The sequence below is a fragment of the Plecotus auritus genome (genome assembly GCF_963455305.1).
Source record: "Plecotus auritus genome assembly, chromosome: 2".
In the NCBI taxonomy this organism is placed as follows: domain Eukaryota; kingdom Metazoa; phylum Chordata; class Mammalia; order Chiroptera; family Vespertilionidae; genus Plecotus; species Plecotus auritus.
This window is the reverse complement of record NC_137771.1, coordinates 59,163,855-59,224,802: the sequence shown is the minus strand read 5'-3', so window position 1 is coordinate 59,224,802 and position 60,948 is coordinate 59,163,855. Positions and strand designations below refer to the sequence as shown.

At 38.4% G+C, this 60,948-nt stretch overlaps 1 protein-coding gene across 1 annotated transcript; it reads right to left on the bottom strand.

The window, feature by feature from the left end:
* Nucleotides 1–526: 526 nt before the first annotated feature.
* On the bottom strand, nucleotides 527–29,005 carry PTGFR (prostaglandin F receptor; the record flags this gene model as incomplete). Its single annotated transcript, XM_080654639.1, has 3 exons — nucleotides 28,948–29,005; nucleotides 26,782–27,651; nucleotides 527–856 (listed from the first exon to the last, which is right to left on the bottom strand). Exons 2-3 carry the CDS (start codon nucleotides 27,577–27,579, stop codon nucleotides 527–529), a joined length of 1,128 nt encoding a protein of 375 aa, XP_080510765.1. The 5' UTR covers nucleotides 27,580–27,651; nucleotides 28,948–29,005.
* Between the last annotated feature and the right edge of the window lie 31,943 nt (nucleotides 29,006–60,948).

Genomic DNA, 60,948 nt, shown 5'->3' with positions numbered 1-60,948 from the left:
ATTCTAAACAGACTCACAAGACCAGGCAAACTGACAGCCACACCTGGTCATTATAATAAGCCACAGTGATTCCCATGTGACATGACCATACCTATATTGGCTGAGGGTACAGGATGAGGCCAGATCAAAATTTGAGAGTGCTTCATTTCATAAAGCCTAGTCTATAAGGAACAGCTACGGAGCAGGGACCCCAAATAGCCATTTCATGGTGGTGGTAGTTTTAAGATGCTCTTTGGCAAATAGGCCAAGTGAATGCTTTAGGACTCAACAGAGTCACTCATTCCAAAAGCAGAAAATAACACAGGTAAGCCCAAAATTGTTTTCAATTTGACTTCCATGGCATTATTTCATGAGGTCTATCTGCAGTTGACAAAACAAGTGAAAATGTGCAATTAAACAGTTAATTTTACAAATTTCAAACACTGAATCTGACCAAAGTGCCCCCCAAACTATTTGCTAAAGCCTGAATATTCCAGTTAGGCTTTAAATAGTTATCCAATTAATTAAAATATTGCCAAAACTTTTCTTAAATTTGTCCCATACCTACACTGACTTGCTGTCCTATTAAACTAGGTGATTGCTGATTTACTTTTTCTGTAACTGGTGACTCAGAAATCGCAGCAACCTTTAAGGAATTTTTAATGGAGCTAAGCTCCCACACGTGTAAACTGATGACATGCACTCCACAGCAGCTTCGGGCAAGCTTGTAGAGATTCTTAAGGACTGCCTTCCGTAGAAGAATATACACCCACGGATCTAAAATTTGATTCCATGTTGCCATTCGAAGAGCAAAGAGTGTTGTTTCACAGGTCTCCATGGAATGATTTCCATTTATTCCAATGTTGGCCATTGTCAGCTGCAAAACAAACAAGGGAAATCAGTTGATAGACAAAATCTCAGTCCTACAGTTTTCTTGTGATTATTTTTTAACTTAACTAGCTATGTTACATGCTATTCATTTCACTTTCCACAATGGGATGTTATTTTACAAAATACTGACAAAAAGAAATGAACAATAGCAGAAACATTGATGCATACATCTGAACCCTTTGAATTGAAATTGACATCAGAACTACAAAAATGATAATTTATACGGTAAGTCAAATGTACACAAATAGAAAGACCCTAGAGGGCAAACACTGATACTAGTAACTGGCGGTTCTGAGAATAGTTAAGTTCAAAGCCAACACACATTTGTATATTTCAAAGAAAAAAATTAAAATGTATTTGTGTAAATAAGGTGTAATTAAGCTAAAGTATAGATAAACTATACATAGGAGTTTTAAGAAATAAATTCAAAGTATCTGATATTAATTTGTACCTGGCCTATCATATTTTTCTGAAATGTTACTTTTAGAATTTTCTGTAACTATACTGATACCAATGTCTTCTATTTCATTTTCCCTTTTCTACATCTCTCATAACCTTAACTTGGCTAAAACATTCCAAAATGTACTATGGAATTTTCTAAGGGCTTTGAGGAAATGAGTTCCCCTCTGTACTACCACTCAGATTTGATGTAGATTTTGGTCTCATGTGTCCATTTTCTGACTGCCCATGATGAAAAAAAAGACCGTTTTGTGGAATAAATTCCATAAACAGTCCCCACTATATGTTAGATCTGGTCTAATCACTGAGCCCAGCTTTGGCTTCTAACTAAACATCTAAAGAACAATTGTTGAAAAGAATTTGGCTATAAAAACAAATAAATGAACAAAAGGTGAAACTGAAAAATTAAGGGAGGCTTAGACTATTATGCCTCCAGGATAAAGAGAGGATGTAACAAAGTCTAAAACCCAAATGAGAAAAAAATCAAGTCTTCTTGGTCTTCTTAATGGACATCTAGCAGAAGGAAATGTCTTAACTGGGCCTGATGATACTAACGGTTGAAAGATAAATGTCCCTTGTCAACACCTTCATTATTTACACAACAAAGTACAAGCTACTCTTTAACTGGCTCCCTGATTATGCATCTGAAGTGCACCTCTACAATCCAATCTCCCTGCAAATGCGCTAAGGTCAAAGAAATGTATGGAAAGAAAAGTTTATGTTCATTGCCAACTGCAAAGAATGAAATAGATAACGCTTACAATAAAATCTACATTCTTTTAGGCCATATAATACAATATTGTCAATGGTTAAGGTTGCAAAATGAATGAATCTATGAATCTGCCTGGCTAGTTTACTCATCATAGATAACAGAGCTCATGTGCACTAAAGATTCATTCTGGAAGTTATTCCATCATCCCTTCCCCCTACATCTGTATATCTTTTAGTCAGTATCAGGACTCCAGTGCCTTCTCACAATGAAAAGCAATGGTAAATCAAGAATTATGCTTCTGTCCCTTTGCGTAGTCATAAAAGTAAACCAATACAGCAGGGAGTCCTTTTTGAGTGTCTACTGTGTCCAGGTACCATGCTAGATGCTAGTGATGCCGGGATTAATATTTAGAGAAATCCTACCTAACATATGATATATTTTGCTTATTTATCTAGTTCTCATTTCGATCTCTCACACTAAAATATACTTTGAAAGCATATTTTTGTCTGTTTCTCTGCAGCCCCAGCAATGGGCAGACAGTAGAGAAGTTGATATTTGTTGAATGAACAAAGGCCCTATGAGACAAAAGCAAAATTATGATGTTATAAATAATAAAGGCATGTAAAATATATCACAGGCAGGGCTATTTACTGGCACATGATCCCTATGTGGTTATTAAAAGGTGTACTTTTTTTTTTTTGCAATTTTTCTAGTACATCAAAACTTCAGTTATTCAGATTTGACAAACTTTGAATTTCTGGCAATTCCACTGCAGGTTGTCTGAATTTCTCCTTAGCACTATTTTTATGGAAATTTAAATGAATATATAATCAAAACCATATCTGATGGAATGTCCAACTTGTTTAGGTACAAAACCATTATTTAGGATATCAACATCTATTTTCACACAAACAATTTCTATGACAATTATACATGGTCTCACCTAGTCAGTTGAAGCAGGTATTTTCACACGCAGTTATCTTATTCCAAGAGCCAGACCATTCCTTTCTTCCTTTCTGTCCTCATAGAAGACTAATTCAGGGACCATTATTTGGGGACTGAAAGAGCACACTGAAGTATAATTCACTGACTTACAAGTGATAGCCCCTTATAACATTATCATCCAGAGACTGCTCTTTAGGTTTGGCACTTGAATAATCACAGAAATGGGGACTAATTGTGATTACGTGATTACATTCCAGCCTTCCTGGATCATCAAAAAGGTCCATTTGGAAGCTTTGCCAAAAGACCATCCTATTACATCTCCATGTGAGAAGTTTAATCTATATGTCAATTTGGATAACTACTGTCACAGCACCTCTGAGTATTAGCAAATGAGAAATGTCATTTTATTTTAACTTCAATGGCAATTTTGGAAAAGGCACCTCATACAAATCACCAAATCCACCTGTGTTCAACACATGACTCTTAGACTTAAACATATTTGTGGTAATTTAACTTAATTGTGTTTAGTTTTGCAAAAGATTATTTCATCTCTGCCACAATGACTACAAGAATCTTCAGGGGGAAAAAAAAAAACATACTCTTGTGCAACTCCAGAATAATAGGCTTAGAAAAGAAAACAGGTAACAAATTGAAATGCAGAGGCTTTCATAGAATATATCTTTTCAATTATGAGCTTTATTCAGACCTAAATTATATACCTGGCTACATTGTTGAATATAGAAGGTAATAATATTTCAGTCATTTCCCACTTATTGGATACTCATTAAAACTAAGTATTTTGCACATGATGAATGATTCAGAGTGAAGACAGAAATATTACAATAGGGAGGAATAAGAGCACAAAGGGGTATGGTAATTCTTATTCCACAACTTTTCAACAGCTGGGAAATGTTGCCCACCCCAAACTACACCTCAGTGTTCCAAAATATAAACAGTTGTGCAAATGAACTTTTTCCGGCTGGATTTGTTGGTAGAGGCTTAACCAATGACCAAAATGACAACACACTCCTGACTCTGCCCAAAGACTTTGAAAGTTGCAAAGAAACGAGAAAAGAGGACATGCAGTGTATTAACTGCTCCCTTCAAAATGGGATATTCCCAAATCTAACACTTTATATGCCTTTTCACCCCTTCATGGTAACTGAGAAAATGATGTGTAAAATAAAATAAAAAAATTTAAACTGAACAATACATAGAGGGAAAAGATGTATAATACCCGGGGGAAAAAAAAGTTCATCTTTCTAGAGAAGGTTCATGCATAGGATCCATGTATTTTCATTTGCTATTCCAGTCCCTTCTCCAAGACCTGCACTATTTTTGAGTCTGTTTATTGGGAAGCTTTATGCCAGAACTTCTTGGAATAACTGTGCATGGTTCTCTGCTGCTAATCCTTACAAAATACTATTGCAATTTCTTTCCATGACACTTTTCAAGGGAATAAAATATAGTCATTTATCCCAGAATACTAAAGTAATAAACATTAAAAATAAATAAAATTTATATGTTATGTGGCATGTGGTGATTTAAGGAGAAAATCCTATATAATAAAGAGGTAATATGCAAATTGACCCTCACACCCTCCCACAAGATGGCCGCCCCCATGTGGTCAAAGTTGGCCACCACAAGATGGCTGGCAGGGGAGGGCAGTTGTGGGTTATCAGGCCAGCAGAGGAGGCCAGTTAGGGGTGACCAGGCCAGCAGAGGAGGGCAGTTAGGGGCGACCAGGCCAGGAGGGGAGGGCAGTTAGGGGCAACCAGGCCAGCAGGGGAGGGAAGTTGGGGTGACTAGGCCTGCAAGGGAGGGCATTTGGGGGGAACCAGGCCTGCAGGGGAGGGCAGTTGGGGGCGACCGGGCCGGCATGGGAGGGCAGTTGTGGGCAATCAGGCTGGCAGGGGAGGGCAGTTGGGGGTGATCAAGCCAGCAGAGGAGCGGTTAGGGGGCGATCAGGCTGGCAGGCAGAAGCGGTTAGGGCAATCTGGCAGGCAGGCAGGTGAGCAGTTAGGAGCCAGTGGTCCCGGATTGTGAGAGGGATGTCCGACTGCCGGTTTAGGTCCAATCCCCGGGATGAGGATTAAACCGGCAGTCAGACATCCCCCAAGGGGTCCCAGATTGGAGAGAGTGCAGGCCGGGTTGAGGGACACCCTCTCCTCCCACTCCCCGTGCACAAATTTCATGCACCGGGCCTCTAGTTATTCAATACATATGCTACCATTCACTTGATAACAGCCTACTGGCCTAACTCTGATCAAATTTACCCTCCCCACGTAATTTTCACCATTTCAGATACATGTATTACCTTGATTTGCTTCCCTGAGCAGAGAACACAGTTGGAACCACCAGACTTCTGATCCACAGAACTGGGAGATAATAAAGTGGGCACTGCCTCACACTGCTAAGTCTGTGGGGATTTGTTACATAGTAATCGAAAACTAATACAGTAGTTATGAGGGACTTAAATTAGGAAACCATAACATTTATATACAAAAATCTACAACAATTATTACACTCAATGGAAAAAACATAGATGCATTTTAAGATCTGAAAGAGAAGGGTGCCCATTATTGCTACCACTGCTTGACATAGTATCAAAATTCCTGGTTAATGCTATAAGGAAAAAATGAGGCATATAAAAATTTAAAGAAAAGAGATAAACTTTTGTTATCTGGAAGTGATTAGAATAAATATATAAATAAAACCAATAAGAAAGTTCAGCAGATGCTGAATACTAGTACATGACCAACTTAGAAAACCAAAAACGCTTCTCTACACTAACATTATTAACTATAAACTATAATAAAAATACTAATAAAAGAGCATAGAAATTATAAAGTACTTAGAATTTACTTAAGAAATAAACAACACCTTTGAAGATGCTTACAATTTTAACTTCTGTTCTCTATTTTTCAAACTTTATATTATGAACATATATTATTTTGCTAATGAAAATATACCATATCAATTGTGACATTCGACATATTTAGAACATTGGCACCAATCAGAACAGCACAGGCAGTTAATAGGTGGTTCAGCCACACAGGCATGTGCCCGGTGAAAAAAGCCTTGCACCTTATTAATTAATTGATTATTTGAGTAAGTTAAGTGAATATTATATGTCTCTCCCAGAGAACTGGCTGGAAGGACAAACTTTAGCCTTCCACTTTCTCTAAAGAATTTCTCTCAAGATTTTTCCTGTAGTCAGGACAAAGGGAATAGAACAAATACATTTAGATCAACAAGGCAAGGTGGCTTATTTAAAAGATTGCAGGGAGCAAAATCAAGAGCTGGCATAGTGGGAGAAGAATGTGTCTATGGAGCTGGAGAACAGGAAAATAAGCAAGGGGAATGAACTATCACGTGGCCTGCAGCTGACCAGCAGGCTATCCATTTTATCCAGACTGAGGGGACAGAGTTAAAAAGTGTAGCTCAGACTGCATCTCCCTGCATGAGCTCAGTTGCTCCAAAAATGTGAATGCTGCACACCTTGCCATTACCTGTTTTCAAATTATGAAATGATAAGGTTAACAATTTTTCATGGAGCTTGATTCTCAGACCCCGGGAGTCATCAAAAGATAGTAATTAAAGCACATCAATATACTTAATAAGCACTTTTACAAAATCCACCAGATTGGTAAGTACATTTAACATAAAGAGTAGCTTACGAGGTCAACTTGCTTTCACTTTATAAACACATTTATAACTAGGCTACTGAGACACCTTCTGTATACTGTAATTATGATTGATCCTAAACTGAAGACAAATCATCACCAAACCACACTAATGATTCACTCATATGACTAAGAAAGGTCTAAATAATCTAACAAGTAGGTCTGAAAATGACCACCAAAGGCATCTTTATGGTTCTCCTTGCCTTAGAGAATTGTCAGCAAAATTTCATCCTTATACTACTGTAAAACTGGGGCTCCAATTCCAACTCCCTTCTTTCCATTATATAAATTCTCTGTAATTTTTTCCATCAAGCTATCAAGTTTTGTGGTATTATTTGCAATACCAGAAAACCAAGCCCTTCTTCTGTGGTTATATAGAAGACATTGTATTCTCAAGAGGTTTTGCAAATAATACCACAAAAATGGCCTTAAAAAAACATGACTTTTCCCAGAATAAACAAGAGGAGATAAACATATGTAATTCACAAGAAATTAGGCTTTGCATTCAGGTAAAAGATTTGCTAAAGAAGGTGGGTTGAACTAGCCTTCAAATTTTCCCAGAGGGGTTAAATAGAAAAAGATACAAGAATCAAAACTACCCTAATCTCAAATTGCAGAGGTCCCAAATCCCAAAAGTTAAAATGGTTTATGGTTGGCTTCTTAGAAAAGAATTGATCTTATTGAAAACATTTATATCAAGAAGCACGTCATGAAAAGAAAAAAGGTGGTACTCACCTAAAATGACATTTGCTACAAGTTTATGGAAAAGAAATCGGTGTGAAGAAAAGATGAGGTAATTTCACCCAGTGAAGAAAAGAAAAGAAAGTTTATAAATCAATGTGTAAATCAAAAGACAAGAATTGCATTTCTAGAAGAGAACTTGGTACTTCACTAAGCCCGAAGACCACCAGAGACAACAATGAACCTGAACTCAAGGAAACTTTGGTCAAGAACTCTCTACCCTTAGTCGTTTGGCATAGACTAAACACAGAAGTTTCTCAGCAAAGCTGCTCCTTCGAAGGCCGTGGGCACTTGCCCACAGGGTTCTTTTGTAATAGAGTAGTTCTGCTCATGTCTCTCCAAATAAACTACAAATTCCTTTGAAGTTAGTATTCCATTTAAGTCATGTTTATATCCCCATGTAACACATGTGCAAATGTCCATGGTAGTCACTGAATAAATGTTTTTCAAATTACCACTGCGTTTAGTGAAACTCAGTACCAAATGGAATAATGGTTAGAACAGTATAACAACCATCACACAGCACCTCTCACTGGACGCTTACCAAGTAGGCATCATGTGAAAACTCAAGTTTGTGATTAAATCAGTGATACAGTCATTATTATCCATAACTTTAAAAAGTTAAAATTGAAGCTCACAAAGATCCTTAATAATTTTTCAAAGGATATGTGGCCAGTATGTCCAAACTCAGCACCTACAATAGGCTCTAGAAGCTCACCTAATTAGAAGTAGAAATTCAAGTATAAGCTCAGGCGATTCAATATCTTCATATGATGTAGAGTCAACACTGATGAAGATATGAAGATGCCCATTGATACAGGCAACATAAATTGATATATCTTTGCATATAGCCAGTGCCTGTTAAATATTTGGTAAGTGAATGCAGAACTGAAGTGGGAAATTCAATTACTTGTCCAAGTCAGACCGATGAAGGTCCTAACAATGAAATGACCACTGGTCCTTTCTTTCCAATAACAGAAACTGGAGAATAGTTAAGCACCTTGACTCAGAGGCACAGCCTCTTCTTGAGTCAGAATGTGCTGAGGCTCATTAGGTGGGGCCATTTCTCTTTCTATGCCCAGGAAGATTCACTTCTGTGGGGAAATCTTAGAATATTTCAAGGTCCTAGAGAAAAGTTCTGCAAAATAAATTGATATGCTACGTTCATGTTTTACACAGTTTAAACAGTGAGAACTATAACATTAAAGCCAATGGTATTTTTTTTTAATTCCAGAGTCAAAGCCTAAATAAACTCCAACCAAGGAAAATGGAAACTTCGCGCCCATAGCCCATCTGACATGTAAGATAAACTCTCCTATAAGAGTATGTGCATGTACATCCTCATACTATAATCACAAATGCAGCAATGGCTGAAAATTTCTCTTTTGTAGTAAATAATTATTAGGACATTTCTCTAGGGTCAAGAAACAAAATCATTTTATAACTAAAACATGGAATTATCTAATTTGTATGTGTTCACACGTGTGGGTGATTAAAAGAGAGCCAAATAACTTCATCTCAAAAGCAAAATGCAAATAGAAAATTTCATATTCTTAACTAAATGAAAGATAATCAAAATGCCCTTTGCTAAACCAGCAGAAAGATATATTGAGATTATCAAGCAAGTAGAATAAAGTATAACTAAACATGTTCTCTTTAAAATTTTTGCCACAAAATAGAATTTTATTTCACGACTAAAGGAGAATCATTTTGAAAGTATTTTCCTTGTTACCCACAAGCTAATCCTAACTTAACAATGATTTATTATTTGACTTGCTTCCCAATATAAGTTCTAGCAAAGTAATTCATTGCTCTTGTGTCAAATGAAATTTCAAACAAACAACCTTCCACTATATTTCTTCTCCATTGTAACCCATTTTCTGTCCAGCAGCCAATGAGCTCTTCTTAATGCATCAGATCATATATTTCCTTGTTAAGAAACCCTCGAATGGTTCCCAACCTAATTTTAACCCAAACTCACCAAGGCCTACAAAATTCTAGACAATCTGACCCTCCCTCCCTTCCTCTCTATCCTCAAGTCCTACCACCTTCACCTAAGATCCCTTTGTTCTACTTAATAGCCTTTCTTTTGTCCCTCACTACAAGATTTTAAAAAAATTTATTTGAGAGAGAGAGAGAGAGAGAGAGAGAGAGAGAGAGATCAATTTGTTGTTCATTTATTTATGCATTCACTTTTGATTCTTGTATGTGCCCTGACTGGAGATCAAACCCAAAACATTGGCATATCGGGAAGATGCTCTAACCCATGAGCTACCTGGCCAGGGCCCCAGCACTGGTTTTTGTGCTAGTTTTCCCCTCTGCCTGCCCCTCTGCCCACATATCTTCCCACAGCTGGCTCCTTTTGTCATCCAGGGCTGTCCTCATGAGGTCTTCCTTGACCATCCAACCTAAAAGAGCCCTATCTCCACCCTCAGTAATAGAACTTTCCACTATTTGAAAACATCCTGTTATTTGTTTACTTATCTCTCTCTCCAAAGAGCTCCAACCCCTGGAGTTCCCTCTCCCCACCCCACCCCTGGAAGAATGTAACCTCTTTGGAAGAGGGTATGCTGCCTGTCTCATCCAGCACCATAGCTTTAGCACCTGGAATACTATCTGATACATAGAGGGCACTGAGAAAGATATTTAATGAATAAATGAATGAGCATTTCTAAACATATTATATTCATGGATTTAATTACTTTTTTTGTAGTGACTTCTCACTAAGGTCACATCTTCAGCTCTCTTTAAAAGTCAAGGGCGATGGCATCCTCCAGCTGCCAACATGCCTGGGTCTCACTGCAAACAGTAGTGTCTTGATGGCAAAACTGTCAGATTTTGCAAGACGTTTAAAATAAACAAGCTGTTCAGTGAGACATGAACACATTTTCAAGATAAAACTTTCTTTTGTTGTAATCAAAATTCTGAAACTGGCTCCTCGTGGCACTCTCTGGTTTTAATCAAAGCTTCACTGGTCCCACACAACATTCAGCAAGGACTTTTCTCCCCTAGATGGGGCTTTAACCTTTCGATGACAAAAGAGGAGAGAAAAAAAACATGTCTCAGAGGGTAAAAAAAATCTGCATAAAATCTAGGTTATTTTTAATACTCAAAACCAACTAACAAAGCTGCCACGTTATTTTTAATTTCATTTTTTTTAATTTGCCCAGATTAATTGGGACCCATTTAGGTAGGGGACAGAGAAAGGTAGGTGACTAAGTGCATTGTCAATGCTCTGAGAGGAAGAAGCAAAGCAAATTTTTTTGTTGTTAATTCTCACTTGAGGATATTTTTTCCATTGATTTTTAGAGAGAGTGGAAGGGGGAGACGATGGGGAATTTTAACTAATTGATTGATTCTTACACTCTAAAATCACATTTTAAGCAAGAAGTTTACATTTAAAATGATCATCACAATTATAGTGTTATAGTAATATTTCAAAAACTTTAATCTTTTCTTTTAAAAATAATATTTTACAAATAAAATCCTTATGTGATATCATATGCAATTATATACCAGAGCTGTAAGAATGTTGTTTAAATTACTAATTTCATTTATGATTAAAGAATTCTAACAAATAAGCTGCATATTCCTAGAACCTTCCAGGCACTGCAGGAAATAGAGTAGGAGAATGTGACTTTTACTCTGTCATGATTATATAGAATTAGATGTATTTTATCCATAGAAAGAGAGATTAAAAATGTGCACTAAAATAAGCAAAGCAGGTTTCTTAAGGAAAATCATTATAAATTAAATAAAAACAAATCAAGATTTTCTGAACTAATAAAGTCAGATTTTGATCAGTGTAATGTGCTGAAATAACATATTCTTCATAGAGACATGATTTTTAGCCACCAGTCACATATACATTTGACTACACTGCATGCTAAACCATGCAATATTGGCATTATACTTATGAAACAATGGGCTTTCTTCTAGCAATTTTAAAATAAAAAAATACCTGGTATCTTAACAAGCATTCATATATGAGTGTTCTGTTTTACTAATTTTAATTATAAAAGCATTATTAAGGAACTACTTTTACCTGTTCTTAGTCATGATAGCACATTCATCCTTCCCTCCCCACTTCTGCTGGGAAGGTCTGTCACTGAGTAGGGAGGCCTACGACTGAGTTTCTCCCTGTACCCACCACAGGGAAGGATCCTGACTGTTTCCCACCAATCCAGGTGGTCTTCCAAAATACTGACCATCCCTGGCCAGTATGGCTCAGTTGGTTGGAGGGTTGTGATTCGATCCCCAGTTAGGCATGTACAGGAGGCAACCGATCAATGTTTCTCACATTGATGTTTCTCTCCCGTTCCCTTCCTCTCTTTCTCTAAAAATCAATAAAAACATATCCTCGGGTGAGGATTAAAAACATATATACAGTATATTGACCTTTATCCTTAAAGCTGAAATAGTTTTTTAGTGTCTTGGCCTTACTGTGGGGTTCGTGTGGAGACAGGGGGTGGAGGGGGATGGTAACAGACAAATATCTCAGGACGCATCGGTTTCTGTGCTTTGTTTGGTACCTGATTACACAGTGCATCATTCAGAAATCACTCTGAAGCATGATTCTGAATTCATAGCTTCCTTGTCTCTTTATACTGCTTACTAGATAAATAATCTCTGAGTGAGTTGAATGGATTTCAACGTGAGTTAGGCAATCATGTAATACAAACCAAGAAGTCCAAGAGAAAGATGGCATCAGTGCTGCGGTCACGTATTACTGTCAATTCATACTTAAGGGGGTATTAGAGACAAGGGCAGCAATAGAGGAAAAATAGGTTATCCATTCATCCTTATGACCAAATATAAAATGGTTTGATAAATAGACAATGTAGAAATCCACATCAATCTAAAACTGTCTACGTAAGCAGACTGGCTTTTATATTACTACTATTTGCCTTAGACACACAAATCTAAAGTGGGCAATTGGGAGAAGGTAAACAGCACACAATGGAAATAAATCCTAGACAAACTGCTGTCTTTCCCACCATCCAGGAAAGCTTTTCGCAAGCTGGCTTCAGCATCTGTATCATAGATCAGCCTGCTATGAGCTTAGAGAGATGAAGGGAAAAGGCAAAGATCTCCTCTAAATGCCATGCATTTAGAACTGCTTGCTATATTTTATTGACTGAAAACAGCAATTCTTTATATTCCCTTGAAATAAGGTATAGTCTGCCTTAACTGTGTTTAGACTTTCAGTAGAGACAAGTATCACCACACACTCTATAACAGCTTTAAAACCACCTGATACTATCAAAGTTTATAAAGACTATAGAATTTTTTAAAAATTCTTTGGTATATCGGGTAGTTTTTTGGTTCAGAAATAGTACATGCGAGAAATATTGACATCGTCAGTCACAAAATGTCATTAAAGAAGCATGTAAAGGTTAAACTGTATCAGAAACTGGTCCTCTGTCCACTGCAATGAGCACAGGAATACGGATAGAGATACCTGTTGCTACTTCTGTGCTGCAGTTTGGAAGTGAAGAGTCAGAAGGCATTCAGGCAGTTCTTTCTTCCTATATGCAGTTCTAGTCCAAGTTTTCCCCCAAAGCGCATTCTAATTGAAGCAGATCCAAAGGAAATGCTAGGTGGGAGAAATGTTCTCAGAAGTTCCTTCCTAGTCTTGGGCAATTCCAAACTAAAACCTTGCCTGAGCAGAACTGGGAAAGGGACAGTCCAATTACAGGTGGGGAGGTCTGCTGGTGTCTGCAGTGGAATTTTCCTGGGTTGAGGCAGAACTGACCTGCTTTCTAAACTGAAAATATAGCCATGGCCTTCAATTCTTTGACTCCCTACTGGTTTAACTTCATATTTCCCAAGTTAGTGAACTAACGCAGTTACTAGAATACAGGCAATAGAATAGAGGAAATTTACTCCTGACAGTATTTTTTTGTTTTTACTATCAGATATCTGAGACTAAGCCCAGAGGTATTGGGGGCATGACAGTGGCAAAGAAATGCTCTACTTATTCAGTTTGAATATTATCATGACTCTGTATTGCATTAATAAAAATGGCATTAGAGCCATAGACGGTTTAGTTCAGTGGATAGAGTGTCGGCCTGCAGACCAAAGGGTCAGGCTTCAATTCCTGTCAAGGGCACATACCTTGGTTGCAGACTCCTCCCCAGCCTGGGCCCTGGTCAAGGCTCGTGCAGGAGACAACCAATCGATGTGTTTCTCTCACATCAATGTTTCTCTCTGTCTTTTCCTCTCCCACTCTCCCTGAAAATCAGTGGAAAAATATCCTCGGGCAAGGATTAACAACAACAAAAATGGCATTAGAAGTTTCTTAGACGATACCAATAATAGTAAATGCACAAGAAAATGCAACATACTCAAAAAGTCTATGCTATTATTGCAATAATAATACTTACCTTCAGTATAAGATAAAGAAGAATTCAAGGCAAAATGTTATAAAGCGGAGAGGTCAGGTTACCTGATATTTATAAAAGAAGTAAATTCACAGCAAAGAGAACAGACATGAATTTTTGACCTCTGGTGACATTACATTGAAATCCAAAACCATTGAAACCTATTAGAAATAAATATATAAACTGAGAAAACACAAATGTAATGAAATTCTAAGTTCTCATTATTTGACACGATAGTTAAAAATAAGGAAATGGAACCCTATGAAATATTCTTGATTTAAAAAGCTATGGATTGAACTTTGTAACTTAAAAAAAAGAGAGAATGTGGATTATTTTCATAAGCCCATAAAAATATTTACAAAATATGATAAGAAGTTAACTAATTTGAAAACAGTAAGATTTATAAGTTAGTATAAGAAATTGTTAAATTATTAAACTATACAATGCTCTGTACGTGTATGAGATTTCCTTCTGGTGAGATAAAAATATTCTGGACAAGATAGTGGTGATGGTTGCACAACACTGTGAATGTGCTAATTAAAACTGAATCGTACCCTTTAAAGTGGTTACAATAGTAAAATTTTTATGTGAATTTTGTCATAATAAAAATAAAGGTGTCAAGACAGTGATTTCATATATACTGTTATGGAGCAACTGCTGAATTATTATTCAAAACATGACTTTGATAACAGGGCAGGTAGATAATGATAACAAACGGGAACACTCTACATTGTAATTGATACACTGAACACAAGTCTCAATAAAATCTGAAGAAGATAGCAGTTGTACATAAAGTTAAAGATAGATCAATAAGATGTAATACAGGTCTCAATAAAATTTGAAGAAGATGTCAGTTGTACATAAAGTTAAAGATAGATCAATAAGATGTAATACAGGGTCCAGAAAGATCCAAACACATTTAAGAATTTCAGGTATAATAAAGGTAGACATTTAAAACAGTTGCAGAAAGATCATTCAATAAGTAATTTTGAGACAACTAGTTAACCATTCAAAAGAAAATTCATATTATTAACTTGCAAACTAAACCAAAATAAACTATAAATGTATTGAAACCATGAACACAAAAAATAAAAGGGCAAAAGTGCTCTAAGATAAAAAAGATGAATACTGATATCACCTTAGCCTGAGAAAAGTATCTCTTAACGTGAAACAGAAAGCAGTACACAAAAGAAATTATTGATTAACTCACTACTTTTATAAATTAAAATACTAAATGAAAAGGCTAGCCATGAGCCTGGGGAAACAATTGCTTTTATATTTGAACTAGAGGCCCGATGCACAAAATTCTTGCACTCGGAGGGGGTCCCTCAGCCCAGTCTGTGCTCTCTTACTGTCTGGGACACTTCAGGGGATGTCCGCCTGCTGGCTTAGGCCTGAACAGTGGAACAACCAGTCACCATCATGCGCACTGACCACCGGGGGCAGATGCTTAACGCAGGAGCTGCCCCTTGGTGGTCAGTGCACTCCCACAGGGGGAGCGCCGCTCACCCAGAAGCTGGGCTCTCGCAGTCCGGGACTCCTCACTCCTTACTGCCTGCCTGCAGCGGAGGCGGGAGAGGCTCCTGCCACCTCCATTGCGCTCTCCAGCCATGAGCCCGGCCTCTGGCTAAGCGGCGCTCCCCCCGTGAGAGCATACTGACCACCAAGGGGCAGCTCCTGCATTGAGCATCTGCCCCCTGGTGGTCAGTGCACATCATAGCAACCAGTCGTTCCACTGTTTGGTCGATTTGCATATTAGGATTTTATTATATAGGATATTATCTGTTTTTTGTTATCCAGACAGTACTTGAAAATCATTTACAAATTCCCACACATTCACAGAAGAAAGAAGATAATACCCAGTAATATAAGAATAGAAAGTTTAATTACTCTATTAATCAAAAAAATTAAACTAATAATTTTTCCTTCTTGGATGAGGAAAAGGATGCACCCAGAATGCTAATAGTGGTTACCTGTTGCTAGTGTGCTTTGAAAGATTTTTTAAATTCTAATTTATAGTTTACCATATTTTATTTTTACTATAAGATGTTATAAAGAAAACATTGCGTTGTTAAAAGTAGTTTGAGGAAATATAATACATAAAATTTAATATTCCTCAATACAGAGGATAGGTCTATGGAAAAAAAGAGAGCACTAATCTTTCCAATGGGTTTCCTAAAACATGGAAGTGCCTCTCTCCCCCCTTCCACCTGCATGCTGGCCGCTTGCTCCTGCATAGCCTGCTCCCTGCATTTCTCCCCTCTCCTGCATTGTCTCTCTATCATTCGTGTGCTTTTTATTTTCCTTGCTTTCTGGTCTTCTGCTGCCATGAACATAAATGCAAGCAGCAAAATAAGGGAATATCTAATCAAGGTAATAACAATAATAACTACTGTTGCTGCTGCTGCTATAGTAACACTATTACTTAAGATTTATTGATGCACCTTTGGGCCCAAAGATTCCTCCACTGTTACTAAAGCAATTAACCCTCTGCCTTGCTCCCAGGCAAGGCCAGAAAAATACAATAGTTATTTTTATTCTATATTAAAAGTGTTAAGAAAGAAAAAGAAGGATGTGTGTAAGAGCTGGTGGTTGGAAAAAAGAGTTCAAAGATCGTGGGTAAAATAAAGGAGCTAGAAAGTATTATTGTTAGAATTTGCCTTGGGATTATTCTCCCAGATCAGGTTTCTGTCTCTCTGATTTAGTCTCACCTGGAGAGACACCAGCTTTTTGTCAGCAAAGGCCTGCTGAAAGAATAAATCAAATTAACAAGCAAATTAAAGCATACATGAATTTTTAAATTTTATTCATTGATACAGTATTATTAATGTTCACAGCAATTTTCTTTCTTATATTCAGCCCTCTCTAACACTTTCTTAACCTAAATTCTTAGAAAGAGTTGGAGATTTTTGTAATGTTCTATTTCACCATTTATTTCTCTTCTAATTCGGAGTCACTTTTGTTATCAAAAGGCTGTATAAAATACTGACTTGAATTATTAATTTTTCATGATCTGATTTAATGAAGCTCATGTTTCATTTCATTAGAAAATTCTCCTAGTCTTTAATATTAACTTATTACAACCTACTGTATTCTAATCTTGTTCAAGCCTGTCTCGAATACTAAAGAGTTTCTTATTCGTTGATTTTTATAGCTCTAGGAAACATATACAACAGCTCTTTTCTTTTTTGGTTTTTACAATTTACATTATTTAACTTAGGATCACATTTATTTCCAGTAATTTTTCCTTCTAAATGATGTACTATAGAGTGTTTTCCCTTTTATAAGTAATCAAAAATAATCTCATCTGTATACATTCACAACAGAATACCTGCTATTCTAGCAGAAAATATAATTGAACATCTTCATATTTCAATTTCCTACACATGTCCTCTCTTTTTATTTTCTAGAAGTACTGCTGTTTAAAGCCCTAGGTATTGTAAACAGTTAAAACACAGAGATTGTATCACCCCACAGTATTTAGTATCTAGAACACTGCCTGACACATGGTAGGTCCTCAATAAACATTTGTCAAATAAATAAACATATAATTACTTGTAGAGCACCAAATTGGAAGTGAAAGCTCCCTACTACAGCACCCATTATTCATTTAATAACTAATTTTAAAATGCTTTTGATTATCTTGTTGACAAAATTATTGTTTGGCAGCATCAATGTTTAATAGTCACAGCAACAATAATGATCTATATATATAAAAGCCTAAGCGACCGTCCGACTGTTCGACCATCCAACTGGTAGCTATGATGCACAATGACCACCAAGGGGGCAGATGCTCAATGCAGGAGCTGCCAAGCTGCGGTGACTTGGCAGCTGCAGTTCTCAGGTGACCCACCCAGAACCGGAGAGGAAGGAGCCGATTCCAGGGTGTGTCACCTGAGAACCGCCCTCTCACAATCCGGGACCCCTTGGGGGATGTTGGAGAGCCAGTTTCAGCCCCATCCCTGCAGGCTGAGGATGAATCCGTGCACCAGGCCTCTAGTAATAGTAGAATAACTGAAGCATATGGTACTTTCTAGGTCAGGCACTATTCAAATTACATATATTAACTCATTTAGTCCTCACAACAACCCAGTGAGGCAGGTACTATTACTATCCCTATTTTACAAAGGAGGAGATTGAGGCAGAGTGGTTTACAGTCATGTAGCCAGGAAGTGGAAGAAATAGGACTTGAACCCAAACTCTTTTTAAAAAAAAAAAAAATATATATATATATATATATATATATATGTTTTTACTGATTTCAGAGAGAAGAAGGGAGAGGGAGAGACAGAAACATTGATGAGAGAGAAACATTGATTGGTGCCCCCTGCATGCTCCCTACTGGGGATCGAGCCTACAACCCAGACATGTGCCCTGACTGGGAATTGGACCTCCTGGGGCATGGGATGATGGTCAATCAACTGAGCCACACTGGCTGAACGAACCCAGGCTCTTCACTACTACATTATACTGCCACTCCATGAGCTAATATCTTAACTCTTAGAATGGGTATTTTTTCACTCCAACTAAATTATAAGTTCTTTGAGGAAAGAACTTTATATTTAAATCCCTGCAAATATGACTCCAAGAGTAGTGCCTTATATATAATGGTCTCAATATTTTTTTGCTCATTTTAACTGGATTTTAATAATGTCTAAATTAATACCTTATGAGTTATTATAATCATAAATTATTAGTTTATTTAAGTTTGAATAACATGTGAAAGATGAGTGGATGACATCTTCACTTCTGGTGAGATAGTGAAGTAACTTCAAGTGGAAATGTCCAAGAAAAATTTCTGAAGCTATGGGCTCCCTCTGTTCCTTTCCACTGCAACCAAACCTTCCAAATAGAAGAGAAAATAGAAAACATCTAATTAACACAGATAACTATTTCTAACTGAGATGTTGGGTGGCAACAATAGCAATAGGCTTTTTGAAGATTTTTGGATTTTGTTGAGCATTTACTATGTGCCAATGGCTGTGTTATGAGATTGTAGGAAGGTCAAATTATTTTTTTTTTTTGGTTAGTACTTTAAAGTACTATCCTTATAATAAGTTCACAGATATACAAAATTGGCTTAGAGTGAGTCCAGATCACAGCCAAGAGGTGGTGGGGCTGGGACCCTAACCTTTGCCTGCACTTGGGTACGTGTAGTATTCTAAAGGGAAGGCTTAATTGGGGACCATGCACAAAAAGCTAAAATAAATCCTCTTACATAACCTGACTGTCTCTGCCTCCTTCACCATCACACCACAGCCACACTACAGTCTGAATTGTATTTGGCATTCCACAGTCTGAATTGTATTTGGGGATTCAATAGCAGAAGTGAGAAGAGCCACCTCCCTCTTCGCATAAAGCCACAATTGTATCCACTCCTCTGTGGCAGCATCCTTATTCCCAGGACAGAGGACAAACCGAATGACAAATTTACATGAGTTTTGAAAGGTAATATTTGCACACAGAAAAGACACATTTCTCCTATTAGATAAAAGTCCCCTCTAAATATAGATAAATGGCACTGATATACCAGGTTAAACTGAGTGTGATTATAAATGCCTTGCAAAGCAGACATACATGGAATACATTTTATATACCTCCTGTAAGGATAAGACTAAGCAAATAAAGTTAAAACTGGTAATGCAAAGAGATTTTAGGCATATCAATGTCTTGAATTGTTCTTCAAATGTTTGGGAGCCTAATAAAAACCCTGAAACATATTTAGCAACAAGATTTTTTATACCCAGGAGGGTATAAATTTAATCCACATGTTTCTGATATATTTACACTTGAATCATTCAAGTAATGGTTTGTAAGTGCTATCTCAATGTCTACAATCTCTTTGGGCATTTTTATAAGTCTTTCACCATAAAAACAGGAAGTCATGCTTTGCCAAGAATAAATGAATTTAAATACCAAAATATTCTAGACCACCATGCATATCAGGAGCAACAGATTTTGGAGTAAATACTCAACCTAGGACTGTCTTTTTTTAATAGATTGGCCTTTGCTGAGCCACTCTTACACCATACACCTCCATGAAGGGGGATAATATACTCAAATGAGTTTAATTCCAAAGGACCATCCATACCTCAATATATTTATCAAGTCACACTGTAAACCTATGTGCAATAAAGTCTATACTTCATATTTAGATACTGTAGGAACAATGGACTTCTGGGAGATTGTCCTGAGCAAGACTCTGCAGGAAATAGACTCTGAAACAGAGATCTCATGTAGGAAGTTTTCTGGGGAGTGTGAGGCAGTGAGGGGGGCAGGATTTGGCAGAGACAGAAGCAAAATTGCAATGGAGGTGCAAGAAAGGCCCTAGCAAGCTCTGAAGCATGGAGAACCCTTCTGAAATGTCCCAAACGAGGTGAGGGGGTACGTTCTCTCTATCCCCATGTCCACCTGTCACTGCACACAGAGTGACCAAAGAGAAGGGAGCACAACCATGGGGAAGGCAGCACCCCTTGGCGGAGGGTAATTTCTCCAAGAGCAAGACTCACCCAAAAGGGTATCTAGGTGGGGCACCACAGTGTCCACTAAATAGGTCTGTTGGAGTTTTCTGAGAATTAATCCTCTGTGACTATAAAACCTACCATTAGCAATACAAAATGAGCCATAGGTTCACTGAGCCAGCTGGTAGAGACGTGAGGTAAGCAAACCTGTTTTATAGAAAACATTCAACACTTTCTATAGAGATTGTATTTATGACAATGAACGAGCAATATTTGTAGATCTTTACTCAAAGAAATTTTCTCCTTTTGTCTCCTGACAGGATCCCCTCAAAGATATAACACCAATAAAAAAATAAATACATTTGGGAGGAGAAATGTGTGCATGTACAGAGAGAAGCAGTGCTAAAGATGATGGGACAAAAACAACTTAGAATAAGTCATGTAACCTAGTCTAGTACTTCTCATTTGATACTTGATTCCTAGTTTATTCATTCAACAAACGTTAGTTTATGGCCTACTGTTTGTAGAAACTAAAACACAAACCAGTAATGCAGAACCTAGCCACCAAGGACCAAGACTAACAGAGGGAATTCGCATGTAAACAAATACTTGTAATCTCTATATATAAAAGCCTAATATGCTAAGTGTCCAACCATTCAACCATTTGACTGGTCACTTTGACGTGCACTGACAATCAGGGGGCAGACGCTCCGACTGGTAGGTTAGCTTGCTGCTGGGATCCGGCCAATTGGGACTGGGTGAGACAGGCCAGACACACCCTGGAGCCCTCCTGCGGTCCCTCCCAGGCTGGTCAACCTCCCACGGTCCCTCCCCAGTCTCTAAAATAGTTCTTCTAATTAATTTCCTCCCAGTGTGCACAAATCCATGCACCGGGCCTCTAGTATTATCATAATAGAATAATATGATCATAGTTAATCCATGAAATTCCTCTGGGTGCTGACAAAATCCCTAGATTCTAGCACCAAATTCAAACAGTTGAATGTTCAGGATTCTCCAAAACTCCACTTCCAGCTAATACTCCTGGGGACCTCAGAACACATTTGCCCATCTCTGACCTTTCCAGGCCAAATTCCAACTGGAAGTAGGAGAAGGGTCCCTGAGGCTGACCAACTGAGTCCTGACCTCATCGGCGAGTGGCTCCCAAGTGGAGATGAGTACTGTCACGGACTGAGTGAGCCCTCCTTTACACGAAATTCGTTTAACAAATTCTCACTGACTCCAACGATGTGCCGAGCATTGGTCCAGGAACTGAGGATAGCAATAAACAAGGTCCCTCCCCTCAAGGAGCTTCCAACCCTACAGGCAGAAGCCAAGAAAGGTAGCCTATGTTATCAGAAACTGCTAATAAGTGCTATGAGAGATATAAAGCAGAGGAAGGGAAGAGAGGAGAGAGAGGGTACCCTTTAAGGTAGCCAGGTAGAGCAGATGACATTTAAGAGCGGAGTAAGGAAGAGGACACCAAAGCTCAGGGACAGAAATGTGCTCCCAAATAGCCTAGAGCCAGTCCTCTGCAGTGACTGTCATCGACCTCATGCCACTTGCTCCATGCCCCACCCAAACACAAAATTCCCATCATGTAAACTATGTTAATACAGTTCTAAAATATACTTTTTCTTCTTGATATGAATTTTGAGTTCTAAGGGTCTGGGTTGTTTATGAGTTTTCTAGACTAGAACCCAAATGTCGTCATCAGTCCTTTATCCAGACAACATCATGGCTGCTTCCAAATTTCAAACATGGGCGCACATGCCACTTCCAAAGGAAACCCACTGAAACAAGGTATGACAGTACTGCCTCTAAAATCAGCAGCAGTCCAAGAATAAATCAAAAAGACATACCTTCCAAGTCTGACACAAAACTACAAAAAAATCCATTGTGTTTTTAACTTTAGAATGAAATCCTTTAGCAGCCCTTTCTTTTGGGACATTTAGGTCTAATGGCGGATTAATTGGTCAATTAATTTTCTTAACTGGGTAAATCATTTGCACATGTACATGTTATGTATGTGCATGTGTATACATTTTCGCATTTCCTTTAAATTTAAATGTGTACATCCACTAACCATCTCTTTTGGTGTAGTGGCAAATGCACAGACACCACAGGTTTCCATGACACAGCTCTGAAATACGAAAATGAGGCCCGCCTTTCACAGAAAGCAATCTTCACTCTGAGTCAAGATGTGCTATGACGTTGCTTGGCTCCATCATTTGCCATTGTCCCTCTCAGACCTGGTCATTATGCTTCCAGTACCTTTAGTAATTCAGTCAAAGTTCAATGAACCACCCAAGTCTTTGATTTATATTGACAAACATCTTAGTGACCAAATGTTTAACTACATTGACTAGAAATACTAACATAAACTCTTAGAAAAATCATCAAACTCTACAGCTGTAGGAGAACATATTTCTTAGGTAAACTCACCTACATAAGAAACCATTTGGTTCTTCATATACTTTATACTTCTTTTCCCAATTCAAAATGATCCTCTATCCCAGAAGAGAAGGTAAAAGAAGTTTAATAGTGTCAGAAGTCTATAGTTGCTAACTTAGGGAACAGATGAAAAACTACCATTTGGTTTCAGTATTTGTTGTATTAACTGCTACCTACAAAACTCAGAATCCACATTCTGGTCAATCATTTGCAATCTCTTGACATTTGTACTACTTATGTTACAGTCAGCCAGTCAACAAGTATTTATTGCTCTACCAAACTGGTGAAATAAGCATAGCAATAATAATAAATTCCTTTCAGAGTTATATATCCTAGAAATAAAACTTTTAAAAGAATCATTACCTGTATAAAAACAGAAACAAATAATATTAAGCAAATATTACTTGATAGCACTAGTAAATGTCTTTTTCCCCTCACTTAAGAAACATTGAAAAAATGTCTTCAAGGGCTATTTATTAGGGAAAATGATTCACCTCGTATGCACACAACACAATTTTATCATTACCATTTGACTCTGAAAGATTTTTGTATTAACTTATTACTAAATGGAATTATCAGCTAATAAGTGCCTATTGTGCTTTCCTGTATTTTTCAGTTGGGATTATAATTAAGATAATTGATATGTGTTAACCATGTTCAAAATTATAAAAACCAGATATTATAAAAATTAAATTCATTAACAATATATATTTTAAACTAATATTATGATTGTACTACTGATCTCAATCCTGACAACACACACACACACATATATATTTTTCCCTTAGGAAAAGTGACACATTAAATTAAAAAGAAAAACACCACAGGGGATTTTTAGGGCACATAACGGTGAAAATATGTCAATATATATTTTTCAACAGCCACACAATGTAAAATACTAACAGAAAACCCTAATGTAAACTAGAGACTTTAATCAATAACAATGTATTCAGTACTGACTCATCAATTGTAACAAATGTATGTCACCAATGCAAGATGTTAATAAGGATGAATGGGGGTTAGAGGGAGATATGAGGGGGTAAATGTGAACTCTGTGCTTTCCACTTATTTTACAGTAAACCTAAAACTAATCAAGAAAAATAAAGCCTATTAAAAACACACACAGAGAGAGAGAGAAGTCAAACAAACATCATGACCATATTGCCTTTGTATTGGTTAAACTCAGTCATCAAAATTAATAAAGTATCCCCTTTGTCATCAGCTACAAATTTAAATCATTTTTAAAATGATGCCACTATTGATAAGTTTTGATGCAATAAGTCCTATTAAACACAGATTCTATCATCTAAATTTTCTCCTCTTGGTGTGTGTACCTGTACCTTCAGTCCAGTTTCCAGTTTGAAAGTGACAGTGAACACAGGTGAAAAAGTGTGTAATTCATTCAAATCACAAATCCAACAATTCCTACTTATCCATTAAGACCAAAGGCAGTGGTGTAAATTAGAGTATTGGCCTAGAAGCTATCATTATAGTACATCTATGGGAATCTGATTTCTGAGGTATTTGTAAAACTTAAGAAGCTTTTAAAATACAGGGTGGAGAATGATGGCTCAGTCATTAACAACTATGCAACTCCTCCTGGGCATTTAAGGAAAAAAAGGAGAAATGTTTCAACTGAGAGATATTCATGTTGGGTGTTATTTTGGCATTCCCAAGCCTGAGTTTTTATTAGGGTTCGATTTAGAGCTGTCTGAATGGTCTTAACCTAATGCCCAAGGCACTTATGTCCAGACCACTAAATGTATAAGCCCTTTAGCCTGAACTTGCCAGAAAGACCCAAGTCTGCACAAGAGAAACCAGGAATGCAAAGAATACTTGAAATAAAATATCAATCCACCAAGGAGTATCTGTGGTATATCTAATCCGCATCTAACACAGAAATAATTTTCATAATACAAAGCATTTTAGAAGTATTGATACCTTGGTGTCATAGATGTCTCAATAATTCATAGTTAAATACAATGTTGACCTCAGAAAATGTTTCATGAAAATAAAATTGTTTCCACTAGGAAATATATTCAAAATATGAGTTAAATGGTAATATCCATTTTAATAGTGAAGGAAACCAAGAATTCAGGAAAAGACATTAGAGAAAACTTAAAACCAAACTATCCATAGCAAAAATGAAATTTGCTACCTTCCATAGTCTTACAATTCGCTTTATCAAAATCAGAGCCAGAACTAAGCAGAATTTTAAAGGTGACTCAGAACAAATAAAAACTAAAATATCAATGATTACCTCAGGTGTCCATATTATTTGTCTCTCTCTGAGTTCACTATTTCACTTCTTAAGGTTTTCTCCAGAACTAGGACCTGACTTTAAAAAAAAAAAAAGTCTTTAAATATTTTCAACTACCTCTTTTCTCACCTTCTTGGTATTCCCTTTCCAACCCCCAAATCAATTTCAGTTCTACTCAAACTCACTTTTTATTTTGAAAACCTACTGCATTTCAAAGTTAAGTTAGGAAGAAAAAAAAAAGAAGAAGCATTATTCTAAGGAAATTTCCTGGGTCAAGTGGCATAAATTAAGCTCTTCCGGAATGAACACTGGAGTGATTCCAAGGGTTGACAGAACTGTTCTCAGCTGCTAAGATTCAAATAACTATACCATGACCACGAGCACAGATCAGATCCCGGCTTGGGTTCACTGAAGGCCTCCGAAATTGACAACAAGCAGGCTTCAAAATTTTGACTTACCACTGACAGACCCAGTTTAGCCTCACCTTGGCTGAGTTCCTAGGACAGATTCAGGAACAACATAAAAAAAATACTATTCAACAGGCTAACTTCAAATTATGAGGAAATAATATGAATAGAAATAAAAAATATTTTAAAAATTGAAATCCTTCTGTAAAATAAAATTAGGTGTCACAGGATCTGTCTGTGTCAGCAGCTCTCGCACACTTTTCTGTGCATCAGGGATTGTTTATTAAACTCCACTGGCAACAGTTCTTGGACAATGGACCTGTTGGAGACTTAGGAAAACTGCATGAGTAACAAACCCCTTCATACTACCATGCAAGGTATGACCATGCCGTTTGTGTTATGTCTACCTTTGTCTTACCCTTTGCCTCACCTCTACCTGTATATCACCTGTATCACTGTCTCTGGATACCAGCCTATTTCCCCACTGGTACAGAAAAATGAATGAAAACAATCTTTGCTGCCATCTGTAGCTATGTACAGGTGGATTTTTTTTTTTTTCTTTCATGGCATCTTGTCACTCTTTCTATCCTAAAAGAAAATGTTGAAGGGCATTAAGGTTGCACTTATCAAACATAAATATTTTTTTCTTCTACTTGCAAAATAACATAAATGACTTATATGTGTTGACCATTCCTTAACGTTAGCCTTCACTTCTAAAAAACATCAAGCTGTTAAACACAGCTTTTGGCTAATTTTTTTTTTAAAAAGAGTGAATGACAAGGGAGGAATCCCTAGCTCTCCTGCCAATCTTATCTCTCCCTGCACTACTGGCTTTGTGAACTAGTGATTTCTTCACCTGATCTAGGTGTATAGTTCACCTGAACTATCCAACTACCTCAACTCATCACCACCTTTGGCAAGCTGAGAGCCAGTCATTGTGTGTTTAGAAGAACGCAGTAGCTAATATGCTTTTTCTATAAATTAAAAGTCTGCGTGATTTTCTACCAAGACTTCCTGGAGTCCACTCCAATATTGTGTTTTATAGTTGGTCATTTTTTTTCACATTTTTAGAAACGAATCATATTCAGTACATTAAAACTATGTTACTTCTGTTAAAATCACTTTAAACTGCACTGCAAGTACACAGTTAGAATTCCTTAACAACGACACTGCTTTCAACTCAGGGCCTGTGGGGAACGGACGCTGTGTTTCACAAATAGCTCGGTTCACATGGCCAGCGCCAGTGCTGACGTGAGTTGTAGGTAGGCACAAACCCCAGCATTTAAAAGATTGAACAGCGTTACCCATCAAGACTAATAATTTTGCAAAAGACAGCAAATCTTGTTTTGCACGTGGAAAAACGGAAGAAAGCAACACTTGTCGAAAGGTTCGGCTTAGGCTCTTACCAGAAACGGGCTCCAGCAAATGCAGGAGACACACATGATAGCCAGGAGCTGGATGATCATTTCGAAATGATGAGACCTGCCTTGTCTGTGCTGCTGACTTTTAAATTTCACTCTTAAAAGTGTAATTCCTGTGATGGCATTGCACAAGAAGGAAACCCCAAGGGCTAAGAGCCCCAGAAAAGAAAAAAGGAGAAGATAAAACCTATCTTCCCAGTCTTGGATATGTTCTGTTTTGTAGAAACACCAGGTCCTTGATGCTTGAATTTGATAGTCTCGATGCCCCAGGATAGGCAGCAAAGCTATGAAAACAGCAAACAAGCACACCCCACTCAGCATCACTTTCACATGCTTGGATGTAATTTTTGTAGAATGAAATATTGGTTTGGTGACTCCGATACATCGCTCAATGGCCATCGCACTGCCTAGAAAAAGTGGGCACAGACCGGAAAATACCATGGAGATACCAAAAATACTGCACAGGATGTTTGATTGGTCAAAGCGGATCCAGTCTTTGTCAGAAGCATATACAAATACTGCTATCGTTCCGTTGACGAGGTGGCCAAAGAAGTCTGTGATTACCAGGCCACTCGCCAAGAGCAGAAACGATGCCTTGGACTTCTGTCTAAATCTCTGATAGGCCTTCATGAGTATAGCAATGGCAAGGCTGTTTGATAAGATCCCCACCGTCATGAAGATTATTGAAAAAAAGACAGAAAGCCGGTTTCCGGTCTGGCAAGTTGTATTTGAAAGGAGCCCAGCTGCAGGAGACACTGGCTGTTTGGAATTGTTCATGGACATTGTTGTGGAGATAAACGCGGGCTGCTCAAGTCATCTCCCTCTGAGCAGAGTGCAGGCTTGTAGTCCCGGCATCTGTAGCATAAAGACAGAGGAATTATAGCGCTGAGAACTGCTCCTCCGACATTTAAGTCGGAAGGGCCCCAGTACCTTGTGGTAGGCATCAGATGCATCTGACCTATCATAAGCGGGGTTGCATCATCCTGAAGGCAGCACACCTCTGCCTGTGGTCGGTCCCATGTCTCATTTTCAAGGAAAAGAAGCTGCCGAAACGGAGCTCCCTTGATTAACCTCTTGATGGGTTTGCAAATTCACTAACAAGATGAGATTTAAACCCAATAAAGTGTTAAAAAGCCTAAGAGTCTATGTAAATAACTAGATGACCTTCTAAAGTTTCTGCTTTTTTCCCCAAATGGGCTTTGTCCCCAAACTGCAGACTATTCTTTAGATAAACTACCTGTTTGTCAGGTAGACAAAACAAGCTTCTCCAAACCTTGGGAGGAGGCAGCAAGGTCACTGGTGTTACATGGGGCTTTCCTCAATTAAGTTCTGAAACTATTTGATTGTGATCAAATAACAGCTCACCACACGCATCAGCGACCCAAGGAAGGCAGAGCGGTGAGTCTCTAGGAAGGCTTTCTGGCGCAGCTGCCACCTGTGCAGAAATCCTAGAAGGGAGGCGAGTTGTGCTAGGAGCACCTCTGCCCAGATGATGTTAAGCTACGGCTTAAGAGTCGCAACATTTAATGCGAAGTATTTATTGTTGCTCTTTGCTTAATGACTTGAGGCCTGAGTCACAGACCCTCAGTACCCACGACCAGACCCACCCCGCCCCGAGGTAGTCCAATTGGCCTTTCCCAAGCAGCTTTCCCGGAGGCTGGGAATGCTGGAACCAGCCTTCCCGGGGACCCGCCCGAGTGGGTCTGCCCAGGCTGCCCGAAGAACGCCGCCTCCTTCAAATCTTACTCACCGCCCGCCTTTCTCACATTACTACCCCTCCGCCCCCATGTGTCTGTTTGCAACATCCTTCCCAAACCTCCTTCCTTGCTGAAACTTTCTGCAATTGCTCAGATACCAGCGGGCCGATTTTCCTCCCACCCCGGGGGGCGCCAAAAGCCAGATTTCCTCCCACCCTCGGGGGGCGCCAAAGGCCGGTTTTCCTCCCACCCAGAGGGGCTAGGCTAGGGGCACCAAAGACTACGCTGGCCAGGGTGCCGGACTCAGTGTCGGGGGCAGGGAACCACAGGCGCAAAGGGGATCTCTTTCTTGCCCATTTCCCTCTTCTGAGATCTTGTCTACCTGTTCCTCAAGCCGCAGCTGAGAATTGGGACGGATCCGCCCGAGTACCCTTCTCTCTATGGGTCTCCCCACCTTGGGCATCTGGTCCAAACTTGTTGCCACACGCAGGCTTAGGTGCCCTCCTGGGCGTCCGGGGGTGGGGTGGGGTGGCTCGACCTCAGTCTCGTTGAGCATCCGGAGGCCACCGCTTGGGAATCCAGTGGCTGGAGGGGTGGTTACCTTGTATCCCGGTCTCCGGCAGGGCTCAGGGCGGAGCAGAAGAGCACGCCGCTCCGTGCGCCATCGCGCGCCCGCCGCCCCTCGCCACGGGTTCCCGGGCGCAGCACTGAGCTCCGGCTCGGCTCCCGGCTCGGGCTCAGGCTTAGTCTCGCTGCTGGCCCCGCCGTACGCTCCCCCTGCGCGGAACCTGCCGGTCGTGCTCGTTTCCTCGGATCCCTCAGCACCTAGCGGCGCTCGCAGCTGGGAGGGATGGAGGACAAGGGTGACCTCCGCCCCTTTCTCTTCTCTCTCCTCTCCGCCCCCTTTTCCGTGAGCCCAGAGATGGACTAAGAGAGATGGAGATGAGGGCATCGCGCTCGGATGCTATGCCCCTGACCACCACCACCCCAACAGCATCAAAGCTGCTCTCTCGTAGCTTGATCACTTGGCGAAAAGTTTTGTTACAAACTCATTTTCAAGCTCAAGGCGCCATCTCTACGGCTGAGAAATAGGAATCGGGAGAGGTGAGGAAAGCTTACAAACAGCTGTCGTAACACCGTGTTGGACTGTCAGCTTGTAGTTTGTTTGCAGACTGAACTCATCCCAAATCCAGCTCCAACAGGGTAAAAAACCAGGTAGAAAGATGGAGACGGTGATGGTGTATTTGAGGAAGGGCTTTGCGGCTGATAGCCTCAGGGAGTTAAAAGCAGGGATTCAAGCCACATGTTGTGAACGGAAACAGTCACTGCTTAGGTTCACTGTCACTTAGAAGGCTGGACTGCATTTCAAGCTACTAAGTAATGTGAGAAGAGGAAGGGATGTGAGGTATTCTTAAAGGGCACCTGCAGATAAGGGATTAGTAACATTTTAATTATTTAAAAAGAATTCCTAGTGATATGTTTACCCAAAGAGATGTGAACCTAGCAAATATTGTGGGGATCATTTTATGATCAAGTAAAGAAATATCCACTACTTCATTAGAAATTACAATTTGAGCCATTTTGATTCTACTACCGCTTTTTGCTAATATTGTTTTGACCCATTCCTATTAACTAGGCCTCATTTTCCAGCTAAACACTGTGGGGCATCTATCACTGACCTTTGCTCTTTTTATTTTAGTACAGTATTGCCACCACCTATGGCAAAAACCAGTGCCACATGGAAATAAACCCTCTTTTCTCCATTCTAAAACCAGAAGGGGCCTCTAAATTCCTGTAAGTTGAAAAGGATCATAAAATGCTTAAGCAAGATAACATAAATTAGCCATTAACTGTAGAAAAGAACAATTGCACAGTTTTCCCCTGTGAAAGATATTGAGGTGTGTTTTTTTTTTAATGATATGATTGTAACTTGTAAAATAAATCATTACACATGTATGGTCAGGGAATTAGACAATTTGAGTAATCAAATATTTTGGTTAGTAGAGAAATATTATATCTAGATGGCTAGTATCCAAAAAAGAAAAGACTATGTAATAAACCACAGTAAAAAAAAAATGTGAATGGCATAGAGCACTATTCTTTCTTTTAATGATTAATAGCACTTAATCATTTTACATTGCAATTATCTGTTTACTTTTGACTCCCCCACTGAACCAAATTTCTGCAGAGATCTTGTTCATCTCTCCATCCTCACCTAGGACTATGCCTGGTCACTTATCAAATGTTTTTTGAATTCATCAGTGTTACAATCAGCATTCCAGTATTATAGTTCGATATGTCTCACTGGGACACTTCACTAACATCAGAGACTCTATCTACTGGGCAAAAAAGGAAAAAAAATTTATTCGTGCAATGTCAAATCATAACATTCATTATGTAATATATCAAAAATATTGATTTGGTTTTCAAAGTACTAGATAAATCCCATTTTTTAATAGATATTTATTTTGCATGTATTCTTGGAGTTCCATTTTTAGAATCCATTTCTTTATCAAGATACATTTAATCTGAATATCAGTAAAAGATTCTAAAGCACTCACACCTCTTCTCCTCAAGATAGAAAGAATATGTTACCATTAGTAGTAATATGGGAAATTAAACAACTAAATATCCTTAAAAGAAAAATACACACACACACACACACACACACACACACACACACACATGCGCAGGTTAGGGAGAAGAGCTAGTTAATCAGCAGATGAGGGAAATAAACAGATCAGAAGTTAGCAGATGGGGGAAGGCTGATAAAGTCTTCTGAAAAGCAGTAGTTGGTATTGTTACTTCTGAGAAGTGGACACTCACATTAAACTATTCATTTATACCTTCAAATTTCTTGAGCACCTACTTTGTGTCAGGCACTGTTTCTAGGAGGCAGGGGTACAGCTGTGCGAACAAAGCATAGCGGCCTCAGCTCTGCATGGCTTCTAGGCTGGAGGAAGGCACTTCACTTTGGAGTGTGCATGCATGCTCAAAATCGTCATGTGATTTCATATGTCCAGGATTCCTTGTGTTAAATGTCAGCCTGTCCACAAGAAGATAGCATACCATGACAGGTGTGTGTGTGGCAATCATCCTTATTCAGGAGATATAGGATGCTTTGCTCAGAAGATGTGACACTGAGGTTGAAATAAGAACCATATGAAAATCAAAGGGACTGTTGGAAGTTGATTTTTATAGTTTTAATAAAAATGTCAAGAAAAGCTTTTCCTGAATGCGCCATAAAGATTAATAGCGGAAACATGCCCCAGTTTGATAGTAATGAAAAAAGTAATAACTCCTTTTGTCTTTTTATTTTTATTATGTAAACATTTGGTACATAAAAAGTAACATGTAACACATTTAGAAGTCGTAAACTATAATATAAAATAAACACCCATGTATCTACTACCCAGTGTAAGAACTGCTGAAGCAAAGTACCACAACCTGGGTGGATTAAACAACAATTTTTTTTTTACAGTCTGGAGACTAGAAGTTCAAAAACAAGGTGTTGGCAGGGTTGGTTCCTTCTGAGGGCTATGAGGGAGAACCTGTTCCATATATCTTGCAGTCAGATTGATCTAAGTATAAGCTCCAAGACCAGACTGGCCAAGTTCATATTCAAGATCCTCCACTTATAACTAGTTTCATAACCTTAGGAAATTACTGAAGTCTTTTAAGCCTTGGTTTTCTCATTTCAACAGTGCATAAAAGAATAATAATACCCTCCTTGTGGGTTTGTTATAAAATTAAGTTAATTCAGTGCTTTGAAGAGTACCTGGTGTATCATTTGCGGTAGAAATGATCATTTCTTTATAAAATGCAAATAAGGGTATGTTGGGCCCCAACTTACAACCATAAAATGGCTCCCCTTTACTCATCATTTTCCCCAAGGAAATTCTGAGAGGCCTCAGTTCAGAAGAGGTTAATTTTTTAAATATAAATTAGGTTTGGGAAAACTGTTAAACAAATATTAAACAGAATTCTTCACCAAAGAATAGATACTCATGTGCCCTGTGAATCTTCTGGAAGGGAGAAAATGCTCAGTAGGCCCCATGGGAATCGGTCCCACTGGGAAGCATTGCTTGGGAAGTGCTATTGTCACCCTAAGAATAAACTCTGAATTCCTTCACGTGGTTTTCAAGGCCCTTCCTAATCACTCCAGCTATCCCTCCCCTGGGGCTTAACCCTCATTCCTCACCCCTACAATGCTATGCCTCAGCAGCACTAACATTCTCAGCACCTGAAACCTGCCTGTTGGCCTTCATTCACCCCCTATTTTGAACAATCTTTCTTCAACCCTTCACGCAATGCCTGGCTCCTATTCAGGCTTCATGGCTAGCTCCCCACACATTAGTGTGCTTTCTATACACCATGCTAACGGTATGTGTGCATCACCACTGTGTTTCCTGCACCCTGCACATACTGTGGAGGTACTCGGGAATGAATGAATGAATGAATGAATGAAAGTAGGCATGCCACAGATGTGGAAACCTAAGCGCAAAACGTTAAGTAACTTGCCTGATTAGAATGGCAAACACGTGGGACAAAACCAAGTCTTGTTTCACCACCAACCCGAACACTTACCAACTTTTCGAATTGCCTCTGGGTTTAATAAATCACCAAGTCCTATCCTTTACACAGAGGGTTTGTTGCTACTAATCCTACCACCAGAAAAACAGATGCCTGTGTTGTTTTTCTTTTAGTGCAGTAAGTTTTGCAACAATCCATCTAGGCTCTTTCACAACATTCAAGGCCAACAGTGGCACTGCTTAGCGCTAATGTTCTTGTTAACTCTTCATGACAGGAGCAGAATAGAAAGTCTGTGAGGTGGAAAGGAGGGAAAGGTTGGAAGGTGGCAGAACAGAATGATAATATTCATTGATTTCCTGCCCGGTGCCCAGCACTGTGACAGGTTCTTTTCATGCACACATTAACACCCTAGGTGGTTATTTTTATCCTCGTTGTACAGAGGAGAGGTGAGAAAACCAAGACTAAAATGCATAAATTATTTGCCCAAGATCACAAAGCTATGCTGAAAGCGAGATACAACACAAACCTGAAATACTCTGCTATTCGTTTCATTCGGGGGACAAGACCCTCTTAAACCTCCTGTCTGTCTCCACACCTACCCTTCAGCGGGACCCTGCTCCTGGCCACTCCTTCCAGAGCCTGGGTGCCTATCACTATTTGTTATTTATTCTACAAACTTGTTGGACTCTTAAAGTGAGCAAGCATGGTGCTAAGGACATTTAAGTGCAGATACCATGTTTCTGCCCTTAGTGAACTTAAAATCTGGAGTGGCATGCTAGTTCTTATTAACAACCCCCAATTTATTCCCAATTTGCCTTCATCCTTTTGCTCTTTTGGAACTTTTCTTCCTGACTTATCTGATTTCAATATTTGATACAGCTATCTAGGATTCAATTTAAAGAAAAATTTAATCTTCCCAGTAAACTATTGCTTTACATGGCCTTGCGCAGATGGGACACAAGACATAGTGTTTGACAAGAGTGAAAGTAACAAGCAACAGTTTGTTGCATGGAAGGGAATGGACCAGATGCAGCATCACAGAAATGCCTGAAGGCCCCGAGGCTCCCAGCACAGGGGGACAAAAAGGAGGACAGTGTTAGGCAAAGACACTTTGCCTCTTTCACTTTTTTGTTCCTGTTTGCATATGAAAATATATAGAACTTAAATCTATTGAGAACTATGTCTCTAGGACCAAGCTAAACACTGCACATGTGTATTTTTTAATTAACTTTCACAAGAATGCTATAAAAAAAGAAAGGCAAAACCATGATCCTCATGTTGCACGTGAGGTAACTGAGGCACAGAAAGATTAAGGGGTTAACTTACAAAACAGTAGAGGAGGAATTCAGTCCCAGGTCTGATCAACTCAACTGTAGACGGGTGACCCCTACAGATCTTAAGCCAGGATGTTTTCAACACCTGGATGAGGATGGGTGAGAGGCTTGGCCTGCCCTGGCCCAGACAAGTCTCACCTGGAGTGGGAATGGCAGCAGCTATGCCTGGTGCTGAGATGCCACAGGGTGTGTGCCTGACCCCAATCATACCCAAGCTCGTGGCCAGGCCCCTTCCTAGAGGAAGAGTGGCAGCAATTTTGGGGTGGAATGGGGGAGGGGAGACTGGCTGGGATCCAGAACTGGGGGAATGGGTGGCTGAGAACCCATCATAGGGAGGCCCATCCCAGCGAGGCGGGATTGTTCAGGTAGGAGTCAGAGGTTTTAAGCCCTGCAGTATGCTCCATTGTCCCAAAGTCAAAGATAAAATTATTCAGAATTTCAAGATTGCACTGGCTGCATGCCCAAGAAGTTCAGCTTTTTGTACTGTTTCCACAGCTGTGAAGGCTCATCTTTTAGGGAAAGCAGTTTTCTTTTTGTGCTGAGTTAGAGGAACAGTGAGCCTACCAGTATTTCCCTCGCCAATCTCTGCTTGACTTGTCATTCAAGACTAATTGTCTATGTGTTTTCTTAAGGGTTGATTTTCTTTACTTTTCCAAGGGTGATCTCATTATTCTTCATGGTGGTTTCAGAGTCGCTTTGGCTTTGGATGCTGATGTTTTGAAGCTTCACTAAAGCAAAGTTCAAGTGAAAATAATGGACAAGTGCTAACACAGTCAAGGACTCAAGATGACCCCTGATAACCACAAAAGGATATTCTAAGACAGCCACTAGTCCCTGGACAACCCCGTGTATCCAACCACAGTGTGCATGCGAGTCTTGGCTGCTTATCATTTTTAGTGAGTTTGACCTTAAAATAATCAATCAAAAATGTATAAAATAAAGGAAGGCAGTGATATCAGTTGAAATTCAGTTGGCCTTGAGTCCTTACAATGGATTATATAATGTCTAATCCCTGTGTAGTATACCTGAAATTAATATAATATTGTATGTCAACTGAAAAGTAAAAAAAATATATATTTAAAGAAAAAGGAATGAATAGAGTGAAAAAAAAAAAAGCGATGGCAAACTTTTGTCTTACATACATAATCAGTAAACTGGCATTATTCTTCCAAACTGTTTGGTGCTCTATTCCTAATTTAGAAGATGTCTCTGAGTTTATGTTTACCCTATCAAAGGTTATTTCCATTGAAAACGATTTAACTGAATTGGCCAGATATGTATTAGCTTGTAGAAAATAACTGCTAGCAAATCTGTGAAATGGCTTCTCTTCCTGATGGTAGGCTTTTGTACTGCCTACATGATCGGTCTCCAGCCACCTATCTATTCCTCCTTCTACTGTCCCTTCCGTTTAATCACCCCGGCCTTTTTTCATTAGACAACCAGGCAGACTCCTACCTTAGGGGATTTGTACTATTGTTCCCTCAGCCTGGAATAGTTTTCCGCAGATATTCACTTGTCTTTCTCCTCACCAACTTCCTGTCTTTGTTCAAATCTCACAGTCAGGGAGGTCTATTCCGCCAAATCCTAGTTACATCGTAAACTGCCCCCCACGCCTCACCAGCCCCCCTACATGAACCAGGCCCTCTCTGTCCCTCTTACCCTGAGCTTCTTTTTTTCTTTTCCCACAGCACTTATTATCTGATTTATTTCTTATTGTAATTGTTTACTGTCTGTCTCCTCCTCTAGAATGAAATCTCCACGAATGCTTTTGTTTTCCATGGCCCTTATAACAAATTACCACAGACTTGGGAGCTTAAAACAACATAAATTTGTCCTCTTACAGTTCTTGGGGGCAAAATCGGTTTCACTGGATTAAAGTCAATGTGTGGGTAAGGAGGCTCAGGGGACGGTCTGTTTTTCTCTTTTTCATCTTCTCATAGCCACCCACATTTCTTGGGTCCTGGGCCCTTTCCATGACTTCAGAGCACATCACTCTGATCTTCGTTACATCATCACATTGCCCTTTCCTCTTCTGAAGGAAAATCTGGCTCTGCCTCCTTTTTGTAAATATACTTGTAATTAGATTTAGGGTTCACCTGGATAGTCCAGGATAATCTTCCATCTTCTCTAGATCTTTAACTTAATCATATCTGCAAAGTCATTTCTGCCATGTAATATAGCATAGTCACAGGTTCAGGGATCATGATGGACATCTTTGGTGGGCGTTATTTAGCTTACCACGAGAACAGCAATTTGTCTATTTTGTTCCCTCGGGTACCTCAAACCAAAACCTGGAACACAGTAGGGACTCAATAAGTATCTATTGGGTTAGTAAAGTTAAACTAATGTATAAGGTAGAATCATAGAAGTAGTTTAAATATTTAGGTCACAACTTGAAAGTATCATATGCAATTTTAAGAATCATTCACAGAGAATTCCACAATCTGCTAGATGCAGCCAAACAAGCCATCCAGCCTAGTGTTACAGAATCCCTTTACCTCTGCCACATCTTAGAATATTTCTTTCTCTGCAAGAAATGAGTTCTCTCCTGAATTGGATATTGCCTAAATGATGAGATTGAAATATGATCTTCCCTTCTGTTTTCTCTTTTTATTTTTATTTTAACTTTCTGTTTTGTCTATACACTCTAAAATATATATGAAGGACTAATTCTTGGGATACATACATTTGGAGTTATTAATTCAGAATGTTTAGCTAGCCAGTCAACAGTTGTTGAATGACGTATTGGACTCGGCATGCTCCCAGAAAAGAATTACAACTCCAGATAATAATCCACAATATTAACTTTCAAAAATGTATATTTTGTCACTTGATTGTTTGGGAGTCATAAACAATCAAGTAACAACCTAAAGCAATGGTCAGGTATTAGGTCTTTAATCCACCATGTTGAGCAATGTATCAAGTTATGAATATAGGCTTTATTTATTTATTCATGTGTCTTATTCCACAAAAAATCTGACTGTGGCTTAAAAAGGGCTATTTTAATAAACAGATGGTTAAAGAAAAATACAAGTTTAGAATTAAAAATCAAGACTGGGCAAAATACAAATAAGAGATCAGGATATCAATACCAGGGAAGCTTAAACATATATTTTATCAGCATACTGGAATTACTATATCTGAGCCTCATATTTGGATCTAAGCTTCTGAACAGACATTATGTAAAGGAAGAAATAGTCATGTGGATGTTACAAAGAGAGAAGGAAAGGGGAAATGTCAGTTCTTTGAGGGAGCAAAAGCTGTTCTTAGCACATGAGTGAAAGATATGATGATGAAATGTGCAAAACACGATCCGACATATAATATGCAATGATGACTAAGAACACTACAGTCACAAACATCTGGGTTTAAAAACCAGCCCCTCAGTTTTCTCACCTGTTAATAGATATTTAAAAATCTACTTTATTGTCTTATTATAAATAGTAAATTATGTGATACGTGCAAAGCAATTGAACATGGATAGCAATATCTACCTTAAAGAATTCCTGTACAAAGTAAGTGATGCAAGTGATGAAAAGTAATCATTGTCAGACACTATATTAGTCCAGAAAGGATATGATGGATGCTTGGACCAGGTTGTGGAAATATGAAAAGTGGTTGAACATATTTTTAAGGTAAAAACAATAAGGGGAGGAAAGAAAGAGAAGAGTCAAAGTTCATCTTAGCTAAGAAGGGTAAGGTGAGGGGTAGAGAAGATTTGGTGAGGAAGGTATGAATTCAGTTGCAGATATGGTAAGTCTTAGAGGCCTGTTAGAAATACAAGTAGAAGTGTTGATCAGGCAGTTGTATACATAAGCCTGGAAATCAGGTTGGAGCTACAAAGTTAGGAATTGTCCACCTATAGACAATAGTTAAAACTCTGAGACTGAAAGAGATCACAAAAGGAGTAAATCTAGATAGAGGAAGAAGAGTAGGGGCTCTTACATTGAGTTCAGGTTGATGAAGAAAGCACAGCAGAAAAGACTAAGAAGCAGCAGACAGGCAGAAGGCAGGCCAAGCAAGTATGATATACTGGGGTCAAAAAGGTAAAGAAAGTATAAAGGACAAAAAAGTGATCAACTCTGACAAATGCTACCAGTAGGTCAAAGTCCTAAGAATTGATGTTTAAAAAAGTAAAAATGTCTTGTAACTTTGACAACAATACTATACTAAAATACCATATTGAATGTTAAATACTATGTACTAAATTCTATATACTATATACTAAATAAATATATGTTAAATAAATAATTTTCCCTTGTGCTGTGTTATGAGAAAAGTTGGAAGTTGAGTTACAAAGTCAGGTCTCAAACCTAGGTCTTTGGATCCCAACTTTTTGTTCTCTTTCTAACATCTCTCTAATGGTATATTCTTCTTCTTGGAATGAGTAGTGATTACTTTGTAATAATTTATCAATATGCATTCTGAGGATTTGTGTGTTCTTCAGTGTGTCTATATTAATTTTAAAGTTTATTAAAACTGAGATTCTGGCTGCTGTATGAAAATTGGATTGGCAGGCCCAGCTGCCATGCCTCAGTGGTTAAGCATCAACCTATGAACCAGGAGGTCACAGTTCAATTCCTGGTCAGGACACATGCCCAGTTGCAGGCTGGATCCCCAGTAGGGTGTGTACAGGAGGTAGCCGATCAATGATTCTCTCTCATTATTGATGTTTCTATCTCTCCCGCTCTCTTCTTCTCTAAGTCAATAAAAATATATTTTTAAAAAATTTTTAAATGGCTTGGCAGGAGAAAAACTGGAATCAGAGAAACTACTTAAAAGATATGCTTAGTTGATTATAGATAATTTTCTAATTCTAAAGATGGAACAAAGAGCACTTTTATTCCTCTAGCTGCACCAGACTTTACACACAGTGCAGACTCCCAAGATAGTAGGAAACCAAGAATCGTCCTGACTGCTGCCTCCTGGGTCCCTAGAACTAGTGGGCAAGGAAGGAGAGCAGTCAGCGCAGGCCTGGGGCAGCCCACACAGTGGGAGGATGAGTGCTATTCTGTGAGTCATGAGTTTTCCAAAAAGACTGGTCTTGTTTCATGTGGTCAGGGTAAGATTTGATCTAGAGAGTCTTAGCTGGCGCAAAAGCAGCAGTCTGGTCAAGATGGGTTTCTTGTTGCCTCAGGCTGTCCTATGGATAAAGTTTTTAAACACACACACACACACACACACACACACACACACACACACACACACACACACAAACTGTTATGGGGCCAGCCAGTGCCATGTTGCAGTCTATGGAAAGAAATCAGGCATTCAGGGGATGGCCTGCCCAAACACAAGTAATCCACAAATTCTTTTAAAATATTTTGTTACATTTTAATAACATCTTTATATCACAAATGTAGCATTTGCAACCAAATTAAAACAAACACATTACATTGTTAATTTTCTTTATAAAGTCTATTGGCTTCATTTTATCTAAGTGATTAAAGAGAGAAAGTGTCATTATAAACTGGCATTTTGAAAAGATGCAGCCCCCAAAATGCATCTACTGGTATTTGAGCACTGCAGAAAGGCAGATGAGAGACAATAGACTATAGTGATGGCATAGTGATAGAAAAGAATAGATAGGTAGAAAATATATTGCAAAAATGGTACTGATAGGACTATAGAAGAGGTGAATACAAGGAAAAGGAAAAGGTTAATTTTCAGATTTCCAGATTTTACAACTGGGCAGATTGTAAGGTGCCATTCATTGGGATAGGGAATACAGGTTGTAGACCTGGGTATAAGAATATCAAGAGTTCTGTTTTGGACTTTGAAGAGACACTAAAATGAAAATACCAGCTGGACATCCGAGTCTAGAGGACAAAGGTGAAGCCTGATAAAGAGATATTATGTTTGGAATATATTGGCATGTACACAGTATTTTAAACTATAAGTAAGAGTGGAAATAACATAGGGATAAATAAAGGTAAATAAAAAAGGAAGGCACTAATATATTGATCACAATAGAAACAAACAAAATCAGCATAAATACAACATGGAGGTCAATAGTCAAATTAACAAAATAAATTTTGCCCTAACCGGTTTGGCTCAGTGGATAGAGCGTCGGCCTGCGGACTCAAGGGTCCCAGGTTCGATTCTGGTCAAGGGCATGTACCTTGGTTGCGGGCACATACCCGGTGGGGAGTGTGCAGGAGGCAGCTGATCGATGTCTCTCTCTCATCGATGTTTCTGACTCTCTATTCCTCTCCCTTCCTCTCTGTAAAAAAATCAATAAAATATATTAAAAAAATAAAATATAGCAAAATAAATTTCAATGGGTTGTGGGACTAGAAGCCAGATTAGAGTTGGTTTAAGAGGGAATGGGGTTGAGAAGGAGGAAATTTATAAAAATATCTTTTAAAGAATGTTGTTTTACATGCATTAACTCATTTTCTCTCACCAACTTTATGAAATAGGTAATCTAACTACTCTCATTTTGCATATGAAGAAACTCAGGATTAGAGAGAGTAATTTGCCCAAGGTCACAACACAGCTATTAAATGCCAGAGTTGGGATTTGAACCCAGATCACTCTAATTCTTAAGCCCATTCTCAGTATAGCAAGCTACATGACACAAGATAAAATACAGATTTTTGTACTTCATTTGTTTAATGTTCAAAAGTTAAATCAGACAATAAATTCAGAGATGTGTATCTAAAGCTGAAGTAATTTTAAATACTGAAAAAACAGATTTGGTGGTCAAAAACAAGTATTTATAATTTGGGATTGAAATGTTAATTAATTCATAAAAAATTGCACTCATAACTTCCTATGTACTTAATACAATGGTAAGATAGCACCAACCATAAGACTTTCCTCTCTTCTCAATTAGCTGAGCCACTTGGCTACTTTATTGGTAAAATGATGAACAATTCATTGATGCTTGTATGCAACATAGTTAGTATTTGATGATATTCCTATGTGGTACAATGGAAAGAGATATTTGCAAGACTATTACATATTGATTTTAAAATGCTCAAATATCATTTATTTTCCAGGTGATTTTAAAACTATGAAAGGTTAATCTTATAACACTCTTTACCCATTTTTCTCTTTTATCATCTGATTATTTCAAAATCATATATCTTGGGCTTTCTACATGCACCTTACAAGAAATGTGGATATAAAATACTATGTAGTATTTGTTGTTAAGAGAACAATGATTCTTATGTCTTGACATTTCAATTTGGATTGCAAGAGGTGATCATTGACTATTTTATTCCATTCCCTATGTTCTTGAGAAGAATTTCTTTCAGGAATAGGTTGTTCCAGTAATCATAACATAAAATTTCTTTATTAAATAAATTCATAAATTTTTACATTCTTTTTGCATTGCTCTAATGTTTTTCCAGACCTTTTAATTCTATCACAGGACTTTTCCATGAGTTACCTTCAGCCAAATTCCTAAAGTTGTGCTTGGTTTTTATATTGCATTGCTTCCCAAATGCTCTGTGAGTGATTTACTACTAGACTAACAAACTAGAAAATCCTCTAGAAATTAATATGTACATATAAATATTCTATGTAATATACAGTGTGCATTCAACTCCACCAACAATTGGTAAAATATTATTACTAATAATAACAGTGCCATGTTCTCTTTCACTTATTTGGAGATAACAAATATTTTTGGAAAGTAATCCAAAATATAGAATTGCTAAGATTCTAAATCAAGTTAGAATAATACAATTGCTATATTCCACTAATAATATATATTTATATTATATATAATTATTTGTACTTTATTAATATATTTAAATAATTATATAATTATAATATATAATTATATATTTTAATAAACTTATATATTACATATTTTACTATATGTAATATATATTATATACATTGTATGATATGTAATGCATAATACATAAAATATTGCATTATCTATAATAATAAAAGCATAATATGCAAATCGACCAAACATGCCATCTGGATGATCTTCCGGATGACCTTCTGGACGAAGCTGGGGCTGCGAGGGCAGCTGAGGCAGCCAGGGCTGCAAAGGCCTACTCTTGCATGAATTTTGTGCATCGGGCCCTCTCAGATATGTATATTACATAATATATAACAATATGTTATTATATATACAGATTATATATAACTATATAATATAAATATATACTTGTATATATTTATATCTTTATATAATAATACTTATTTTTAATTAAAATAATTATTAATTGTTATATTGTATCATATATTGCTAATAGAATATAGCAATTGTATTGTATTGTTCTATCTTGATTTAGATTTTAGACTTTTATCAATTCTATATTTGGGGATATTTTCCAAAAATATTTGTTATCTCCAAATAAATGCCAGAGAACATAGTGTCTCTACATGAACAGAATGTTGTTGAGTAGCAGTCCTGGCATTAAGGGAAGAGATGTCCACAAGTGTGTTTTAAAAAAAATAGCCTTTCCCAGAACAAATAAGTTTGTTTGGCTGTTAAGCAAGTTAATCGGGTTTCTTTTATACTGGGGGATTTCTCAGGGGCTTTACTGTGCCAATGTGTTTGTTCTGTAACTCCTCTGGAAGGGCATTTAATGTGCTGTTTCCCAAGCTTCTTTGACTACCCAACCTTGGTTCTCCCTTTTGAGAGCATTTCCACACACAGTTTAGAAAGGCTGCTCTACAGCACCGAAGGCATCTGCACTAAATTACTAACAAATATGGCTGGTGTGGCTCAGTTGGTTGGGCGTCATCCCTTGCACCGAAAGGTCATTGGTTTAGTTCCTGGCCTGGGCACATGCCTGGGTTGTGGGCTTGATCCCTCGTGGGAGCATGTAGAAGGCAGCAGGATCCAATGTTTCTCTCCCTCCCCCTTCCTCTCTCTATAAAAATCAATAAAAAATATTTTTAAAAAATATTAGCAAATAAGGATTCCTACTCTGACAGCTACTACTCACCATGACTTTAGAAAAGTGATTTTCAACCTTTTTCATCTCATGAAACACATAAACTAATTACTAAAATTCTGCAGCATATTTTTTGCTGATCTGACAAAAATAGGTATAATTTTGATTCATTGACAGCTATTGTGTTAGCTGTTGTCATTTTTTTATTTGACAATTCAAGGGAAAAGATGTCAAAGCCCCTGACTAAATAGTTAGGTATTGCATGTTTTGAAAATTCTTGTGGCACACTAGTGTGCCTCAGCACACCAGTTGAAAATTGCTGCTCTTAGATGACCTAACCAATGCAATAAGAGGAAAAGAATAAGACGTAAATATTGAAAAGAAAAAAAAATGCTATTTGTAAATTATATGGTTGCCTACATAAAAAATTCAAGATCAAGATAGTCAATTAAAACCTTAAAAAGACAATAACAGATAAATTGCTAGATATAAAATAAGTATGTGTGTAACCTGGTTTCTACTGTCAATGAACTCATAATTTGTTCAGACAGACTTATGTGTAGTCAGAAATAACAGCTAGAGTTGTCAGAAGACACTGCCTTTGCTAATTTAAAATAGCAATGTTTCCTAAATAAATTTTTCAAATTATTTATCTTTTTTTAAAATATTCGATGCCTACCTATCAAATGTCTATGCTGGGGTTAGGGTAAGTCACAGCCTAAAAGCTTTTCAAGTAGCAAAATACTGCATTCTTCATCACCAACTTTTTCCTGTTGTTCAAGAAATCTCATAATAATTCCATCTACTGGGTAAGGAGTCAGCAAAAAGAATTGTTCCACCTATATCTATATGGGAGATGAGAGACTAAGAATGAGGCCCACTGTTAATAAGAAATCCCTTAGCCCCAAAGATTTATAAGGATTCCTAGTAACAGAATATTTTTACAAAAAAGTTCCAACAAAAGTATATATATATATATATATATATATATATATATATATATATATATCATCCCTACAGGCCTGTAAAACCTAGTTAGTCATACAAGAAGACTTACGGTATTAAAATAGGTAGACCAAAGGGAAAAAACTATAAAATTAAAATACAGGATTGAGGAAAATGCGGTTACATTCAAGTATGATAAAGGCTGAAAAAATACTGCACCACAGGCACATCTGTGAGCAAAGGCTTGGGTGATGGCCAATGGAAGAGGAAGGAGGAAAAAGCAGAGCAGCCTCTCTCACCCTCAAGCCCTTGACTCTCAGTTACTGAGACACTTTTGTGTATAGGAAGATGACTCCACAAAGCAATGTTCTGAGTTTGGTGATAATTTTATAACTGGGAGATTAAGAACACAGGAATTTCCCCCAATTTTTTTCCTGCAGTTATCCCCCCTGTTCTGCCTTGTCACTCTCTCCCCTCCATCCAATCACCTGGAGCATTCAGACATGCTTTGAATTACAGCTTTACTACTTTCAAACATACAAAATAATGAATCTATTTCACAAGCACCAAGGAGGATATGTACCTTAAGAAAGGATATGTATTTTTAAAGTATGTATGATTATGTATACATATACTCATATATAAATGCATAATCATACATATTTCACATATATAATCATATATTTCTATATAATCATGCATATTTATACATAACAAAATCATAAAGTCTATAATATAGAATTACACATATTTATGTATATAAAGTCGTTTATTTATTTACTTATTTATTCATGGGCCCTGCCTTCAAGATGCTCAAAGTTTAGAGAAGAATAAAACACAGACTACTGCCATTGTGTCTAACAATTCTTTGCCTCTAGTTTTGCTGCCTTTCAATCCACCCAGAAGCCTGGATGATCTTTCTAAAAAGCCAGATCTCATCAAGACCCTCCTTTGCTTAGAAGCCTGCATTGCTATTGGAATAAAATGAAAACTGGTGAACATGCCACAAACCCACAAAATCTAGGCCCTGCTGCTTCTGCAGCTTCATCCTTTCTCATCACCTCACCATCCTCCTCTTCCTCCCCTCTTCCTGGTTCCTACATTCCCAGCCACACTAAGAGACATACATTTCCTTGAAAGAACCTGGCTTTGCTTATGGAACTCTCTCTGCCTGGAATACCATTCCTTCTATTCTATCTGATAAAGCTCCATCTTGCAGGGCATTCCTAGCATCATCTCTTCTATGAAAGCTTTCATTGACATCAACAGACAGAAACACACACACACAATCACACACACACACACACACACACACAATGCCTTTATCATTCTCCATAGTATTTCAACACCATTCCACCACTGAGTCATAATACCATGTACCACACTGTACTGAGTGCTATTCAGATCCCCACCTCAAAACTGAGGCACTGAATCCCAGCTGAATGCTGGGAAATTGACCTTGGCTAAAATGAACCTTTTTGCCTAGGGCAGCTAAAGTTTCACGATTAGTCAATAAAAAAGGTGGACTACAAAGGCCCCCTTGTTTCAAAGTGAGACAACTGTGAAGTGCCTCCCCTGATCCAGATCTCCTGGGAAGACCGTACGGTAACAGTTCAACTCCTTCCACTGCCCAGTTCCCTTCCCTTCACTTTCCTACAGGGATACATCAGTGTAGTCCCCAGTAAACTCCCTTTCAGAGTGTATTTCCCTGGGATCTTAACCTAAGACACTCCGTTTTACTGGTCAGTGGGATGTACGCAAAAATGATGTGTGCAGTTTTTGCATCATGTCCTGGTAATGGATAAACGTGCCCTCCTTTGTCCTGCTCTGTCCTCCCACTGGTTGTGATGTGGATGTAGTGACTGTGGTTTGGATGTTCTCTGACCATTTGGACAAGGCCAATACCTTGGGATGGCAGAGCCTAAGTCCAATATCAAGGAGCTGCTCTATTAACATTGGGCTCAGAGTGGTAAAGAAAAGAGATTCCATTTCAGTTTTGTTTAAGTCCTCATATCTTGGAGTCTATATTATAGTATTCTGAACCTTAATAGAAACAATTGCCAAAAGCTACTTTGTCTAATGATCAATTTTTAAAATTCCAATTTTTTCAAATTTGCCAAATGTATCTATTAACCAAGATATTTTTCTTTTACATTTTTATAGAGCTGTCATAAAGTTATGGTTCTCCAATAAGAGACTGTGGGAAGCCAGGATTCTAAGCTCCTCAGACCTCCAACCTCTCCCCTACCCCTAGCCCCTTCCTGGCTGTCTGTTCCCTAGTCTCCCCATTCTCAACAATAACAGCTGAGGTTGTGCTTGACTGACTCTTCTTTCTTCAGTAGAGTGTCCCTATCTCTACCCTGGCTCATTCCAGCTGCAGGCGCACACAGGTGGGGCAGAGGCAGACTCAATGAGGCAGCCGGTCGATGTTTCTCTCTCATCTATGTTTCTGTCTCTCCTTCCTCTCTCTAAAATCAATAAAAACATATATTGAAAAAAAAAAAAACCCTGCAGCTAAGGGTCCAGAGTGAAAATTATTGAAATTCAGGCCCTAACAAGGAGGAGCAGGTCCTGAAAAACAGTTAAACTTTTCAAGTAAGCTCTGAAAGCATATACCTTAGAAGTAAAGGTAAAGCTCAATTCTTGACTGAATGAAAGAGATCTGCCCCTACTCTGTTTCTCAGAAGAAAAATTAAATTCTCTCTGAATAAAAACAACATTATCCACAGCCTCAATTTATCTCTACAATTCTTCATAAACAGTGCTGTTATGGTGAAATTGTACCCCCCTCCCAATTCATATGCTTAAAGCCTAACTCCCAGTGTCTCAGAATGTGACTGTATTTGGAGATAGGGCCTTTAAAAAGGTAATCAAGTTAAAATAAGGCCACCTTGCAGGGCAGTGAGACACCAGGGATGCACAGAGCAAAAAGACTGTGTGAGGACACAGTGAAAAAGCTGTCTCAGTGCCAAGGAGAGAGGTCTCAGGAGAAACCAAACCTGATTCCACCTTGACCTTAGACTTCTAGCCTCCAGAACTGTAAGAATATACATTCTATTGGGTTTAAGCTACCCAGTCTGGGGTAGTTTGTTCTGACAACCCTAACAATCTAGTACAAGTGCCAGCAGTTAATTTTTAATAAGGAAGAAAAAAAGAGAGAAACTAACCACAAACTAAAGGGGGGAGGATCCAACACAGCAAAGACCCATGGAAATCCAAATACTGAAATTAGAAAACATATTTTGAAATAGTTGTTATTAGTATGGTCAGAAATTCAAAAGAATAAAAAAGAAAGTAGAGACATTCTAGAAAAATTTTAAAAGACAGCAATTGCAATTAAGATGAATTTAACAGCACATAAGACACAGCTGAAAAGAAAGTCTGAAACAAATGAGACAAAAGTGGTCTCAAGGACAAGAAAGTGATCAACTATGTCAACGGTCCTAATAAGTCAAGAAAAATGAGCATTGAGAAATTACTATTGGATTTAGCAACACAGTGGTCACCGGTAACCTTGACCAGAGCAGTTTGGGTGAACTGATGAGAGTAAAAGCAAAATTGGAGTGGGTTCAAGAAAGAAAAGGACAACAGGCATCAGAGACTACAACTATAGACAACTCTCTCAAGCAGTGTTATTCTAAAGGGAAATGGGAAAATAAGACAATGGCCAAAAGAGAAGTGGGATAAAGAGAGGTCTTTTTTGTTTGTTTTTTAAGGTAAGAGAAAAAGAAAAAAAGAAATTCCATCTCTGTGCTACTTAGATTCGTCTGGTAAAGGAAGAAGAAAAAATTTCTCAAGTGATGTATTAAGTAAATGGAAAGAGATACAAACTGAAGGGCAAGAGAAGAGATTAGCCTTAGAAAGGAGCATGGACAGTTTGTCCATAGTAACAGAGGACACAGAGCCTATGTGTACAGATGTGCATAGAGAGGCGGATAAAATAGGAACTCGAGATGTTTGCTGCAGAATGCGTCTATTTTCTTAGTAACAGACAAAGTAAGGTCATTACCTAAGGGTCAAGATTAAGGAGAAAATGTATAAAGTTTAAAGAAAAAGGAAAAGTAATAAAATAATCGTCTAAGAGAGCAGAAGAGAGTAGACTAGAGAAATACGGTGTTACAGCTGAGCAGCATTGAAGGTTCCAAATAATGTCAGCCTGCAAGATATAGAGGAAATAATACTAATCTAGCTAAGGTAAAGGGAAGGAAAGGAGGAAGGGAGAGAGGGAGGAAAGAAGGGAGGGAAGGAGGGAGAGAAGAATTACTATTTATAAACTACAACTACTTCCATCTCTTTAGACCAGGGGTGGGCAAACTTTTTGACTCAAGGGCCACAATGGGTCCTTAAACTGGACCGGAGGGCCGGAACAAAAGCATGGATGGAGTGTTTGTGTGAACTAATATAAATTCAAAGTAAACATCATTACATAAAAGGGTACGGTCTTTTTTTTTATTTCAATAGTTTTATTCATTTCAAACATTTTAACAAGAAGAATGTAAACACTAATTATTATAATTTGAAACTTCAAAAAATGGAGGAATCATAGCACAATAACATACCTTATATTGAAGATGGCAAAGGCAAAATAAAATTGCCTAACAAAGGAAAGGTACAAAAGCCTTTCAAATTAAACTTAAATATAATAAAATAATTTAAAACTAAAACAAATAGAAAAGAACAAAATGTGTAAACAGTAAATTAAACATTTTCTTTAGTGCAACTTCCAAATTATGCCCGGGACGTAGATGTAGACGGCAATGTAGACTGGGTTGAAAGGTTTTGGTCTTTAAAACATCAACTTCAGTGGGAACAGTGTTGTTGGTCTCCTTTTTTAGCTAATGCATCAAAGTCTGGAGTTAGTTTTGTTATGGCTATTCTCAGGATAGATCTGAGGTGTTCGTCAGTTAAGCTGGATCTGTGAGGGGCTTTGTTGATGTTCATGACGCTAAATGTCTGCTCACAAACATAGGTTGACCCAAACAGCACCAGTATCTTCTGTGCCATCCTCCGGATGTTTGGAAAAGTGGCTTCATTAAGTGAAGCATAAAAGTCCCTTAGTTCAAGAGAGCTGAATTTCTCCTTTAGGACAAAGTCAGACTGAAGATCAATGAGTTCCAGTTGCACCTCTTCTGGTGCTGTTTCAGGGTTTTGTGACAAAAGACAAGCCACCAGCTGAAGTGACTGGTCAATTTTTTCAACATCAGAAAACCGACGACAGAATTCTGCATGCAGGTCATCCAGTGATTTGCTGTATTTCTTCACGTTTTGGATGGTCTCCTTCTGTGTGGCCGGTGTGGCAAAATGAGTGAAGACTTTGTCTGAAATTTGTCTGGAAAAGAAAATCAGCTTCGATTTAAAGGCTTTCACATTAGTGTACATGTCATGTACATACTGATCTTTTCCCTGTAGCTTCACATTTAGCTCATTCAAATGTGAAAATATATCTACAGCAAATGCAAAGTCACACAGTCAATTCTTGTCACTCAGCTCAGTAAATTCGTCAGACTTCCCCTTTAATTTCAAAAATGCACCAATCTCTTCTTTGAGCTCCCACACTCGTTGGAAAACTTTGCCCAAACTCAACCAGCGGACACGAGAGTGGTAAAGTAAGTCGTGGTGATCCGCATCAGTTTCCTCCAGAAACTTAATAAACTGACAGTGCTGAAGTCCCTTTGCTGGAATGAAATTAACAAGCTTTACGACTGGATTAACAACATGATTAAGTTGTAATATAGACTTGCACAATGATTCCTGGTGAATAATACAGTGAAGAAAAATAACATCTTGGTTAGGGTTCTCCTCTTTCACTTTATCCTGAATTCTTTTTAGCAGTCCAACATTTTTTCCAGTTAAATTTGGAGATCCATCTGTCGTGACATTAGCAAGTTTACTCCATGGTACCTTCATTTTCTCGATGACAGTAGACACCCGGTCATACAAGTCCTCTCCCTGTGTTTTTCCTTTCAGTGGCTCCATGGCTAAAAACTCCTCCGTAATTTCAAAATTGTCACTAATCCCTCGGATAAAAATTAAGAGCTGAGCAGTGTCTTTACATCATTACTTTCATCCAATGCTAGTGAATAAAACTTAAAGAACTCTGCCTTACTATTTAACTTGCTGGCCAAGTCTTCATCAATCAGTTCCACTCGACGAGTCACTGCCCTGCGCGATAAGCTGAGTTTTTCAAACTTGCCTTTGCTCTCTGGACACAAGACACCTGCTGTCTCTATCATACATTCTTTCAAAAACTCGCCTTCAGAGAGAGGTTTGCTAGCTTTTGCTAATTTGAATGATAGCATAAAACTTGCTTTGGTAGTTGTCTCTTGAATTGCAGTTTGTCTGTGAAAGACATTTTGCTGAGCCTGTAATTTAGCCATCAACCTCTGTGCAGTAGCCTCCCATTCTTGAGGTGACTGCTTGCTAGCATAGTTGCCATGCTTTGTGGGAAAGTGACGGCTGAGATTGTACTCTTTGAAGACTGCAAGTGTTTCCTGGCATATCGGACATACCAGCATTGATCGGACTTCGGTGAAAAAATATTTTGTTGTCCACTCCCTCTTAAACACTTGGCATTCACTGTCCACTTTCCTTTACTTTGGTCCACTCATGTTTAATATTGGGCTAAAACCAATAGTACCATTCTCTTATTAAATTCTTTACTAAAATAAGACAGTAAAGTATAAAAACAAGTGATTAAATTTGCTCTACTATAACATTTTTTGTCTTCTAAAAAATATATATATAACAGAATCATCTGAAAAAGTTCAGACATGGGACAGAGGCACACCCTGACCATAGAGAACAACCCCTTTCCTCCATAGGAAACCTGTGTATCTTTCACACAGGCCCTTTGTTTATGGTAACACACATAGCTGCACATTGCTGTGTCTTCCAGACACACTTGTATGGGAGGTGCTAGGGCAGTGCAAAACAGGGGTAACCAGTAGTTACCACTAGCACTTCCGTTACTGGCAAAAAACAGCCGCAGTGTAAATAGTGTGAAAGAGCCCATTATCAATGTCAGATTGCATCCACTGGACTCTATAAAAACAACCAAGTGCCACTTTTAAATGCCCATTGCAACAGTTTTTCTTATTAAAAGCTGGAAATGGCAGGATATTTATATATATACCCCTACTGTGACAGCCTGGCAGAGCATTACAAAGGAGAAAACCCAGCATCTGGTGATGTCCATAAGTACAAGACTTCAGGCTGTCATTACCAGGAAAGGGTTTCATCCAAGTATTAGATATGAACATTTGATTTTCAGTTTTTCATTTGTCCAATTACTTCTGCAACCCTGAAATTAAGCGATTTTGTAATAAAATCTTTAGTTCATCACATTTCTATACAATCTTTTTGTTCAACCCACTGAATTAGGGTTCGTTCACACTAGCAGTGCTGCCGTTGCAGTGTGGTGCAGTACTGCAATGCAGCGCAGCTAGGGTTAATGCAGGGTACACAGGTTTCCATCATGTTTGCGTTGATGCTAATGTGCAGTGGTGCATGTTAACACAAATGCCCTGTAGCACACATTTTTACAGGCGCAAGGGTTCAGCAAACGCAGCGCAAAATGCATTTGTTTTGCCGCTAACACATGCGGTTAGTGGCCACGGTAGCGTTACTGATACCGCATCCGTATCAGCAAAAAAATGCAGCCACATCATGGCTAGTGTGACATGTCCTCTGTGTGTCTTTTTCCCTGCTGCGTGCGTCTGCAGTGGGAAAAAAAACTGCAGTGGATACAAGCCCTAAAAGCTGAAAGTCTTTGTTGTTTTATTAACAAGTCATTGTGATGTACAGAATGTGGGAACAGGAAAAAATTGTGTTTGAGTAGAGCTCTTAATCTTACCTCAGAAAGGCTCTGATACTGTGCTCTCCAGGGGCGTGTCTCCCTACATCACCGCGATAACGTGTCTACACATTCCCAGGGTGATGTCGGGGACACGTCCGCGGGCATTACAAGGAGCCTCTGGAAGATTGAGAGGTTGTTCCTTCTACTGAATGGACGGATTTATTCAGAAGAATGAGCTGCGGCCGTGTTTCCCGACATTGCCATGTTAACACTGCTGCTGGTGAAGGAGCGGAGGGGAGAGCAAGAGAACCCTCAGCTCTTTCGGCTCTGCGGGCCCGATAGAACAGCCGAACGGGCCAGATCCGGCCCGCGGGCCGTAGTTTGCCCACGGCTGCTTTAGACTCAGGATCTTGTCCGAGGTCTCTTCACAGACTTTGTTGTCTCATAGATCCATACCTATAATCTTATTTCTTTTGCCTAAAGTATATTTTCTTCTCTCTTTTTGGAGTCAGAATTCTTTTTCATTCTCTGTGGCTTCCCCTGATCCACAGAAAATCATTGCATTTTTCCATCTTTTGTGACACCATTATCCTTAGTACATATTTCTATTACTGTATTTAACACCATGTGGTATTTTTTATGTTAGTCTTTCTAATGAGCTATGTATTCCTTTAGGCCAAAGACTAGCTTAAGCATTTTTATATTCTGTCTAGGTAGTCAATAACTGTTTATACAGGGAACTGAATGGAAAATTTCCTACCTTTAATGAGAGTATCAAAACATTTTTTGAATACTTTTTCTAATAAGGAAAATTAAAACCTGCACAAAATTTTAACAATATTTTACATGAATTGTGTAATTATCTATAAGCATTATATGAAAAGCAGCATTGTACATTTCCTTTCTTTTAATTCATCTCTCTTAGCCTGTTGCAATGCCTAATAAAATCTACATTAGAAATCCATTCTTTCAAGTACCTAAAGTATAAATAAGAAAAATTTATATTTTCTTTAAGAAAAAAATTAGCCCTAACCGGTTTGGCTCAGTGGATAGAGCGTCGGCCTGAGGACTCAAGGGTCCCAGGTTCGATTCCGGCCAAGGGCATGTACCTTGGTTGCAGGCACATACCCAGTGGGGAGTGTGCAGGGGGCAGCTGATCGATGTTTCTCTCTCATCGATGTTTCTGACTCTCTACCCTTCTCCCTTCCTCTCTGTAAAAAATCAATAAAATATATTTTTTTAAAAAATTAACACTTAAATGCAAGCAACTTTTCCAACATTATCCATTGGGTTGTCCTTCAGCCCCTCTTTCTGAACAGCATCCTTCCTCACATCCACCTAGTCCCATTCACAAGGTGAAAAGAATGGCTCCCAGGATTTATGGTTGTACATATGATTCCTATTTTTTGTCAACAGCTGACTAGTGTGAAAGTGAGTACCTTAATCGAGTTTGCCTCTAAAAATTAGGATTTGGAGCAAAAGCAAAATTTAGTCTCTCTTCTGGTGTTTGAACTTGTTCCAAGTAAACTTGGAAACTAGATGAGTAGTGTTCTTCCATGTAAACCAAAGAAGTAGAAGAAATCTGTCTACAGGAGAGAAAAATGATACAAATTCATCCAGAGTAGTTAATAAGAGAACCAGAAAGAGTCTGATGATATTGTAACACCTAGTTCTGGATATAACTACTGCTCAATCCTTGAGTGCCATGAGATATCCATGCATCCTCTGTATGCTTTAATCTAGCTCAAATGAAATTCTGCTGCTTGTACCAAAAAAGTCACAAGAGAATTTTATTTGAAACTCTCCAACTAAATCTTAATGCCATTCTTCAACAAAGTAATGTGAGCAACTATCTATATATATAAAAGCCCAGCTACCGGAATGGCAGAACAGCCAGAATGACCAGAATGACTGATGGCTGTGACGTGCACTGCGGCAGCCAACTGGCCTGATTTGGGCCACAATTGGCCTACCCATCCCCCCCGCCGGCCTCACCCCCGATCAGCCCCCAACACCCCAATCGGGGGCAGGGCTGGCCAGCCAACCACCCCCACTGGCCCCGCCCAATGGGCCCCCATCAGAGTGGGCCGGCCAGACCCCACCCATGCACAAATTCGTGCACCAGGCCTCTAGTAATTAAATAATACAACCCATTTCCAACACTTTTCTCCCCATTGTGGTGCTGGCTATCCACAAGATTAACTTTGATGAGAAGATAGTTTGGGGATTCCACTGTGTTGGGTGTAAATAGATCTGTGTGTGGCTGAGACTAAAAAGAGTAGGGACACCAGGCACCTCAAGAGATGCTAAGAATTATAATGGAGGAACAGGTTTGCTGGAATGGAAGGGGACTAAAGTTAATTCTGTACTTGTCTACTTTGTAATTACCAACATCAAACCAAGGATACTATTATTGAGATATACTCAAGAAAAACAATGAAACACAAAAGGAGGAGCAAGAAGAGGAGGAAAAAATTGAGAAGGAGGAGGAAGAGGAGGAGGAGAAACAGGAGAAGAATGATCAAGAGATAAATGAGATAAACTCCCAAGTTCTCTTCAAACTGCAAGAGGAAACATGAGCTGTGAATATAGAGAGGCCAGTTCCTGAATATGATAGCTCAACTGTAAAAAGAAAAGGAAAAAAAAAAAAAAAAGAGTGTTACAGCAGATTTTTAAAAACAACATGCCTGTTAAATTATTGGGTTTTCAAACTCTAACAATTCGATGAAAAAAGAAATGTTCTTTTCCTTGAGTTTTCCATAATTGGATTTTTTCTTTAGTAAAAGAAATAAATGATTAATCATCATACACCATCACAATAAAAAGTTTCTAAGGAATGGGCTAACTTCGGAACACTTTGGGTTTGGGGATTATTTCAAGATATTTTTCAAATGTCTGTGGCTTTTCCAAACCCAAAACACGTTTTGTGCTTTACTAAATCTCAAATAAGATTTTGCCAAGTACTTTTTTACATTTAATTTTTTAAGTTATGTGTATTTTATGTGAAATTTAATTCTTATGTTTCGATTTACTTATAAACAAATAATCAAAACTTTGTTTTCTAAGAATTCGATGTCAACAGACACATATTATAGACTGTGAAAATTACATTAATAATCTTTTAAAGCTGTTTTTCCCTAAAAATAGACAGTTTTTTTTCTTGAATTTAGTTAAAGCTTTTCCTTTCCCTCTCAATTTAGACCCCCAAAGTAACTATAATATAAAAGCTAGCATTTTTTAATTACAAATAAAAAACATTCTGTTTTTTTCTAGTAATATTAATAAAGAAAACTGAGATTTTCTTACTTTTTTTGCTATTTTTTCATTTCCTTTTTTCTACATATCATTAGTGGAAAAAAAATATTATGTGTGTTTAATAGAAAAATTTAATGCAAGGGATTTAATCTCCTAGAGAAAAAAAAAAATGACAACTTTGGTAAAGTCTGTGGAGCAAAGGCAAAAATAAACAATCTATATATATAAAAGCCTAAGCAACTGAACAACCGAACTACCAAACAACCGGTCAACAGGTCTCTATGATGCGCACTGACCACCAGGGGACAGACGCTCAACGCACAGGATCAGGCTCCCTCCTGTCTGGATCGGGTCTGTGGAGATCAGGCCAAAACTGGCTATCCAACATCCCCCAAGGGGTCCCGGATTGCAAGAAGGCTCAGGCCAGGCTGAGGGACCCCACTGGTGCATGAATCCGTGCACCGGGCCTCTAGTAATTAAATAAAGAAGTAACACTACAGCACCATATTATCACTGCTAATGCTAAAACCAAAAAGACAACAGGCAAAATTGATGAAAAGCCATTGTTGTTTGCTGGTTCTCTAAAATAAGATGTAATCAAGACTTAATTAAAATATTTTTATGCAAACGTTACCATTTCATTTCTCTTTCACCTCTCTCTCTCTCTCTCTCTCTCTCACACACACACACACACACACACACACACACACACTTTAAAAATGAGGATCTCAAAATTTGTTTTAAATTTTATTTTATTTTTTCCCATCACTTTTTATCCCCTCCATGCTTTTTTCCACCTTCACCCACTGGCTTCACCCCCATAATCACCTCACTGTTGTCCATGTGAGACCTAAGAATTTAACATTTGACATCATAGTATGATCTTTTTAATCTTCTCTTCTGAAAAACCTGGAAGAATTATACAAACTCTCTTCAATAGGCTCTTTGACTCTCTGTAATAAAAATATCAACAATAATAAAAAGTTTAAAATTTATTTGAAAATTTAATTCTGCACAATTATTTATATGTCTACTTTAATTTATCCTTTAATATTCTATTCCTCAGGTGAGAATTCTTTCTGTTCCTACATTACTAGAGTTTAATTCTTTAACCTTCTATTCCTTTGCTTAAGTTGTTCATTCTTTTTTAAAAAATAAATTTAGTGGTTCTAAGGATACAGATGTAACAAAAATTGGCCACAAATTTTCTTCTATCTTTTTGGAGCATATGTTCCAAAATGTTATTAGAAAATTAACTAGACAGAAAGGATAAGTAATAGTAAATCACTTAAAATTAAATGTTATATTTAAGGATATACTTAAGTGGATTAACTATCACTTTTGTACTCAAAAGTATTTCATGCTTAAGCTCTTTATAATTTCACATGGTATTTGTGCACCTTCCTAATGTTTGCATCCAAAAAATATCATGAGTAATTATTAGGACAAAAAACATATCCCTGACATCTCTATGAGTATTAAATATCTCCCTGTATTTCATACCATTATATCAGATCAAGAAACTGTTTAAAGGATGCCACCTATGGAGGCTTAGAGAAAATAAATTATCATCACAAGCACACAAAATTCTCAAATACATATCACATTTATTTCATTATACAAAGTTTGTGATATCAAATTTCCTCAAATTTATTCTTCATATATGGGTTTAGAAATACTTTGCCATTAAAAAACATAGCTTGCCTGTAGTACTCTGTTTATAAGAAGGAAATTGAGAAATTTGCAAAACATTGTACTTCAAAAGAAGAAGAGGCATAAAAGTACACTCCTCCCAGTAACTACAAATTATTACTCGAAGTAGAATTGAACAATAGTATGTTTTTTGCTTGGAATTTCTGGCCTGACATCCCTCTTATCACATATGTTGTAGGCAATTATCTGTTTTGTAGTCATTCAGTGCAGCAGCAGGAGTGAGGGCTGTGGGGTCAGTCCAGATTAGAACACCATCTTGACCACTTTCTAGCTGTGTGATATTGGCTGGGTCACCTTAACCTTATTAAGATTTATAGGGTTGTTGTGAGAATTTAGTGTACCAGATACTACCTATTTTATCTCATTTAATCCTCACAACAATCCTGTAATAATTCAATGAGTAACATCCTGCAATAATTTAATAGGTATTTTAGAGTTGAAAAAATGATTTAAATAAGATGTCCACCATAGTACTACCTGGCACATAATACACATTCATAAGTTATTTGAGTGTGTGAGTGCCTTGTATGCATAAGGAGAGTAAATGTATATGCAGCTGTCCAGTTACTTAATACTTGTCATGGGCTTAATAAACACTGTTTATCCTTTTTCAATCAGTTTGCATCCAAAAAGATGGTTGTGAAGTCCCTAACCTTCTCCTACTTCAAAGTAGCTTCTTCTGTCCTTTCACAAGTCAAAAACAACAAGGCTTATTGTAAAGATTAAAGACTCATCAGCTTAGTCATCTCACATTCCAGTAGATTCCTTTTACTGTCTCCGGGAGGGGCGGAGGCGAAGGACCATCTTTCATAAAGAAAGGTGGGTGAGCTTGTTTTCCCCCACATTCCTCTTTCCTTCTCCCCTTTCAATAATTTTTATTGTTCATTGTGGTAAAAGCTTTAAGAGGATGAGTGACTTTCTACTTTTTTTTTTTTTTTTTTTTAATGCAGAGGGGAAATGTACGCAATAGTTTTTAGGTGTTTAGGATGGAAGAAAAACACCCAGAGAGGAAACAAAAGAATCCTCCCCTGGCCAGCAGACTAGAGCTTTCCTGAAAGGACCTGGGAGGACACTAATGAAAATGTCCGTGCTATTTAATTGTTGCTCTTCTTATTGTTTTCATCTCCATACAACACTGAATTCTTAGTCATTGACTCACAACATAAACAAATGTGCCCATTGAGCATCCCTGAAGAATCAGAATGTTAAGACAAACAGGCAGGCAACAACTCTCTGCACCTAGCTCATTGGTGCTCTGAAGGTTAAGTCTCAGGTACTGTTTTCACTCTGAGCTTCCTGATCCTTGAGTACCACCTAGCAGGGGTCCTCAAACTACGGCCCGCGGGTCACATGCGGCCCACCGAGGACATTTATCCGGCCCGCCGGGTGCCGCTGCCTGTCCTGCTTAGCAGGCGACTTGTCCTGGGTCCGCAGTGCACATAGGAATTTGTTCATAGTTTTTTTTTTTAAACTATAGTCCGGCCCTCCAACAGTCTGAGGGACAGTGAACTGGCCCCCTGTTTAAAAAGTTTGAGGACCCCTGAAATGATTTCCCTTTTCTGCAGGTCTTTCCTACCATAATTACAATACTCTTAGCTTAGGTTAGATGGTTTCACTGGTTATACTATCATAATTGTATTCTAAGTTCAAACTCTTCGTTTGGCAGCTTATTTGTTTGGAAAACTCTCCTTTTCTGTAAAGAGTTGTCTTCATATTTATAAATATTTTTATTTCTTAAGATCCATATGAACTTCTAATTCATTAACATAAGGTGGGTCCTCTACCTTTATGCTTACTTCATACTTGAGATTTCAAACTTGTTAATAATAATTTAAAAGTGAACTACTGACTGACAGTGAGTAAGCTTTTGGCATATGTTTTCAAATTTTAGCCTTAAGTTGTCTAAAGAGTTGCTGAATTGCTGATATATATTTATTAAAACTTAAGAAACATTAAACTTCTATCTGTACACAGTACTATGTTAGGTTCTAAAATATAATAATATGTTTGAGATTTAAACCATGTATTATAAATAGCAGCAAAGATAGACTCTTTATGATCACTTAAGAATATAATTGCCTATCCTATCTAATAAAAGGGTAATATGCAAATTAACTGTCACTCCATCACAAATATGGCAGTGCCCATAGCCACAAGATGGCGACTCCCAGTCCCCTCAGCCCCGCCAGAGTTCCCCAGTCCTGGGGGGTGGCCACTGAGAGCAGGCAGCCTGAGTGGCCTGGCAGAATGCTTGCTTCATCGCTGTGGCAACGAGGCAAGCATTCCGCCCCAGCCGAGGAGGGCCTCTGGGCAGCGTGCACATGCACGGAGCAGCTGGGGCAGAATGCTTGTGTCATTGCCACAGAGACAAGGCAAGCATCCTACCCCGGCTGTGGAGGGCCTCTGGGCTGCAGAGAGCCTCTGGGCAGCGGGCGCGGAGTGGCCAGGCCCCGCAGAGAGCTATTGGCACACGGATTCATGTGCAGGGCTACTAGTCTATACTAATAAAAGCCTTGGGGGTGATCAGGCCAGCAGGAGAGGGCAGTTGGGGGCAATCAGGCTGGCAGGGGAGCAGTTAGGCATCAATCAATCTGGCAAGAGAGTGGTTAGGGGGCGATCAGGCTGGCAGGCAGAAGCAGTTAGGGGCAATCAGGCAGGCAGACAGGCAAGTGGTTAGGAGCCAGCGGTCCTCGATTGTGAGAGGGATGTCTGACCAGCAGTCAGACATCCACTGAGGGGTCCCAGATTGGAGAGGGTGCAGACCGGGCTGAGGGACACCCCCCCCCCCCGCCCCCATGCACGAATTTCATGCACCAGGTCACTAGTAATATATTAATTATTTCTCTCTTATATTAACACTTTTTAAAACCTTAATATTCTAAAATCCTCTCTACCCCTGAAATATTTTAGTTTAACTCTTTAATATTCTATCCCTGTATCTAGGATACAAATTAGTTTGCTAAACTAAACAGCAAAATGTGAATATAACCTTATTTCTTTTAAAGTTATGGCCCTACCTCCCACTTCTGTAGAATATATTGTAATTACCTAATAAGTACCTGCTTTCAACATTCAGTCATCCTATTTTCTTCAAGCAGCTGAGTAACTTGTTTTTATGTTTAACATTAAATGGTCTAACAGTTTATTACCAATATGAAGTTTAATCATAAAATTTAAATTATCTTCATAGTAGGGTCTAGCTCTCTGGCAAAAGCAATAACCATATTAAAACTTTATGATTTACAGAAAACATAAAATAGTTCTCCAAATACATAGCCCTAGCTTGTTTTATGAGATGAGTATTTTAACTTCCTAACTTGAAAGACCTTTTAATTGTTCAATTTTCCACATCATTTCATAGAGACAAGGACCAATTCTCCATCTGCACAATATGTGCAGTGCTATTTGTTGCTCACCTACCCAAGCATAGAGTGAAAATTTATGAGTTGGTGTTAAAAGCAATGAGTGACTCATATATAAAGATAATGTAAATACCAACTAACATTATATCATCAGAATAATGGTTGCTTGAGTGAACACAACAAATGAAAAGAGACCTTGAGAGCCTGCCAGTAGATTTTACTCCCTCCCCCTTGAGCCAAATTCATGCTGGCCCTCCCCTACTATGCTTCTTGATCCAAGCATTTTGTAAGACCCTACAAAGCTTCATAACTTTACAGGCTAGGCTGGCTGGTGGAATTCATTTTGTAACTCTGGGTCAGGCTCATATTTTCTTTTACAAAGTCTTCATTTTTTGTAATCCTCACCCGAGGATATTTTCCATTGAATTGGTTTTTTTGTTGTTGGCTTTTAGAGAGAGTGGAAGGGAGGGGGAGAATCAGAGAGAGAGAAACACCAATGTGAGAGAGACACATTGTTTGGTTGCCTCCCACACAAGCCCTGGACCAGGGCCAGAGATCGAGCCTGCAACGGAATCAAACCCAGGACCCTGCATTCTACAGGCTGACGCTCTACCCACTGAGCCCACTGAGCCAAATCTGCTAAGTCTTCAT